Consider the following 72,089-nt stretch of genomic DNA (forward strand, 5'->3'; position numbering starts at 1 on the left):
AAAAAGGTTTTCACAATATGAGTTTTGTAAGTTTTCTTTCCATAAATTGGGCCGTTTCCTACGCACATTCTCTCTCAAACGTCGCATAACTTTCAAATAATATTCTTTATTTACCGTAGAATCATTTCGAATGAGTTCCGAGTGCACAACATGATGATAATCAAAGAAATTGAGTAGCATGTCTTTCACTTTTGACCGACTTTGACGTGGTTCACGTGGTGCAATCAGCCGACTGTTGACAAGTTTGTATGTCAAACTCATATACCCAGGTCTCATCACTTGTTATGATGCGCTGGGCAAACGTTGGGAATTCACTTGCTCAAGCATATCTTCAGCCATCTTCCTCCGATAAATTTGTTTTAAAGAAATTCAACTCTCTTAGAACAAGTCGGGCAGCCACGCGTCTCATGCCCAATTGAAGGTGTAAGATGTTGCAAAGCTACCTCCCTCAAACTTAAATGATGGCTTTTCAGCACCATTTCCTTGACTTTTTCGACGTTTTCATCCGTTGAAGACGTTGATGGGCGAGCAGATCGAGTCAAATCTTCCACGACTTCTCGGCTCTCTGCAAAAGCCGTATACCACTCGTAAGCTCGAGTTTTTGATAAAGCACACTCGCCATACAAGAAATCCTGTTCAAAACATAAAATTTAAGACAAATTTTTTCAACGATATTTTTATCCATAGTAAAAATCGCAGAACACACCTGCGATTGACTGATATAATTGAATGCCAAAAACAAGATAATTGACAGATCACGCTCAAACTCTCCGACACTAAAGAGGACAGCTGTACCAAAATTTCAGAAAAAAATTAGACATATGTGTAACGCGCACTTTTTAAATGAACAATTGACAAGGGTGACACGGCCCTTTATGAGATACAGTGTTCAGAGCCAGGCTTCAGACCGGAACTTCTAGAACCATCTCCACCCAACCTACGTGGCCACCAATGGCAACAGGCATTGGACTTGCAAAGTTTTAGTAGGACGGAGAAGGAGCGAACCCTTTTGGGAGTCGTTTCAGTTGGATTCCACTCCACTTACTCAGATCTCAGAGATCCATTACCTCAGCCCAATCGCAATCTGCTTCAACTCCAGTATGCCGTAATCAGGATCTTATTAGAATCAATCCTGATGGCTCGCAAGCCACTCCACATCATCGAAAAGACAGCCGCTCCTAACATGGAGAACAGACGCTGACCAGGTAGCCGCCTACTATGAGTCAGTCGCTCCTGCATTTTTCTATTGTTCACCATGCTCGTACATGGTGAAGGGAACGTTTATTTATTTTTTATTGAAGGAGGCGCCGAATCGCCTTTAAAACAGAAACCTCATCGAAATAGCTAGCCTTTGTACGCCTGTTCTCTTATACCGCGCTCTCTGTTTCTGACGCTTCGGGCTAGAGCGAACTCTGAAGGCTTCTGTTCCTCGTGGTACCGAGATTAAGTCTTCGGTCCGACCTTGTACCCGACGACACTACCAGTTCAGCTGCCATACGGCTCAGGAACTGGTCACCTTAGATTTTAATCACCTTTTACGACCGGGATACCCCACCGCGGGCAAATTCTAACCCCTGACCCGCTGGGGTCAAGCTTACTTCAACCTTGTTTCGTCCCTTTGATGTACTGTACCATAGAATTCGGCCATCAAAGTAATTACGCAGTATTCTCCTCAGGTACGTGGAGAGCCCAATTCGCTCTAGGGCGTCTAAGATTTTCGCCCAGTTTGCAAAGGCAGTACTCTTTGGTACCATTTAGTTAACGGGAATCGCTGATTGCATACGTGCAATGACAAACCTTCGAGTGTATTTCTGTCATGAAAAATCTCCTCATAAAAAAAATATCTGCTGTTCGTAGTCGGATTAAAACTGTAGGTCCCTCCATTTGTGAAACAATATCAAGACGCACGCCACAAGTAGGAGGAGGAGATCGACCAAACACCCAAGAAGGGTGTATGAGCCAATTATATATATGTATACATATATACTAGCAAACCCGGCGAACTCCGTTTCGCCACCAGATGGCTTCGTTTTTTATAACATTTCGTTTGGGGATTAAAAGATGAAGAAAAAAATATTTCTTTTGTTTTATATTTGAAAAGGAAATATTTTTTCACTTCAGAACAGTAATGAATACATTTCGATTACAAAAATGAAGTGTAATTTAGTTGAACTTCTCTTAGTAAAAAATGAAAGTGAATCCAAAGTAAATACTGAATCGAAGCGTTATACGTGTCCGCAAATTATCCGTTTCATTGAAGTGCTCTTTGGTAAATCACATTTTTTGTTCTTTGGTCTGACGTTAAACCAAACAAAGCGGATGGTTTCCTAACTGGTGAACACGCAACGTATAGCTGCCCATGTGAAAAATAATGATTTTCTAAATTTATCCCGCAAACACAAAGCGATTGGCCTTGCGACTTGTTAATTGTCATTGCGAACACAAGGCGAACCGGAAATTGCTATCGTTTGAAGTCAAATGGAAGATCAGTCGGAATCATTGGTATTCGAGGAATACATACATTTCCACCTGCGTACTTTCCGTTAATAAAGGTTGCCTCAAATAAATACGGCATAAGTATTTCCACCGCAAGTTGAGTACCGTTGCAAAGACGCGGTGGATTCAAATTACGCAATATCATAATAACTGAACCTACTTTGAGTTGCAAGTTATGTGTTGGAAATCCTGGTAACTCCAGAGAGTTCAAAGACTCCGTTGGTTAATTTACTACATTATCGGGATTTGTTATGGAATCAACGGATTTGTATGTCACCAAATCGCCACCGATTTTTGATTGAATGGTAAAATTCAGTGCGTGTCCATCATTATTCTTTGCGGCGAGAATTACTCGTTGACTTAACCAAACATAATTTTGATAATTCTCACTAATGTTTGGGAAAACATTTTCAATAAGAGCTAATTGAGAGCCTACAAATCGGCAAAAGTCGTTGGTAAGAGTAATTAATCTAGCTGTCGCATCAACGGGAACTTTTCCATTTCCAACAGCTAGCAATTGTTTGGAAAATTGTGCAGCACTTTGATCATTTTCAAGTTTAACTCTCATATTAGTGGTTAGCGATATCGTTTTTACGTTATTCCACAAAGCTGATGCCTTCAGGCAAGCATTCAATTCATCTGCGGGCGTTCCACGGGGAATTACTGACAACGTCTGCCTGAAATCGCCTGCCAACAATATCATCAAGCCGCCAAAGATGTTGTTATTTCACCGAAGATCCTTCAGTGTAAAGTTAAGTGCTTCAAGTTATTTCTTATGTGCCATTGTGGACTCATCTCAAACCATGAGCTTGCATTACATCAACGATTTTCCCATTGCACTGGATCGAGAAATATTGCATGTAGGAGTATCAATTGTGTTTTAATTGAGTGGGAACTTAAGCGCAGAATGTGCAGTACGACCGCCATCTACATAGAAGAGTCGCCGCAATTCCAGATGATGCTAACCCCGAAGCTATATCACACCTTAATCGAATAGTGGCCAAAATCAATGACAAATCTTTTCCCTGTTCCTCCAGATGCGTCCAGGAAGAATATACCACCAGTATTATTGTCCACCGCTTGCATTAATGTTTCGTATACTTGTTTTTGCTGCAACTGCACATTATTTCGAACTACTGCAATGCATGGTGCATCGATCGGTTTGACTTCAATCAGTAGCTTGTTTGCAATAGTCCCGCATTGATCCTCAATCAGAATCGATCCTTCATTGTAGATTTCATCGGTTATTTGCATGTCGGGATTCGTTCGTTCAATGCACGATTCACATAATTTACACAGTTCAACTTACCACCTTAAGGACAAATGCCTGCTGTTGAAGTTAAAAAAATTTGCACAATATGCGTGATTGATTTGATGGTTTCCAATTGAACTGTTAGGAAACGAATAACTTTAACCTCAATTTCACAAGTTCACAGTGAACACAATACCGGTTTTAAGTTAGCGTTTGAAAGAACGTGCGCATAATAATTGTCATATGGAATTAACTGAGCAGAGTACATGCTATAAACCTTACGGAGCCCGAGACCCTTCCAACGAATGCAAAACCGTGGAAATCGGTTCGTGCGTTCTGGAGTTATAGCGTCAGGAAGGAAAACCCGACTTATTTTTATCTTATAGATATGTAATTTAATTAGGGGGCGTCCATAAATTACGTGAGGTGTTTTTTTCAATTTTCTGACCCTCCCTCCCTCCCTGGTGAGATGTCGTGAGATTTTATTCAACCCCCTCCCCCATCCCGCAATCTCACGTGAGATTTTTCAAAATGTGGGTTTCTTATGTAAACGCGTTGGATTGTTATTGTAAAAAGAAAAAAAAGTTGCTTCGTGCTTTTATTTACGACTAGTTAAGACTAGTAACCAATATTGCTGAGAGTTATAAGTGTGATACAAATTTAACAATAGAAGACTTAAATCGTAACTACTGCGATTAAAAAAATAATACCTACTCTAATTCAATCCATGGAGAATCATGCGCGGTTTCAAGAGAGACTATTGGGACCAACATGTCCATATGATTTTCAGTAAAATCATGTGCTCCTTCAACTTCGTTCTAATCTAGCCACTCTAAGCCGTTGACGCTTGTGCACAGTGACTCATTAGCTCGTCTTGTGACAATCCGTGAGGGTCGCACTTTGCAGAACATACGCACTTGCTTAGCTGGTGCAATGTGAGCTGCTCGCCTGTGCTCTGCAGTTCTTGTGATAGATGCGAAGTAAATACCGCATGTACTGTAGCATATTTTCTCTAAATCATCACGTACACTTGGGCAATAGAGATCAATAGGCGTGCTGATGAAGGCATTCAGCGGTTCAATCGGTACGCGTATTAGAAATGGAGCAAATGATTTTCCGTCATGTTCTTTAAACTCCGGAATTGTCAAACGTCAACCTGAGTGATAGGGCGTTCGGCTCATAGTGGCGCGAAAACAACCGACGGGCTACACTGTACCGCAAATTCAGATTAAATTGAGCTATTTGGTATAAAACAAATATGGTGGTTTGACAGCAGTAATGTATAACGTCGAAGTATGAATAAAATTATTTTCTTTTGAACGAATTAGTGAATGAGCTTAATCATACTACGATTACGCTTAAGATTAAATCTTAAGCATGTACAATTTTTTTGTTTCAATCAGAAAAAAATTGCGTGATATTTGCCGAGACCCCCCTCTCTCCAACGTAAGATTAGATGAGATTTGACTCGACCCCCGCCCCCCTTAAACATCTCACGTAATTTATGGACGCCCCCTTACTTATCTAAATTTCAATCTTTTCAGACAAATGAGTTTTTCGACGTACTTAAGGTCGGAGTATCATATGGTGACACAAGGAAAAGATGCCACGCTTATGGCCTAGCTTTTGAGGAATAGGATGAAGTAAACAACCAGATGACGGCTATGAGGAAAACCATGAGGTTGATTGGGAAACACAACTTGTTACCGTTCCAAAAAGGTAAAAAAAGTATTATATTATATAATCACATACTTCAGATACACAATGGTTTACAGTATTTCGAAACATGCTATGTTAAATTATTTAAGCCATAAGCGTTTACTTTCAGGAATCATGCAGTCAAATAACGCTTTGCAAATGTTGTTTGTCGATGTTAAAATTCGTTTCAATGTCAAATATCTACGCACATATCGATTTAACTAATATACAATAAGATATTCTTGAAAAATTTTTTGGCTTTATCCGATCTAAAGATCGGTTGAATGATAAGCTAGGTCATGAGGAATTTAAATACCGGCCGGCGTAGCTTGTTTGTTTGTTTGCTTGTTAACAGTAATAGAAGCCCCGCCAGTGTAGGGCATCTTCGTCTAGCTCATCTAAAGGTAGACCCAAGAAACATGCTGTTTCGACGGGTTGGGTCCAGAAGGAGAGGGGTGTTAGATGAGTCGCTTTTAGAGGGCATGTGAAAAGATGGTTAGTGTCGTGTGGGGTGCCTTCACATGCCGGCGTAACCGAAAGTCTTGGTGCGTGACTATCATTTGGAATTCAGAGAGAACGTGGGTTCGAATCTTGGTGAAAGACCAAAATGAAGAGAAAGTTTTTTCTAATAGCGGTTGGGCGGTATTTGGCCGAGCTCCTCCTGTTATTTGTGGCGAACGTCTTAATGTTGTTCCACAAATGGAGGGACCTATAGTTTCAAGCCGACTCCGAACAGCAGTAATTTTTTTTATGAGGCGCGTTTTCGTGGCAGAATTACACTCGGAGGTTTGCCATTGCTTGCCGAGGGCTGATCGCTATTAGAAAAAAACGATTTCTTTACTTTGGTGTTTCACCCAGATTTGAACCAACGTTCTCTCCGAATTCCGAATGGTAGTCACGCACCAACCAATTCGGCTACGGCGCCCGCCTATTACTTTTGCTTATTTTAGGTATTAAGAAGGCAAACGATAAGCACCCGAATCGTATTGTGCAAGTATCGCCTTACCTTACGAAGCGCCAGCAAGCATCAAGGGATAAAAGTGCATTTGCACTGGGGAGATGCGATTCAAAAAAAAATAATATTAATCAATCAAACAGTAGAAATCGGCAACATTGAATTTTTCACAAAATTCCTTCTCTTTAACTCCTGTAAATGTAGTAACGTGGTTGAATTTCAAGCCCTTTGTCTAAAATCCCTTGAACATACCATATTTTTGAAATTCCAAATGGTTGGGTCACATCCAGAGGTCAATTGGTGAGGTAGCCAGCAATTGATGCAGCCAATCTCTATGAAAGAATAAGGGGCAGTAGTCACAGGCGCTAAGAGTCTTAAAAAGTAAGAAATAGAATACAAATTTAGTTATTATAAATTATTAAGTATATTAAAGTAAATAATTATATATTGAAGCAGTACCTACATAATAAGGCCTTACTGAAATGGAATGAATACTTTCATTATTTTGCAACAATTAATCCCTTCAGAGTAAAGCCTATCTATCCTATTTTGTTAATCTCACGGCTTCGTCGAGGTCACACGCAGATCATTCACGGTTACCTGTTAGGCTCTGGAGATGCATCCTGCTGCATTTGTCGTCTAGAATATCAGTAAAATATATCCTAGATGAATGCACCCATTTTACCAATAGGAGGCGAAGGATTTTTGGCACAACTCTCTCACCACAACTTCTAGTAAATACAACATGCAATCGAAAAACGCTTTGCTATTTGCTAGCTTTCTTCTACTGCGTAGGATAGCTCATTTAATTTAATATATACAATAGTAAATATACTTATGCGTGTATTATATATTATACACATTATCATCATTTTAGACATAACATCCAGCAAATATTATAATTAATTCTAGTTTACTAAATACTAATGACCTTGAGCTACAGCTGTTCTTTTTTTCTGCTATTTCCTGTATATTCATATGTTTGAAATAAAACATGATTCTGATTCTGTACTCGTAATTTTGTACAATGGCTATTGGCTTCTTCATATTTTTTGAAGAAAAACAAAGATGCAAGAAAATTTAGTAACGTATAAGGGCATAGATAACCGGGAGAGGTCCAAAATCTGCATGTTGTATGCAATGTTGTATGTTTTGCGTAAAAATTCTTTAATATATCGATTTTGAAACATACATATACATATGTGCTCCTGTAACAACCATCATCGCTAAAAGTTAAAACATTGATATTAGTCAAAATACGGTCACATATTTTACAATACAATTACGCGGTGCAAGCGTATGGTAATCACGGTGTTAATGTGTGAATATCGATATGTACATACACACACGGACAAAATTATTGACACAACCACTAATGTTTCACGCGATAAGTTGTATCTTGAGAAACAATTAAAGTTATTAAAAATTTTATTCTAGGAAAAATACACAAATTTGTTGTTTATTTGAAACTGGTTTGTTTTTACATCTTCTCCGAGAGTCCGATGCTTTTACTTTGCGCAGAATGCCCGCAACATGCATTCTCATACCTAGATTTGATTATTGCATCAAGTCTTGTCCTCATTGATTTGGGCGGCTTCTTTTCTTGATATGACAACCATCCAGCTGGCATTTTGGTCTTTATTTCCTGTCTGTATTGGTTTTGTCTGTTGAATCGTCGACCTTGCAAACAATTTTTTGCTTTCTGTTTCTGTTTTCGTCCTTTTTACCGAAACGTTCTTTTCTTGCAAAGCTCGCGCTTGACGTTTTTCGCGTATTCTTTTTTGGAGTTGTCTGTTGTTTTTCATATTCTTTCATCACCATAATAATTTCGGTGTGCCTCTTTTTTATAAGTGAACCGATCTCTTTGATTTCATGGTGCACATTGTGACGGCCTTTGTAGTACTCCAGAAGAGAGTCAATAGCTTCTCCTAGACTCATCATTTTATCTTATAGTATTTCTCCTTTTCAGTTGCACTTTTTCCTTCTCCAGCGGGTTTTCCGTTGAATATACCCACTGGTGTTTCCTTCTCTTTGTCGTTTGCTCCATTTGAGCCTCCTACGCGCCTTGTTGTTGGCGTTATCCCGCTGCTTTGGGAAGGTATGTCTTCGGTCCTTAATAGCTCTCTGGCGATGCACTTTGCCAACGGCTTGCTGCATAGCTGTGGTAGCACTTGAGGCGTCCCTTTCATTTCCTCAGCAGTAGCTGTTAAAAAATTGCTACGTATCGATTGTGTCTCCACCGGGGATTTCCGAATAACCGAGCCTCTCCTAAAAGCTTCCAAGGCACTTCCTGTTATTATTTCTTCGTTTTTAATTGCAAGTTTTATTTTTGTGTCCATGCTTAATCCGTCCCAACTCATCACCGCTATCTCCGCTAGTACATTCTGTCAAAAAAGTACGAGGAATTGTTCAATAAACCGTCAAATAATTGTTTAATCATCAACGTTTTTTTGTCACCTTCAGAATAGGCTTCATTCGAAGCAACACACATATACCAGAAGTACACATATACCGTCATCAAAACACCTTTTAATTTTAAACGCGTTTGAAGAGATCCTTTTCAGCTCCTTCAGAGAGTTCTCCTTAATGACCTTTATCGACTCAAAGCGGCGTCCGCGGAGTGGAAATTTAAATTTTGGGAAAAGAAAAAAGTCACAGGGGGCAAAATCCGGCGAATACAGTGGTTGTTTGATGATATTTGTCGAGTTTTTGATCAAAAAAGTTTTCACAAAATGAGTCTTGTGAGTTTTCTTTCCATAAATTGGGCCGTTTCCTACGCACATTCTCTCTCAAACGTCGCATAACTTTCAAATAATATTCTTTATTTACCGCAGAACCATTTCGAATGAGTTCCGAGTGCACAACATGTTGATAATCAAAGAAATTAAGCAGCATGTCTTTCACTTTTGACCGACTTTGACGTGGTTCACGTGGTCCATTCAGCCGACTGTTGAGAAGTTTGCATATCAAACTCATATACCCAGGTCTCATCACCGGTTATGATGCGCTGGATAAACGTTGGGAATTCTCTTGCTCAAGCATGTCTTCAGCCATCTTCCTCCGATGAATTTGTTTTAAAGAAATTCAACTCTCTTGGAACAAGTCGAGCAGCCGCGCGTCTCATGCCCAATTGAGGGTGTAAAATGTTGCAAAGCTACCTCCCTCAAACTTAAATGAACTTAAAAGGCTTTCCAGCACCATTTCCTTGACTTTGTCGATGTTTTCATCCGTTGAAGACGTTGATGGGCGAGCAGATCGAGGCAAATCTTCCACGACTTCTCGGCTCTCTGCAAAAGCCGTATACCACTCGTAAACTCGTGTTTTTGATAGAGCACACTCGCCATTGGCTTTCTGCAACATTTTCAATGATTCGGCACAAGAAATTTCGTTCAAAACATAAAATTTAAGACACATTTTTTTATCGATATTTTTATCCATAGTAAAAATCGCCGAGCACATCTGCGGTTGACTGATATAATTGAATGGCAAAACAAGATAATTGACAGATCACGCTCAAACTCTGCGACACTAAAGAGGACAGATGTACTGTATTGATCATAATCAAAGAAATTCTGTTTGTCTTAATCGTAATCGACTCGTTGCTACGAGTGTGTTTTATTGAAATGCCTCTTCAGTTGTTACAATTTGGTTCTTACAGCTAAAGACAGCGTGGCTGCGCTGTCAGGGACGCCGGCAGAGGCGCGGTCAGCTTATGTATAATTCTTTATGTATTGTTTACATAAGAACGTCTAAGGGCTGACGCGGGTCGCAACGGCGGGGAGGAGGTAATATGTTCACTTGGTTGTTGAACCGTCGGCGCATGTCAAATATGCCTACGCGGCAATGTCCATGCAGGGCAATGTCCAAGGGATCGTATTACCACAAGTGCTTGCACATTGTTTATATGAATATTGTAGTCAAGTGCTACAATGTGTTTGTAATAATATTTATGCATTCAACTGAGTACAGTGAGCATTCGATAAGTGAACATACTACATCTCCCTCCTTTAGAAAAATAACGTAATTACATGAAGTTATTTTCTTAGTGTTATTACTTATATATGTTTAAAATTTATATATATTTATTTTTTTGATTTTATGAATTTTAATACTAATTCATTAATAGATTTGATGATATATATATAAATGGTATTAATTACTTATTATAGGTATGGCCATACTTTACTTTATAATAGTAGTCAACTGATTATGAAGTAACATGTATTTAATATATCAAGAAATGAAAATCTTTAACCTATCTTTATGTACTTTTTGTTTCTTATTTTTACTGTCTTTAATTATTATATTATCGTTATCTTCTATTTTTACTACAGTATAAGGGCCTAAATATGTTTTATCTAGCTTATGACCTGTTTCATTTTTTAATAAAACTAGGTCATCTATTTTTATGTTACTATCTATAATATTCCTATCGTAATATTCTTTATTTCTATTTTTATGTTTTTCTAACAGTAATCCAGCCCTTTTATAGGCTGATTCTAATCTAAACTTAACTTCTTTAGAGTAATCATCTATATTATAAATAGGTTCTATTTTATCTATATTTGTAAAATATTTTGGCAAGTTACTCTGTTTGCCGAAAACTAGCTCATATGGACAATAATTATGTGCCATAGAGGGTGTCGTGTTGAAACAGTATACGAAATATTGTAGCCATACGTCCCAATCTGTTTTGTCAACAGATATGTAAGAACGGATATATTCATTGAATGTTCTGTGGCTTCTTTCTACTGTTCCAACGGTCTGATGGTGGTGTGCAGTAGACGTTATGTTGTCTATCTTTAAGTATTTGCACAAGTCAGATATAATTGAATTTTTATATTCTGTTCCCATGTCCGTAATGAACGTCTTCATTGGACCGTACTTCAGAATAAAAGATTCGAATATAGCTTTTGCGACAGTTGTTGCACTTTTGTTTGCAACTGGAATTGCTACTAAATACTTTGTCAGATCACATATTAAAGTGACTGCGTATTCATTTCCATTTTCCGTGCGTGGTAATGGACCAATTGTATCTACTATCACTCTGTTGAAAGCATATATTGGAGTTTCAGTTAAAGTCATTGGGGTCTTTGTGTGTAATGTCGTCTTTGACATTTGGCATTTTGGACATCTACGTATGTACTCTTTGATATGACGAGTCATATTTTTCCAATAGTAGTGTCTTTTTATTTTAGCTATTGTTCTAGCTATTCCTGTATGACCTCCTTGTATTGGATCATCATGGAATGTAAACAGTATTGCTTCTTTTTCTTTATCTTTTTGTATTAGGGTCACCGGCTGGAGTAGCGCTACTCTTAATGATTTCAATATTTCATTGCCCATTTTTTTAAAAGTATCTATTGAAATTAATTCAAAGATCTTTTCGCTCGGTGCCACTTTGAGTTGGCTAATATTAAGTATACCGGCTTCTGTTTCAAGCCTTTGAAAGAACTGACCTAAGTCAAGAATTTCATTGGTGTACATATTGCTAACATCAATTCTTGCTATAACTTTATTTCCATGTTTTAGTAAGCATAGAGAGTCTGTTATTCGCAAGGTCACTACTTTTCGTACCTCGTCATTTGCAATGACTTCGTATACGTTGGGCTGAGAAGCATTTAGAGTTTGCTTTCGCAAATCCTCTTTTTCTTTTTCTTTTCCTGCGCAGGAATTTAACTGTTTACTTTGATTTCTGGTAGTGACTTTCAGAATTTTATTACTTATTTGTATATTTTTTAAGTCCTTTATTGTAATTCTTGATAGCGCATCGGCTACAAAATTATCTTTGCCCTTTAGATATTCTACTGTGAAATTATATTCCTCTAATTCAAGTCTCATTCGAGTAAGTTTCGAACTTGGATTTACCATTGAGAATAGGTAAGTAAGTGCTCTGTGATCTGTTTTGACAGTGAATTGTCTACCATAAATATATGGTCTGAAATATATTATTGCCCAATGAATAGCTGCTAATTCCTGTTCTGTTGTGCTTTTGTTGCTTTCACCTTTTGTGAATGCTCTTGATGCGTATGCAACTGGGAGTTGGAGTCCGTTTTTGTTCTGAGTTAGAACTGCTCCACATGCTTGTTTACTAGCATCTGTGATAATACAGAATTCTTTGCTGAAATCTGGATATTGTAGGAGTGTTGGATTCATTAGTGCTGATTTTAGATGTTCGAAGGCGTTTTGGCAATTAGCTGTCCATTCGAATTTTACATTCTTTTTACATAATCTCGTTATGTGACGGGAATAATCAGCAAAATTTTTTATGAATCTTCTGTAATAGTTACAAAATGCAACAAATCTTCTAGCGCTGTCCGCATCGTGTGGGACTGGATAATTTTGGATGACGTCGTATTTTTTGTCGTCGGGCAAGATTCCTTTGTCTGTGCATTTATGTCCTAGGAAAGTGACTTCATGCATGAAAAATGAGCATTTTTCGGGATGTAACTTTAGATTGTGTTGTCTACATTTGTCAAAAACATCGGTTAAGTTTTTGAGCATCTGTTTTTCAGAACAACCAATGACTATTAAGTCATCCATATAAAGGAATGCTTGTGAAGGTTCAAGTCCAGAGAAAGCTATAGTCATCATTCTCTGAAACGAATTTGGCGCTATTTTTAAGCCGAATGGTAATCGCGTGAAGCGATATGAACCATTGTTTGTTGAAAAAGAAGTAATATCTCTTGATTTTTCTTCAAGTTCAATTTGATGAAAACCTGACATTAAGTCCAGGCATGAGAAGTACTTTGCTCTACCTAGTTGATCCAAAATATCATCAATTCTAGGGAGCGGATATTTATCAGACAACAGTTTTTTATTAATTTGACGATAGTCAATTACTAATCGCCATTTTTTTGTTTCCGGATTTGGAAGTGACTTTTTGGGTACTAATAACAAAGGGCTATTATAAGCAGATACAGATGGTTCGACTATTTTGTCGTCAATTAGTTTTTGGACTTGTTTCTGAATTTCGTCTTTGTGACTGTGAGGATTTCTATAATTTTTAATGTATATTTCTTCATCATCCTTCAATCTCAGTTTTTGTTTATAAAAATTATTTGTGGTTATTGGTTCGGTTTCTAGTCCGAATACATCGCTGTATTGTTTACAGATTGTTGTTAGTTGATTATGAAATTGTGGTGGGAAATTCTTTGATAGCTGTTTTAGTACAGATTTCTCTCTATTCTCTGGAATTGTTTTAACTACTTCGTAGCTTGAAAGTGGTTCATATTCTAATTTATTTATGTTGATTAACTGATCTTCATTTGTTGTATTAAGCATTCTTATGAATGCATTTTGGGTTGTTGCTATGGTATTTGCTATGTAGATACCATGCAGAATTTCTTGGTTTGGAATAAATACACTGTCTTCTACTGAGTTTATTGTAATTTTTCGGACCACTTGTGATCTTGCTGGCAGAACTATGGAATTGTTGCCAGAACTGTATGTTATCGGAACATAAATTGGGTATTTTAAGTTAGTTGGTCTGATTATAAGCCAGTCTTCAGACGGCTTGAAATCCAATTGACAGTTGTATTTTTTAATGAAATCTATTCCTAGTATTCCATCACATGGAATAGCGAATTGTAAATTTACAATGTGAAAATCGTGGGGGATTATGTAATTTGTGGTTTGGATTTCAATGGAAGTAAGTCCTTTAGATTTGGTTACTTCTTGACTTATTCCCTGTATATTTATTATATGATCAGTTTGAATGTATTGAAAAACATCTGAATTTTCTTTTAATATAGATATATCTGCACCTGTGTCTATCAAGAATACTAGTTCTTTTCCTGTGTTTATATTTGTGAAGGTTACGTATATGTTTTGGCTGAGATTGATGGTATGAATTTTATTATTTACTGCTGAGTATCTAAAGGCTGTTGGGAGTTTCCCGAAGCGTTTTGGGTCACCCTTACATTATTGTTACTGTTTTGGTTATAACCTCCATTTTGGTGGTTATTTCCTCTATGGTTTCCTCTGTTGTTTCCTCTATTATTACCTCTATAATTATTATATTGGTAATTATTATTCTGGCCATTATTGCGGTTGTTGTTATTATAATTATTATTATTATAATAACCTCGACCATTGCCTCTACCATTGCCTCTACCGCGATAATTATTCCTGTTGTTATAATTACCACGGCCCCTTTGGGCGAGCAATATTGAATTGGGATTGCCTGTCATTTCGGTACTACATTGTATATACTTTGTGACGGCTTCATCCATTGTTTTGAAATTGCCTGCCTCGAGGATTGTTTTTAACTTTCCGTGTTCACAATTTTTAACCATTGCGTTAATGGCTTCTTTAGTGCTGAATTTGTCAGCATGTTCGGCTGATAGGCCTTCGTCAATATACGAAGCTTCCAAAAGCTTTCGTAAATTGTCAATTTCTGTCGTGAATTTTTCGGCAGTTTTCCCTTTTTGCATTGTTTTAGACAATTTGGCTTTTACTACGTCGGATGTTTCACCAACTATAGTATCTTGCAATTTTTTGATTATTGCATTAATTGTCGTTTCATTTTGGACTTTGTATAGAGTTGAGCCAACAATTTTTGACTTAATGCCCTCAACAGCTATTTCTTCGAATGTGCCTTTTGTCAGATTTATTAACTTCAAAGCTGTTACAAATCTTTGAAGATGTATTTTCTGTCCATTGAATTCTGGAATGGCATTCGATATGTCCTTTATGTATGCCCTTTGGGCGCTTACATCCGTCATGATGTTTTCTTTTGTGTCTACTGAGCTTGTGCTAGAATTCAATCCTTCTTCCTGTTCTATCTCATTATCTTCTTCAGATAAAGTGATTTGTGCAGGAATTGTAAGATCTTTTAGGTCGTTTTCTTTTATATCAGTTTCTTCGTTTGATTCAGGATCTGAATCTAAATCTGTTTCAACTGATTTCTGATCTTCTTCTCCATGTAGTGTTAATGGTGAATTTAACACTGTTGGAATGAAAATATCTAGCTGATACTTTTCTTTGACGTTATATAAATTTGAACGTAATTTGATCAACAATTTTGATATTTTTGACCAGTTATATTAGTTTTATTTATTATACGTCTATTATCATGCACTAATATTCTTGCATCATTAAATGTTTCTACAAGAATTTTCGCATGTTTATTTAAAGTATCCTTTTGTATTGACCTATTCTGGCTTACACACATTTGTAAGATTTATCAAATTTTTCTTTTAGTTCACGGATATTTAGGGTTAGTTGCTCCCATTCCATGCCTGGGATTCATTATGTATATGTATATATATATAAACTTTTTTTTTTTTTTTTTTTTATTCTTTATACATAACTTTTATGACATTTATTTGTCCCAATATTTCGTGCTTATCTATCTCTGAAAATACCCTGCAGCTGATACTTTACCGTAGTCAATACTATTCCCTTTGGGTGCTAGTACAATGGTAAAGGGGGGGAAAAGTCTAAGTTATACTTTTCCATGTATTCACTTTCTAAATCATAGATAAGTATGGGTTCTACTCTGTTTTTTAGTATAGACAATACCCTGTTCTGGAAATCGGGTTCATTTGTCATTACTATTCTAATGCATTTCTCCGTATTCATATTTGATTTTTTTCTTTATTTATAAATTCATGTTTTTTTTTGTATATATAAACACATTACCATGAGAATCGTGTGTGCTTGTATATTATTTTCAGATCTTATCAAGATCGTTAGCTTGGCTTAAGGCTCTCTTTTTTATACATTTATTATGTAGGATGTAAGCTTTGTAAATAATATATGCACACATAATAATAACGATTATCAGTAACAATATGTTTGTTATTTTCATATCAGTATTTGGCGATTCTATTTTATTTATTACATTTGCAGTGGAGTCCACTGTTTTGGTATCAATTAACCCCATTCTGGGTGTTATTATATATATATCGTCAGATTTACTTATACTGTTTCTGCTCATTTATTTTAGTTTTGTTATTTCTAATGTTAATGTTCATTTAGGACTCAATTTTTATTTAATTAGTTTTTCCTGATTCGATCAACAGCGATCTCCTACCTAGTGGTTTGTATGGCTTCACGGGCCATACTCTAGCGGGCAATGCAGTTATCGCTTCCGCTTACTATATTTGTCTTAAATTAATTACAATATTTTTTTTTTCTTATGTATTATATAAATATATCTAAATTCTGCTGCTGTTGATCGTCCATCTGCACCAGCTGGTCTTCGCCGGATCTGGCTCGCTGGCGCTCCCTCGTTGACGCAAGCGGCGGGGTGCCTCTCGCGTTTGATGTCTCTAGTTGTTGTTCGTCTTGGTGTTCGGATCCGCTGCCGTGCAGTGCTCGCACGTGTATTGGCAGAACGCACTGTCCAATGGTCCCTCGCAGTCGTCTGGGCACTTCTTGGCTGGTTTACTGAGCTGGGCTTTTATTGCTCCTGGCTGGTTTAATTTGGGAATAGTGTTATCAATTGTTTTTATATGTCTTTGTGTGGTGGTAGAGGTTGAATGCTTATGGTTTGCCTTCTGGGCTTGATCAATCTGATCTAGCTCGGCTTGTAGTGCTATTGTTGCCTCCCAACGTAAGGTGGGTTGGTGGCAAACAATAGTTTGAGAATTTCCGCCTTCCTCTTTTGGAGGCGTACTCGTATGCCGCTTCTTCCGGCTTTTTTCTTTTTGATTACTGCATTCATTGAACCTCTACTCACTCAGACAAGAAAAATGTAGTTTCCAACGCTGTTCCTGCTCTTTGCCTTTTTGCGATGTAAAGTTGTCCAGCCTTTTACGATGTAAAGTTGTCCAGCGTCCAGCTGCTTCAATACTTTGTAGATGTGGTTGGCATAGCTTTCTTTCTTCCTGCCGCTTGACTCCAGGGCTTATTTTCTGTGTCCTGTCACGGTCGCCATGTATTGATCATAATCAAAGAAATTCTGTTTGTATTAATCGTAATCGACTCGTTGCTACGAGTGTGTTTTATTGAATGCTCTTCAGTTGTTACAATTTGGTTCTTACAGCTAAAGACAGCGTGGCTGCGCTGTCAGGGACGCCGGCAGAGGCGCGGTCAGCTTATGTATAATTCTTTATGTATTGTTTACATAAGAACGTCTAAGGGCTGACGCGGGTCGCAACGGCGGGGAGGAGGTAATATGTTCACTTGGTTGTTGAACCGTCGGCGCATGTCAAATATGCCTACGCGGCAATGTCCATGCAGGGCAATGTCCAAGGGATCGTATTACCACAAGTGCTTGCACATTGTTTATATGAATATTGTAGTCAAGTGCTACAATGTGTTTGTAATAATATTTATGCATTCAACTGAGTACAGTGAGCATTCGATAAGTGAACATACTACAGTACCAAAATTTGAGAAAAAAACTAGATATATGTGTAACGCGCACTTTTTAAATGAACAATTGTCGGTATTTTTTGGACAGAATGTATACGTAGTTTCCGTAAGTCCCATGGTTATCTTTGAGTTTTGGGGTGGCCAGGGGAAGGGTGAGACTGCCCTTTATGAGGTACAGTGTTCAGAGCCAGGCTTCAGACCGGAACTTATAGAACCATCTCCACCCAACCTACGTTGCGACCAATGGCAACAGGCATTGGACTTGCAAAGTTTTAGTAGGACGGAGAAGGAGCGAACCCTTCTGGGAGTCGTTTCAGTTGGATTCCACTCCACTTACTCAGATCTCAGAGATCCACTACCTCAGCCCAATCGCAATCTGCTTCAACTCCAGTATGCCGTAATCAGGATCTTATTAGAATCAATCCTGATGGCTCGCAAGTCACTCCACATCATCGAAAAGACAGCCGCTCCTAACAGACGCTGACCAGGTAGCCGCCTACTATGAGTCAGTCGCTCCTGCATTTTTCTATTGTTCACCATGCTCGTGCATGGTGAAGGGAACGTTTATTTATTTTTTATTGAAGGAGGCGCCGAATCGCCTTTAAAACAGAAACCTCATCGAAATAGCTAGCCTTTGTACGCCTGTTCTCTTATACCGCGCTCTCTGTTTCTGACGCTTCGGGCTAGAGCGAACTCTGAAGGCTTCTGTTCCTCGTGGTACCGAGATTAAGTCTTCGGTCAGACCTTGTACCCGACGACACTACCAGTTCAGCTGCCATACGGCTCAGGAACTGGTCACCTTAGATTTCAGTCCCCTTTTACGACAGGCATACCCCACCTCAGGCAAATTCTAACCCCTGACCCGCTGGGGTCAAGCTTACTTCAACCTTGCTTCGTCCCTTTGATGTACTGTACCATACCGCGTTTTCTTTATTTAGGTGTTTCACCCAGATTTGAACCAACGTTCTCTCCGAATTCCGAATGGTAGTCACGCACCAACCAATTCGGCTACGGCGACCGCCTGTTACTTTTGCTTATTTTAGGTATTAAGAAAGCAAACGATAAGCACCCGAATCGTATTGTGTAAGTATGGCCTTACCTTACGAAGCGCCAGCAAGCAACAAGGGATAAAAGTGCATTTGCACTGGGGAGATGCGATTCAGAAAAAAATGATATTAATCAATCAAACAGTAGAAATCGGCAACATTGAATTTTTCACAAAATTCCTTCTCTTGAACTCCTGTAAATGTAGTAATGTGGTTGAATTTCAAGCCCTTTGTCTAAAATCCCTTGAACATACCATATTTTTAAAATCCAAATGGTTGGGTCACATTCAGAGGTCAATTGGTGAGGTAGCCAGCAATTGATTCAGCCAATCTCTATGAAAGAATAAGGGGCAGTAGTCACAGGCGCTAAGAGTCTTAAAAAGTAAGAAATAGAATACAAATTTAGTTATTTTAAATTATTAAGTAAAGTAAATAATTATATATTGAAGCGGTACCTACATATAAGGCCTTACTGAAATGGAATGAATACTTTCAATATTTTGCAACAATTAATCCCTTCAGAGTAAAGCCTATCTATCCTATTTTGTTAATCTCACGGCTTCGTCGAGGTCACACGCAGATCATTCACGGTTACCTGTTAGGTTCTGGAGATGCATCCTGCTGCATTTGTCGTCTAGAATATCAGTAAAATATATCCTAGATCAGTGGTCGCCAACCTTTTCAATGTGTTGAGCTACTTTCAAGATTTTGAAATAAACAGCCAGCTACTTGCACAAGCCAACATAAATAAATAAATACACAGTTATATTCGACATACAATACATGTATTTATTTTACTAATATACGTTCTATATATAATAAACTTATGACTTATAGTGCTTATACTTAAGCATATCTACATCCATGTTCACACCTATCAATCGCAAATCACAAGCGACTTAAAAAAACAACAAAACAGTAATAGTACATTATTATATAAATAAAATATGGGCAGATAAACAGAGCATATTTAATGAGAAGGTTGACATTCTGACTCATCGATAAGTTTTTTAATATTTGCAGTATAATTTGATGCAGTCATTCGAATACAGTTATCCAAATGTATATCTGTAAGCCGATTGCGGTATTTATTTTTAATAAATTTCATATTGGAAAAAGAAGATTCACACAAATAAGTTGAACTGAATAACGCTTTCACTTTCAACGCAACACGACATAAAACTGAATACTTATCTTTACTTATTAAAGTCCATATACATTTTGTATTTGAACCTAAAGATTTTAAAGTCAAGTCACTTTGAAAAGCAATCAGTTCCATTTCTGTCACAGCAATGTCTTCGCCAAAGTTGTTCATAACACAAGTTGCAAACTGTTGTATATCAATGTCCATGAAGAGTGAAACAACAAATTGCGTCACTAAAGCAATTTTGCTGAAATCCTTGAAACGATTTTTGAAATTTTCCTTCAAGTTAGAAACTATTTCGATATGATATTTACTGTCATAATAAATGCATTTATATCAGAAATCATTTCCGCTAATTCTTTATCCCTGTCTTGAAGCTGCAAGTTAAGCTCATTTAATTTCTCTGTAATGTCCACAAGAAAACCAAAATCTCTGAGCCAAGTCGAATTTTCCAGTTCAGGAATCGGTTCATCGCGTTTTTTGAAAAGTCGGAGTATAGCAGGCAGGACATCATTGAAACGTTTGAGCGCTCGTCCTCTGCTTAACCATCGCACTTCAGAGTGAAGAAGTAGCTCTCCGTAGTGACAGTAAATTTCATCAGCCAAGGTTTTAAATAATCTTCTTTGTAACGCTTGAGCTCTAATCTTGTTCACAATTTTCACCACCAGTTTCATAACGTTGTTCAAGTTTAGAAAATTTCCACATAATGCTTGCTGATGTATAATACAGTGGTAACTAAGAAATTGTGGAAAACTTTCATCCTTATGACATAGCGCCACGAGCCCCTTATCACAACCCACCATAGCTGGAGCACCGTCATTTGTCAGGCCTACCATTTCTGATATTGGAATTTTCTCAGAAGAGATGAGATTTTTTAAATGAGAAAACAGCTCTAGCCCAGTAGTATGTCCTTTGAGTGGAATAAACTTCAAAAGATCTTCTTTAATTGTAAAATCACTAAAAGTCATCCTGACAAATATGGCCATTTGTGAGGTGTCAACTACATCTGTTGATTCATCCAGTTGCAGTGAAAAATAAATACAGTTATCTAAGTCACTTCTTAACTGTAAAAAAATATCATTGCTCATTACTTCTACTCGCCTCATCACTGTATTAGCAGAAAGTTGCATAGATTTTATAGCAGACACTATTTCGTCTTTATTTCTAACGTTGGCGAATAAAGAATCTGCAGCTTCCAAAAATGCTTGTTTTATGATTTCCCCGTCTTCATAAGGTTTTTTCTTTTGTGCAATTATCTGGGAAACACGATAAGATGCTTCAGTTGCAGCCTTATTTTTGTCGATTGTTTCCAAATTATTGACTGTTGTCCAATTAACTGTATTTTTAAATGTTTCAGTTTTTCTTTTCTGGTGGCAGAATTTAACGGGAATGCCTTCTCAATTTTCGAATGTACAGTTTTATGATGCCTCTCAATATTTCCTTTTTTAGGAACTGACACAGATGTATTACATAACAAACAAACACTTTTGCCTTTAACTTCAGTGAAGAAGTATTGTTCTTCCCATTCCGAATGGAAATGGTATGTCTTCGCCTTCTTAGTACTGCTTGCCATAATGTTTCGAACTCTAACCCAACCGCTGCACGCAGAACGTTGATAATGCCGTTCAGTATTAAACTGAGCGCAATGTCGACGTGCATTGCGTATATATAAAGCCAAAAAATTCTCGTACACGCTAATCGGTTCCAGCCGATCCTAGAACGGAGAAGCGACTTCGCGTCGTGATTGTCGGCGCGAAATCGCTTACCGCAGTGTTGCCGCTGTTTACCTATTTATTATGAAAATTTCTGAAATTTGCTAATGCTGGTATGATTTACAGACTTCTGAATTTTTTGCAACGTGAGCAGCGCGAGCTACCAGAATTGCCTTTGCGAGCTACCGGTAGCTCGCGATCGACGGGTTGGCGACCACTGTCCTAGATGAATGCACCCATTTTACCAATAGGAGGCGAAGGATTTTTGGAACAACTCTCTCACCACAACTTCTAGTAAATACAACATGCAATCGAAAAACGCTTTGCTATTTTCTAGCTTTCTTCTACTAAGTAGGATAGCTCATTTAATTTAATATATAGTAAATATACTTATGCGTATATTATATATTATACACATTATCATCATTTTAGACATAACATCCAGCAAATATTATAATTAATTCTAGTTTACTCAATACTAATGACCTTGGGCTACTGCTGTTCTTTTTTTCTGCTATTTCCTGTATATTCATATGTTTAAAATAAAACACGATTCTGATTCTGTACTTGTAATTTTGTACAATGGCTATTGGCTTCTTCATATTTTTTGAAGAAAAACAAAGTTAGGTACGGTTTACTAATTTTCTCTCCACGGAGTTACATAGAACCCTGCAAGAAAATTTAGTAACATATAAGAGCATAGATAACCAGGAGAGGTCCAAAATCTGCATGTTGTATGCAATGTTGTATGTTTTGCGTAAAAATTCTTTAATATATCGATTTTGAAACATACATATACATATGTGCTCCTGTAACAACCATCATCGCTAAAAGTTAAAACATTGATATTAGTCAAAATACGGTCACATATTTTACAATACAATTACGCGGTGCAAGCGTATGGTAATCACGGTGTTAATGTGTGAATATCGATATGTACATACACACACGGACAAAATTATTGACACAACCACTAATGTTTCACGCGATAAGTTGTATCTTGAAACACAATTAAAGTTATTAAAAATTTTATTCTAGGAAAAATACACAAATTTGTTGTTTATTTGAAACTGGTTTGTTTTTACATCTTCTCCGAGAGTCCGATGCTTTTACTTTGCGCAGAATGCCCGCAACATGCATTCTCATACCTAGATTTGATTATTGCATCAAGTCTTGTCCTCATTGATTTGGGCGGCTTCTTTTCTTGATATGACAACCATCCAGCTGGCATTTTGGTCTTTATTTCCTGTCTGTATTGGTTTTGTCTGTTGAATCGTCGACCTCGCAAACAATTTTTTGCTTTCTGTTTCTGTTTTCGTCCTTTTTACCGAAGCGTTCTTTTCTTGCAAATCTCGCGCTTGACGTTTTCCGCGTATTCTCTTTTGGAGTTGTCTGTTGTTTTTCATATTCTTTCATCACCATAATAATTTCGGTGTGCCTCTTTTTTATAAGTGAACCGATCTCTTTGATTTCATGGTGCACATTGTGACGGCCTTTGTAGTACTCCAGAAGAGAGTCAATAGCTTCTCCTAGACTCATCATTTTATCTTATAGTATTTCTCCTTTTCAGTTGCACTTTTTCCTTCTCCAGCGGGTTTTCCGTTGAATATACCCACTGGTGTTTCCTTCTCTTTGTTGTTTGCTCCATTTGAGCCTCCTACGCGCCTTGTTGTTGGCGTTATCCCGCTGCTTTGGGAAGGTATGTCTTCGACAATTAATAGCTCTCTGGCGATGCACTTTGCCAACGGCTTGCTGCATAGCTGTGGTTGCACTTGAGGCGTCCCTTACATTTCCTCAGCTGTAGCTGTTAAAAGATTGCGTCGATTGTGCCTCCACCGGGGATTTCCGAATAACCGAGCCTCTCCTAAAAGCTTCCAAGGCACTTCCTGTTATTATTTCTTCGTTTTTAATTGCAAGATTTATTTTTGTGTCCATGCTTAATCCGTCCCAACTCATCACCGCTATCTCCGCTAGTACATTCTGTCAAAAAAGTACGAGGAATTGTTCAATAAACCGTCAAATAATTGTTTAATCATCAACATTTTTTTGTCACCTTCAGAATAGGCTTCATTCGAAGCAACACACATATACCAGAAGTACACATATACCGTCATCAAAACACCTTTTAATTTTAAACGCGTTTGAAGAGATCCTTTTCAGCTCCTTCAGAGAGTTCTCCTTAATGACCTTTATCGACTCAAAGCGGCGTCCGCGGAGTGTCAATTTAAATTTTGGGAAAAGAAAAAAGTCACAGGGGGCAAAATCCGGCGAATACAGTGGTTGTTTGATGATATTTGTCGAGTTTTTGATCAAAAAAGTTTTCACAATATGAGTCTTGTGAGTTTTCTTTCCATAAATTGGGCCGTTCCCTACGCACATTCTCTCTCAAACGTCGCATAACTTTCAAATAATATTCTTTATTTACCGCAGAACCATTTCGAATGAGTTCCGAGTGCACAACATGATGATAATCAAAGAAATTGAGTAGCATGTCTTTCACTTTTGACCGACTTTGACGTGGTTCACGTGGTCCATTCAGCCGACTGTTGAGAAGTTTGCATATCAAACTCATATACCCAGGTCTCATCACCTGTTATGATGCGCTGGATAAACGTTGGGAATTCTCTTGCTCAAGCATGTCTTCAGCCATCTTCCTCCGATGAATTTGTTTTAAAGAAATTCAACTCTCTTGGAACAAGTCGAGCAGCCGCGCGTCTCATGCCCAATTGAGGGTGTAAAATGTTGCAAAGCTACCTCCCTCAAACTTAAATGATGGCTTTCCAGCACCGTTTCTTTGACTTTGTCGATGTTTTCATCCGTTGAAGACGTTGATGGGCGAGCAGATCGAGGCAAATCTTCCACGACTTCTCGGCTCTCTGCAAAAGCCGTATACCACTCGTAAACTCGTGTGTTTGATAAAGCACACTCGCCATAGGCTTTCTGAAACATTTTCAATGATTCAGCACAAGAAATTTCGTTCAAAACATAAAATTTAAGACACATTTTTTTATCGATATTTTTATCCATAGTAAAAATCGCCGAGCACATCTGCGGTTGACTGATATAATTGAATGACAAAACAAGATAATCGACAGATCACGCTCAAACTCTGACACTAAAGAGGACAGATGTACCAAAATTTGAGAAAAAAATTAGATATATGTATAACGTGCACTTTTAAAATGAACAATTGTCGGTATTTTTTGAACAGAATGTATACGTAGTTTCCGTAAGTCCCATGGTTATCTTTGAGTTTTGGGGGGGCCAGGGGAAGGGTGAGACTGCCCTTTATGAGGTACAGTGTTCAGAGCCAGGCTTCAGACCGGAACTTATAGAACCATCTCCACCCAACCTACGTGGCGACCAATGGCAACAGGCATTGGACTTGCAAAGTTTTAGTAGGACGGAGAAGGAGCGAACCCTTCTGGGAGTCGTTTCAGTTGGATTCCACTCCACTTACTCAGATCTCAGAGATCCACTACCTCAGCCCAATCGCAATCTGCTTCAACTCCAGTATGCCGTAATCAGGATCTTATCAAAATCAATCCTGATGGCTCGCAAGTCACTCCACATCATCGAAAAAACAGCCGCTCCTAACATGGAGAACAGACGCTGACCAGGTAACCGCCTACTATGAGTCAGTCGCTCCTGGATTTTTCTATTATTCACCATGCTCGTACATGGTGAAGGGAACGTTTATTTATTTTTTATTGAAGAAGGCGCCGAATCGCCGCGCCGAATCTTATACCGCGCTCTCTGTTTCTGACGCTTCGGGCTAGGGCGAACTCTGAAGGCTTCTGTTCCTCGTGGTACCGAGATTAAGTCCTCGGTCAGACCTTGTACCCGACGACACTACCAGTTCAGCTGCCATACGGCTCAGGAACTGGTCACCTTAGATTTTAGTCCCCTTTTACGACAGGCATACCCCACCTCGGGCAAATTCTAACCCCTGACCCGCTGGGATCAAGCTTACTTCAACCTTCAACTTCGTCCCTTTGATGTACTGTACCATAGAATTCGGCCATCAAAGTAATTACGCAGTATTCTCCTCAGGTACGTGGAGAGCCCAATTCGCTCTAGGGCGTCTAAGATTTTCGCCCAGTTTGCAAAGTTAAATACAATTTTGACGTCTAAGGCTATAATAAGGCAGTACTCTTTGGTACCATTTAGTTAACGGGAATCGCTGATTGAAAAATCTCCTCATAAAAAAATATCTGCTGTTCGTAGTCGGATTAAAACTGTAGGTCCCTCCATTTGTGAAACAATATCAAGACGCACGCCACAAGTAGGAGGAGGATAGCGGCCAAACCCCCAAGAAGGGTGTATGAGCCAATTATATATATGTATACATATGTATATACTAGCACACCCGGCGAACTCCGTGTCGCCACCAGATGGCTTCGTTTTTTATACAAAAACATTTCGTTTGGGGATTAAAAGATGAAGAAAAAAATATTTCTTTTGTTTTATATTTGAAAAGGAAAAATTTTATTTCACTTCAGAACAGTAATGAATTCATTTCGATTACAAAAATGAAGTGTAATTTAGTTGAACTTCTCTAAGTAAAAAATGAAAGTGAATCCTAAGTAAATACAGAATCGAAGCGTTATACGTGTCCGCAAATTATCCGTTTCATTGAAGTGCTCTTTGGTAAATCACATTTTTTGTTCTTTGGTCTGACGTTAAACCAAACAAAGCGGATGGTTTTTCGTGAGCACGCAACGTATAGCTGCCCATGTGAAAAATAATGATTTTCTAAATTTATCCCGCAAACACAAAGCGATTGGCTTTGCGACTTATTGATTGTCATTGCGAACGCCAGGCGAACCGGAAATTGCAATCGTTTGAAGTCAAATGGAAGATCAGTCGGAATCATTGGTATTCGAGGAATACATTCATTTCCACCTGCGAACTTTCCGTTAATAAAGGTTGCCTCAATCAAATTCGGCATAAGTATTTTCACCGCAAGTCGAGTACCGTTGCAAAGACGCGGTAGATTCAAATTACGCAATATCATAATAACTGAACCTACTTTGAGTTGCAAGTTATGTGTTGGAAATCCTGGTAACTCCAGAGAGTTCAAAGACTCCGTTGGTTAATTTACTACATTATCGGGATTTGTTATGGAATCAACGGATTTGTATGTCACCAAATCGCCACCGATTTTTGATTGAATGGTAAAATTCAGTGCGTGTACATCATTATTCTTTGCGGCGAGAATTGCTCGTTGACTTAACCAAACATAATTTTGATAATTCTCACTAATGTTTGGGAAAACATTTTCAATAAGAGCTAATTGAGAGCCTACAAATCGGCAAAAGTCGTTGGTAAGAGTAATTATTCCAGCTGTCGCATCAACTGGAACTTTTCCATTTCCAACAGCTAGCAATTGTTTGGAAAATTGTGCAGCACTTTGATCATTTTCAATTTTAACTCTCATAATAGTGGTTAGCGATAATGTTTTCACGTTATTCCACAAAGGTGATGCCTTCAGGCAAGCATTCAATTCATCTGCGGGCGTTCCACGGGGAATTACTGACAACGTCTACCTGAAATCGCCTGCCAAAAATATCATCAAGCCGCCAAAAATGTTGTTATTTCACCGAAAATCCTTCAGTGTAAAGTTAAGTGCTTCAAGTTATTTTTTATGTGCCATTGTGCACTCATTCCAAAAAATGAGCTTGCATTGCATCAACAATTTTCCCATTGCACTGCATCGGGAAATATTGCATGTAGGAGTATCAATTGTGTTTAAATTGAGTGGCAACTTAAGCGCAGAATGTGCAGTACGACCGCCATCTACATAGAAGAATCGCCGCAATTCCAGATGATGCTAACTCCAAAGCTATGTCACATCTTGATCGAATAGTGGCCAAAATCAATGACAAATGTTTTCCCTGTTCCTCCAGGTGCGTCCAGGAAGAATAGACCACCAGTATTATTGTCCACTTCTTGCATTAATGTTTCGTATACTTGTTCTTGCTGCAACGGCACATTATTTCGAACGAACTACTGCAATGTATCAACATTATATTGCAGCTCTCGTTGGTTGAATGCATGGTGCATCGATCGGTTTGACTTCAATCAGTAGCTTGTTTGCATTAGTCGGGATTCGTTCGTTCAAATGCATGATTCACATAATTTACACATTTCAACTTACCACCTTAAGGACTGTAACGACTCACTCTTACACTTTGAATATTTATTTGACAACAAATTTATGAATGTACAAGTAAATTCTCGGGGAGAACATATTTATATTTTCAACTACAAATTCTGTCTTCCTGCCTTCTTTCGTTGCTGTCAGAGCCAGCCGCGTTTTCCCCAGAGCCAACTGCGTTGCCAGATCTCCACATCCCTCCTATATTTTCCAGAGTCATCTTCAACGGTGGATTAGCCTCCTGCTCTGCTGCATCTTTACCAACTCCTGTCGTGTCCGGTTCAGGTAGCTTCTTTAAATGGCTCACGTTTCGCCTTAACTCTTTACCACCTCCACGCACTACAACATCAATTCCTGTTCGTTTGATAACCTCGAATTCTTGTGGATTAAAAGTCGTCGATAACTTGTTTGAAAGTACGGCATTACGTACCAGCACCTTGTCTCCAACCGAAATTCCACTTTCTTTAGCTCCACGGTCCTCATCCCCTTTCCTCCTCCCTTTTTCTTTGTTGTGCAAATTTATTATGGCTGTCGAAGTTATTCTTTTCAGAAATTTTACTTCATAATATCGCGAATAGTAGTCAATGACAACGAAAATATACTTATGATTTGGTAGAGGGCCTAGCAAATCCATTGCGACTGCCAACCATGGCCCCTCTGGCAAGGCGCGCCTGTTCATTGGAGCTGCATTGTTGGGTCTTGATACTAGCAAACAACTACGATAATTCTTGACGAATTTTTCAACATCTCGGTCGATTAGAGGCCACCAAACTTTGGACCGAACTCTTCTCTTCTTCACTGTCTCCCCGGGGTGACCCTCATGAGCTAGTTCAAGAACGCAAGCCCTCAATGACATCTCCAACTGCAAAATTCCAACCGATAAGGAAAAAAACTTATTTATAGACTCACCTCCCCAGGTATCTTCCTTGACATTGCTTATTGCTTCCAATAGTTCAGGATCTGATGAATTACTTTCACATATCTCCAAAATTGTGAGGGCTCGCGGAACCGATTTTTCGATAATGGCACAATTACTCTGTTCTCCGTATTGATCGAATGTGTTCGAAAGTTTCCTTACTTATAGTCTCGAAAATGTGTCAGCAATATTGTATTTTCCCGGGCGGTAAACTATTTTAAATTTAAACGATTGCAACCGGAGAACCCAGCGCTCTATTCTTGCTGGGGGCCTCGATATAGTTTTGAAAATTGCCTCCAGCGGCTTGTGGTCGGTAACGAGTTCGAAGTCTATGCCTGCCAGGTAATAATAAAACCTCTCAACTGACCAGACCAAAGCTAAGCTTTCTTTCTCAGTCTGCGAATATCGGCGTTCCACTTCAGAGAGCGACTTACTGGCAAATGAAATTACTTGAGATGACTCATTTTGAAATTTCAGGAGAATTGCTCCTAACGCCACTGGGCTTGCATCAGCTATTACCTGAGTACGTCTCTTCGGATCAAAATATGACAATGTCGGGATTTTTGCAAGGCTATGCTTTAACTTTTCAAACGCGCTATCTTGTTGTGGACCCCAAACAAATTTTACGTCCTTTTTCACCAGGTTCCTCAGTGGCTCAGTGGTGTCAGCCAAGTCTGGCAGAAATTTCCCAAGGTACGTTGCCAGACCTAAGAAACTTCTGACCTCCTCCTTACTAGAGGGCGCGCGAAAATTTACAACTGCTTCAACTTTCTCCGGGTCCGGGTCGATACCTTGAGCCGATAAGACGTGTCCCAAAAATTTCAATTTTTGTGCTTTCCAGATACATTTAGAATTATTAAGCTCTATGTTAAATTCCCCAAAAACTTTTAAGACCCCTTTTAAGTTTATCTCGAGCTCGGTCTCTGTTTCACCAAATACAATAATATCATCTAGGTAGTTAAGGGCGTTTTTCTGCCTGGTTTCACCGACTCATCGTTGGTCAACGATATCTGTATTCCTTTTACTTTCGGAATAGGAACCACATTGTTAACAGCATTTACCTCTATGCCTAGCCTTAAAACCTTTAGTTTTATAGCCGTATCTCTACCTAGCAATGTTTGTCTACCACTCTCAATAACATAGAATGAAGAAATCGTATTTGAGTTTAAATCGGTACCAATAACATACTCGAATACCAGTTTTACTTTCAGCAGGTCGCTTCCTGCGTACGCCCGAAATTGTACATCTGATTCGCCCCGGATATTCCATATTGTTGCATTTTTATTACACAAATAATTCCAATCCTTTTCCGTGAGTAAATTGAACCGCGAGCCAGAGTCTATTAACATCGAAATTTCCTGACCACCAACGAAAGAATCTATAAGTTCATTCGACCTTCCAATGGTGTCATCTGATAGTTTAAAACAATCAAATTCATGAAGTCTGCTATGATCGCAATGCGGTTTACATTCCTCGGCAACGAAGTGGATTTTGGTTGCGTCATTTCTTTTCCTCTTTACATTATTGCCGTTTTCATCATTTTGTTTCCGTTTGTGAGCCCTTGTCTTGCACATTCTAGCAAAATGGCCTACAAAATTACATTTGTTACATTTAACTTTTTTGGCTGGACACCCAACGCTGTCATTCGTATGCCCTTGTCGACCACACCTGCTACATTCTGCATCCGTTTTCTTATCTGGGACCACCTTAGTAATTTTTTTAATGCTTTCTGGTTGCGAAGGCAATACCATAGTTTCTGATTGGGTTTTGATCTGCTCATACACCTGGCACATGTCAATTATTTCATCCAAAGAATACTCCTTTCCTAGTAGCAGCTAACACATGTTTATTACAATTATAAATTAATCTTCTCTCATTCTTTTTATTTTTCTTTTTAGCTCACCTGCACACACTCATACAAGGCGAGTTCACTCCAGCTGATAGCAAACATATTAAGCGAAATTCATTAAGTTATAACTCGCCTCAACATGACATTTGTTCGTATTTCCTTATTTTTCTTTCGAACTCAAAGTCAAAACCAATTGCTATTACAATAACAGCTTGTGCAGTGAATTCGCCCTGTATTTAAGTATACCAGTTGCTTTGTTTGTTGGCGTTTAATTTCTATGCCATTTGTGTCGCTCGCCGGCATATTTCCACATGCCAGTTGCTTTGGTTGTTGGCGTTTAATTTTTATGCCATTTGTGTTGCTCGCCGGCATATCTTTCTATATGCCAGTTGCATTGGTTGTTGGCGTTTAATTTTTATGCCATTTGTGTTGCTCGCCGGCATATCTCTCTATATGCTAGTTGCTTTGGTTGTTGGCGTTTAATTTTTATGCCATTTGTGTTGCTCGCCGGCATATCTTTCTATATGCCAGTTGCATTGGTTGTTGGCGTTTAATTTTTATGCCATTTGTGTCGCTCGCCGGCATATTTCCACATGCCAGTTGCTTTGGTTGTTGGCGTTTAATTTTTATGCCATTTGTGTTGCTCGCCGGCATATCTCTCTATATGCCAGTTGCTTTGGTTGTTGGCGTTTAATTTTTATGCCATTTGTGTTGCTCGCCGGCATATCTCTCTATATGCCAGTTGCTTTGGTTATCTGCGTATATTTTTTTTTTTATGTCAACTGTGGTGCTCGCTGGCTGTTTAGGCCACACCCTAATATTAAATATACATTTTTAGCCACCCTAATGGTAACTGCGCCTACCGTTCCGACTGTTGCTAACCACCGTTTCCAGTCGCTGCAACGTGAAGGCCGTTAACCCTGGCATTTCCCCGCCGAACAGTTAAAACGTTTACCGTGTTAAACGTTGTTCGGCGAGGTTACTTTCACTTTAATTCTAATTATAACTTTCACTGCGATTTTCCAATCAGAAGCATCAGGACGGGTCAGCCAGCTAAAGGTAATATAAATTATAAATTATACTTATACTTATACTACTTAACATACATCTTTCTATGCATATATATAACGATACTGCAAAATATATATTAACGAATATATACTGACACGCCTTTGTGCTTTTCATTTTTTATAAAATATATCATCGGAGCGACCGTGGAGGCCCCACATTTTTCAAACCGCCCATTGCGTCGCACTCCGATGAGAACATGGTCCTTCGAGCCGGATAAAATAAAAGATCCATTTAAACAGAGCACCAGCAAGCTAAAGAGCACCAGCAAGCATCAAAGAGCACCAGCAAGCATCAAAAAGCACCAGCAAGCATCAAAAGCACCAAGCAAAGCTGAGATTAACAAAGCACCAAGCCAGCAAGCACCAAAAAAGCACCAAGCCATCAGCAAACAATCCGTTCCAGCAAAACCAGGTACGAGGATTTATTGCACACTTTTTTTTTGGTGGAAATAAGCTAATTAAAAAGAAAAAACAAAAAGGGTCAACGACTCCGTCTGTCCGCAAACAGACAATACAAGTGCGCGCGGTATTTTCAAGCTAACCATCTAACAGCGCGTTGTTGGGAATTTTTCAATTTTTTCTTATTCCGTTCCTTTTACTTGTACATTCCCGCTGTGAAGTTGAGTACACAACTGCACAAACAACGCCGCAGTAAATTAAAATCGATCCCAGCGCACTTTTTGCATAGGTATATACATACCACTGATTATTGTGTGGGTGGCGAAACCACATACATAAATATAAATATATTATCTCTTTGTCAATAAATATATATAGATACATAATATATATTGTTATTTTAATCTCGGTGGTGCATTTTGGGCTTGGGTCTCGCTGTGAATTCGTCTCCATTTCGCGAAGGAGCATTTTTTTAATACCGCGTAAGTTTTTGTATCCCATACTTACAATATGGATACCTATATTCGTTTAGTCGACGCCGTGACGGAATTCGAAGCCGACTTTAATGGCACTCCGTCAAGTGAACATTCGAAATTTTCACTCCGGATCCAACAGGAGGAGTTGAAAGCAATGTGGGAAAAGGCCAAAGCAGCGTACGACCACTTGCTTTCAACAGAAACTCCTTCTCCTAAGGATCTCGCCGCGATAAAGAAAAGGAATAAAATATGTTACCACACATATTTGCGCGGCATGTCGACGATGGCTGACCTCTCTGCGAGGCTGGAAAAGGCAGACCGGGAAGGCGAAGAACTTGCAGTACGCGAACATAACATTCACCTTCCACCGTGCGATACGGAGATTTTCAAAGGCGACTACGTATCTTGGCTAACATTCCGCGATATGTTCACGGCCATATACATTTTAAATAAACGCCTTACCCCGGTCGAAAAGCTGTTCCACCTCAACCAAAAAACGCAGGGTGAAGCCAGAGACATCGTGAGGAAGTGCCCGCTCACTAATGACGGGTTTGCTACGGCGTGGAAAAATCTCTGCGAAAGGTACGAGAACAAACGGATTCTGGTGAACACGCAGCTGAAGATCCTGTTTAACCTACAGTCAATCGAAACTGAATGTGGCAGTTCGATAAAAAAACTCCAACGAGATATTAATAATTGCATTTCCTCCTTACAGAACCACCAAATTGACATTTCAAACTGGGATGCAATTATCACATATTTATGCTCCACGAAATTGCCAGAGAGTACTCTATCGCTTTGGGAACAAACGATAGAAAATAAATCTGAAATTTCAAAGTGGACAGACATGGACAAATTCCTTTCCAACAGGTTTCAGACACTTGAAACAGTGTCAGGCTTAAAAGGAATTAAAGCCTACAAAGCGCCCAAGGCGCAAAGCTTACAACATTTCACGGAAACTACACCAAAAAGCATGGGTAACTTTCAGGTAAGTGTCGCCAAAGATATGTGCAAATTATGTGTCACTGACGTCCACAAATTGCAAAGTTGCCCAAAGTTCCGCAAGTTGAAGGTCACCGATTGAATCGCGTGCGTCAAGAGCAACAACTGTTGCTTGAACTGCCTGTCGTCAGGACATACGGTGTCAAGATGTACGAGCTCGTATAACTGCAGCACATGTCACTCAAGACACAACACGCTCCTGCACATTACAGCAGTTCAAACAAAAGCAGCAGCTCTTAAGGAAAGCAGAGATCCCGCTGATGACTTGCCCTCAACATCCAAGGAGGCCCTAAAACGACTCGATTCCAATAGGCCAAAGGATAGCAGAGCACATAATTTTAAATCGTGCTATTCCAATACGGACAAAGGGGTTTTACTAGGAACAGCCATGGTAAATATATTCCACAATAATGTTAATTTTACAGCACGAGCTCTGATCGATTCTGGTTCTGAGTGTTCGTTCATCACTGAACGCCTCAAACGTAGAATCAACCTGCCATCTAAACGCTTGCATGCCCAAGTCTCGGGCATCAACAATTCAATATCTGCGCAGGTAAGACAAGCGTGCTCATTACAACTGCGGTCGCCTATCGACCCTTTTGTAAAAATAAACACAATTGCGCTAGTTTTGCCGCAATTAACTGGAAATCTGCCAACTTGCCTAGTAAGCGCAATGACAAGGCAAGCATTTCCAGATCTCACTTTGGCGGATAAGAGGTTCTTCGTCAATGAACCAGTGGACCTTGTCCTTGGCGGAGACATTTATCCCCAAATTATTTTAAGCGGCTTGAAGAAAAATGTACTAAGTACACTTCTTGCCCAAGAGACTGTATTCGGGTGGATACTAACTGGTCGAGCCGAAACAGTCAGTTCACCAGTCAGTTTTTCAGCGAAGTCACACTGGACAAGCAACTAGCTGCCTTTTGGGAATTGGAAGACATCCCAAGAAAAGAAAGGCAGACTGAAGATGACGTGCATTGCGAGGAGTTATATCGGACCACCACGAAGCGCAACCAAGATGGAAAGTATGTCGTCACCTTACCCTTCAAACGGGATTTTCCATCAAACATCAAGCTGGGACCATCACTCAAGAGCGCCTGCTCTCAATTCTTCCGGAATGAGACGCGTCTCGCGAAAAATCCGTCCCTGCAAAAGGAATATACTAGAGTGGTGGCAGAATATGAAACGCTAGGTCATATGGACAAAATCACAACCAACATACCTGCAGATGCAACTGACCATTATTTTTTACCTCATCATGCCGTCATGAAGGAAGAGAGCACCTCCACCAAAGTGCGCGTGGTATTTAACGCCTCATGCCCGACTGCCAATGGAATGAGCCTCAACGACGTCCTTCATCCAGGTCCGGTATTGCAAGCAGATATGACTGTCCTGATCCTCCGTTGGCGATTATACAAGTATGTCTTCAACAGCGATATCGAGAAGATGTACCGTCAGATAATGGTAAGCAATACACATACTAAATATCAGCGAATAGTTTTTCGCACTTGCCCGAAAGACCCAATTAGTCTATACGAATTAAAGACTGTTACTTTCGGCATAAATTGTGCTCCTTATCTTGCGATAAGGACATTACTTCAACTAGCTGGTGATGTTGAAAACTCCTTTCCAACAGCATCAAACATACTTCGAAAATGCATGTATGTTGACGATGTTCTTGCCGGCGGTCATAGCATCGACTCCGCAATAACAGCCAGAGACGAAATTATGCAAGTTTTGCAGTCCGCTGGATTTCCATTCCGAAAATGGACTTCCAACTGCAACAAAATTCTAAAGGGCATCCCAAAAGCCCATTAGCTCAATAAAGATTTTTTAGATTTCGAAGATACTAGTTCGGTAAAGGCACTTGGCATAAGATGGAATGCTCATTGCGACCATTTTTATTTTATGACAAAGCCAATAAAAAACCACGTTGATCTTACGAAAAGGGAAATCCTCTCGGCAATCGCCAAACTTTTTGATCCATTAGGGTGGCTCGCCCCAATAATAATTACCGCCAAGATTATTATGCAAAACATTTGGTTAGAAGGCACTGATTGGGACGACACCGTATCTGCGGTCACATTAGACCGCTGGCAGACATTTATGCAGAATTATGGGGAAATTGATAATATCCGCATACCGCGTTGGGTGCACTATTCACCAGCAGGCAATGCCGAAATCCATGGGTTCTACGACGCTTCGGAAAAGGCATACGCGGCTGCTGTCTACTTGTGTGTGAAGAAACAGGATCAAGTATACCTCAACCTACTCCTCGCGAAAACCAGAGTGGCACCTGTTAAGACGATATCCCTTCCCCGTTAGGAACTATGTGGTGCAGTCCTATTGGCGGATATTATAGAAACTGTCACGGAAAATCTCAGCCTAGCACACCTGGATGTTCATCGTGGACAGATTCAACAATCGTCCTCGCATGGATTCGCAAACCGCCCTGCTCGTGGTCAACCTTTGTGGCACATCGAGTAACCAAAATAGTGGAAAAGGTAGGAAACAATAACTGGCGTCATGTTGACTCGACATCAAATCCAGCAGACTTACCAAGCAGAGGACTTCCGGCCAAGGAACTGGTTCACAATTCTTTGTGGTGGCAGGGTCCTTCTTACCTACAATGAGACAAATCACGATGGCCGACATCAGAATGTAACTATGAAACAACGATGGAAGAGAAAAAGTTAAGGGTATATTCAACAACAACAATCAATTTCAGCGATATTCGTGACCGTTTTTCCAATTTACCAAGGGCTTTGAGAGTTTTATCATATACTAGCAAACCCGGCCCGCTTCGCTGGGCACACTAAAATAGAATAGATATGGTTTAGAACAGAAAAGATATGGTTTTCATATTAATTATTTCTTTATTCTCATACTATTTATTTATTTATTCAATACCACGTTTTGGTCTCTATCTCGAGACCCTAGTCACGGAGCGGCATGAAAAATACTCTGAACTAAAGCATTCACCAACAGCTTCCATTTGATACCCATATTGAACATACACATCCGAAGGTTACCTGAGTCCACGTTTTGACCTATATCTCGAGACCCTAGTCACGCAGCGGCATGAAAAATACTCTGAACTAAAGCATTCACCAACAGCTTCAATTTGATATCCATATTGTACAAACACATTCTAGGCTCCATGTTTTGGTCTCTATCTCGAGACCCTAGTCACGGAGCGGCATGAAAAATACTCTGAACTAAAGCATTCACTAGCAGCTTCCATTTGATACCCATATTGTATATACACATCCGAAGGTTACCCGGGTCCACGTTTTGACCTATATCTCGAGACCCTAGTCACGGAGCGGCATGAAAAATACACTGCACTAAAGCATTCACCAACAGCTTCCAATTGATATCCATATTGAACAAACACATTCTAAGGTCCACGTTTTGGTCTCTATCTCGAGGCCCTAGTCACGGAGCGGCATGAAAACTACTCTGTACTAAAGCTTTCACCAACAGCTTCCATTTGATACCCATATTGTACATACACATCCGAAGGTTACCCGGGTCCACGGGTTGGTCTCTATCTCGAGGCCCTAGACACGGAGCGGCATGAAAACTACTCTGTACTAAAGCTTTCACCAACAGCTTCCATTTGATACCCATATTGTACATACACATCCGAAGGTTACCCGGGTCCACGTTTTGACCTATCTCTCGAGACCCTAGTCACGGAGCGGCATGAAAAATACTCTGAACTAAAGCATTCACCAACAGCTTATAATTGATATCCATATTGTACAAACACATTCTAGGGTCCAAGTGTTGGTCTCTATCTCGAGGCCCTAGTCACGGAGCGGCATGAAAAATACTCTGAACTAAAGCATTCACCAACAGCTTTCAATTGATATCCATATTGTACAAACACATTCTAGGCTCCACGTTTTGGTCTCTATCTCGAGGCCCTAGTCACGGAGCGGCATGAAAAATACTCTGTACTAAAGCATTCACCAACAGCTTCGAATTGATATCCATATTGTACAAACACATTCTAGGGTCCAAGTGTTGGTCTCTATCTCGAGGCCCTAGTCACGGAGCGGCATGAAAAATACTCTGAACTAAAGCATTCACCAACAGCTTCAATTTGATATCCATATTGTACAAACACATTCCAGGCTCCATGTTTTGGTCTCTATCTCGAGACCCTAGTCACGGAGCGGCATGAAAAATACTCTGAACTAAAGCATTCACCAACAGCTTCCATTTGATACCCATATTGTACATACACATCCGAGGGTTACCCGGGTCCACGTTTTGACCTATATATCGAGACCCTAGTCACGGAGCGGCATGAAAAGTACTCTGAACTAAAGCATTCACCAACAGCTTCCAATTGATATCCATATTGAACAAACACATTCTAAGGTCCACGTGTTGGTCTCTATCTCGAGGCCCTAGTCACGGAGCGGCATGAAAACTACTCTGTACTAAAGCTTTCACCAACAGCTTCCATTTGATACCCATATTGTACATACACATCCGAAGGTTACCCGGGTCCACGGGTTGGTCTCTATCTCGAGGCCCTAGACACGGAGCGGCATGAAAACTACTCTGTACTAAAGCTTTCACCAACAGCTTCCATTTGATACCCATATTGTACATACACATCCGAAGGTTACCCGGGTCCACGTTTTGACCTATCTCTCGAGACCCTAGTCACGGAGCGGCATGAAAAATACTCTGTACTAAAGCATTCACCAACAGCTTCGAATTGATATCCATATTGTACAAACACATTCTAGGGTCCACGTGTTGGTCTCTATCTCGAGGCCCTAGTCACGGAGCGGCATGAAAACTACTCTGTACTAAAGCTTTCACCAACAGCTTCCATTTGATACCCATATTGTACATACACATCCGAAGGTTACCCGGTCTCTATCTCGAGACCCTAGTCACGGAGCGGCATGAAAAATACTCTGAACTAAAGCATTCACTAACAGCTTCCATTTGATATCCATATTGTACAAACACATTCTAGGCTCCACGTTTTGGTCTCTATCTCGAGGCCCTAGTCACGGAACGGTATGAACAATACTCTATACTATAGAAATCATCAACAGCTTCCATTTGCTACCCATATTGTACATATACGTCCGAAGGTTACCCGGGTCCACGTTTTGACCTATCTCTCGAGACCCTAGTCACGGAGCGGCATGAAAAATACTCTGTACTAAAGCATTCACCAACAGCTTCGAATTGATATCCATATTGTACAAACACATTCTAGGGTCCACGTGTTGGTCTCTATCTCGAGGCCCTAGTCACGGAGCGGCATGAACAATACTCTATACTATAGAAATCATCAACAGCTTCCATTTGCTACCCATATTGTACATATACGTCCGAAGGTTACCCGGGTCCACGTTTTGACCTATCTCTCGAGACCCTAGTCACGGAGCGGCATGAAAAATACTCTGTACTAAAGCATTCACCAACAGCTTCGAATTGATATCCATATTGTACAAACACATTCTAGGGTCCACGTGTTGGTCTCTATCTCGAGGCCCTAGTCACGGAGCGGCATGAAAAATACTCTGAACTAAAGCATTCACCAACAGCTTCCAATTGATATCCATATTGTACAAACACATTCTAGGGTCCAAGTGTTGGTCTCTATCTCGAGTTCCTAGTCACGGAGCGGCATGAAAAATACTGTGAACTAAAGCATTCACTAACAGCTTCCATTTGATATCCATATTGTACAAACACATTCTAGGCTCCACGTTTTGGTCTCTATCTCGAGGCCCTAGTCACGGAGCGGCATGAAAACTACTCTGTACTAAAGCATTCACCAACAGCTTCGAATTGATATCCATATTGTACAAACACATTCTAGGGTCCACGTGTTGGTCTCTATCTCGAGGCCCTAGTCACGGAGCGGCATGAAAAATACTCTGAACTAAAGCATTCACCAACAGCTTCCAATTGATATCCATATTGTACAAACACATTCTAGGGTCCAAGTGTTGGTCTCTATCTCGAGTTCCTAGTCACGGAGCGGCATGAAAAATACTGTGAACTAAAGCATTCACTAACAGCTTCCATTTGATATCCATATTGTACAAACACATTCTAGGCTCCACGTTTTGGTCTCTATCTCGAGGCCCTAGTCACGGAGCGGCATGAAAACTACTCTGTACTAAAGCTTTCACCAACAGCTTCCATTTGATACCCATATTGTACATACACATCCGAAGGTTACCCGGGTCCACGTTTTGACCTATCTCTCGAGACCCTAGTCACGGAGCGGCATGAAAAATACTCTGAACTAAAGCATTCACCAACAGCTTCCAATTGATATCCATATTGTACAAACACATTCTAGGGTCCAAGTGTTGGTCTCTATCTCGAGTCCCTAGTCACGGAGCGGCATGAAAAATACTCTGAACTAAAGCATTCACCAACAGCTTCAATTTGATATCCATATTGTACAAACACATTCTAGGCTCCACGTTTTGGTCTCTATCTCGAGGCCCTAGTCACGGAGCGGCATGAAAAATACTGTGAACTAAAGCATTCACTAACAGCTTCCATTTGATATCCATATTGTACAAACACATTCTAGGCTCCACGTTTTGGTCTCTATCTCGAGGCCCTAGTCACGGAACGGTATGAACAATACTCTATACTATAGAAATCATCAACAGCTTCCATTTGCTACCCATATTGTACATATACGTCCGAAGGTTACCCGGGTCCACGTTTTGACCTATATCTCGAGACCCTATCTACCAATAGGTATTCAAACTATACGGAAACCATCTTCAATACCTACTTAACAATGTGTGTAAGTTTGGTTTAATTCGGTTTAAAGACACGGCGGGTCCACGTTTTGGCATATATTTCGAGACCCTACTCATCAATAGGTATGAAAATTACCCCACATTAAAGCACTTATCGACAGCTTTCATTTGATGCCCATATTGCACATCCACAACCAAAGGTTACCCGGGCCCACGTTTTGACCTATATCTCGAGACCCCAGTCACGGAGCGGCATGAGAAACACTCTGTACTAAAGCATTCACCAACAGCTTTCAATTGATATCCATATTGTACAAACACATTCTAGGGTCCAAGTGTTGGTCTCTATCTCGGGACCCTAGTCACGGAGCGGCATGAAAAATACACTGCACTAAAGCATTCACCAACAGCTTCCAATTGATATCCATATTGTACAAACACATTCTAAGGTCCACGTGTTGGTCTCTATCTCGAGGCCCTAGTCACGGAGCGGCATGAAAACTACTCTGTACTAAAGCTTTCACCAACAGCTTCCATTTGATACCCATATTGTACATACACATCCGAAGGTTACCCGGTCTCTATCTCGAGACCCTAGTCACGGAGCGGCATGAAAAATACTCTGAACTAAAGCATTCACCAACAGCTTTCATTTGATACCCATATTGTATATACACATCCGAAGGTTACCCGGGTCCACGTTTTGACCATTTTCCCGGCAATTATTCGAATTTTTCTCACCTTTTAAACCTTCCCTAGACCTCCACGAATAATTCAAGACCAAGATAAGATAAATCCGTTCAGCCATTCTCGAGTTATAAGCGAACATAGGGACAGATTTTCACATTTATATATATAGATTATGAGATTTTCTCAAAGAACCCATCCTAATACGAAGACTGCATTTCAAGCAAAGTCTTGCTTAATTTCAGCTGATGAAATTAAAGCAACGACACAACGCTTAATCATAAACAGTCAAAAGCAATATTACGGTGGAGAATACGCGAAATTGAAACAAAAGAAAACAGTTGACACAAAAAGTGAGATATTGGCTCTCAACCCATTCCTCGACAAAGATGACATCATGAGGGCAGGCGGTCGTCTGGCCGCTTCCCCCAACTTATCATATAACGAACGTCATCCTATTATCCTTCCATACGATAGCAGGTTATCACGCCTTATAACCAAATTCATTCACGAAATATCACTGCATGGCGAAAATCAGCTGATGTTGCGTTTAATTCGAACGCAGTACTGGATTCCGCGAGTTAAAAATATGATCCGATCCATCATCCATAATTGCAAGATCTGCACGATCTATAAAAAACAATCGCAAACTCAACTCATGGGAATCCTTCTTCGCACCACCTTTTCGCGTGCCTTCACTAATACAGGTGTAGACTTCGCAGGTCCATTTGACATCAAAAGCTTCCGCGGCAGAGGATGTCGCACTTCCAAAGGCTACGTCTGTCTATTTATTTGTTTCGCCACCAAAGCCATCCATTTAGGGGCCACCAATGACCTAAGTACCCCATCCTTTCTTGCAGCCGACAATGGTACCAACTTTGTAGGAGCTTCACGATCTCTACGATCAGAATTTAAAGCGTTTATTGCGGATGCACGCAATAACACGCTTTCAAAATATGCCCACCAGGCATTAACATGGCACTTCATACCTGCAGCAGCCCCTCATATGGGCGGACTGTGGGAAGCAGGTGTGAAAAGCTTCAAAGCCCACTTCAAAAAGACAGCCTCTGGTCTGAAATACACTTTCGAGGAGTTTAATACCCTCTTATGCCGAATTGAGTGCTGTCTCAATTCGCGACCCTTAAGTCCCTCTTCAAATGAGCCATCCGATCTAGAGCCTCTCACACCTGGTCACTTTCTGGTTGGCGGACATCTCTTAGCTCCGCCAGAAATAGAAACCAGCGAGAATCCTGCCTCAATTGTGAATCGGTGGCAGAAATTGAAAGCCCTCCATCAAACCTTTTGCAAACGATGGAAAAGGGAATTCCTCATTGAATTGCAAAAACGCACGAAGTGGAAACATCAAAAACCTAACATCAAGGTAGGGGACCTTGTCGTCATTAAAGAGGCAACCTACCACCAAACGAATGGAGAATGGGACGAGTGGTAAAATTACATCCTGGATCCGACAACCAGGTACGCGTCGTGGACATCACGACCCAAAGGGGACAGGTGACTAGACCACTAATCACACTGGACCTACTCCCTCCTTACTCAGAAGAAACGGAAAAATCCACACCCACACCCTCAACGTAATATCTTAATATCTTCCAATACCTACCTAGTAGAAACAAATCTCACTTCGCGATTCACCCTTTATTAGAAGGTGATTGACATCACCACACTGTTATACCCTAGCAAACCTAAGAAGCTACAACCTACGAAGGATGCAATTGCATCGACATTCTCAAAAACTTTTAAATTTATTTTATTATCTGTAGGAATATTTGAATTCACTGTTTTGATTTCCCATTATTTTAGTAATTCCCTACCTGAAGTTTGTTGTAGAAAACTAAAGTTGCTAAGAAATGAACACAAATAGGTTTTCTTAATTTCATTGACTATATTCAGTTTATTGAATTTCGCTTTATACTTATGCACCCACAACATAGGTCCCAGATGTTCCATTAGCATTAATATTGTGTAAAATATAATATACAAATATTACATTACAATGCTATTTACATAAATTTTATTTCACTGGTACAAAAACCATATTAGGGAAAAGTGAAATTATTAAATTAGCCCATATCAACCATTTTTGTAATTATATCTTGGCATTCAACTACAACAATTTGTAAATTTTTTATCCCAGTTTTCTAAAATTACAAAACATAATAAATTGCACAACCTTAATGAGAAAACTGCGAAAGTAAACCACATTATTTTGTACATAAAGGAGAATGTTTGAAAAACGATAACGCATAAATCACTATGCGAAAACTACGATTTAAGGCCTGCGTCTGCTCGCGGATTTGCGTGTTCATATGGAAATAAGCCATGTAGTGGATACACCAGTTTGTTGTGGTCGGTAACCGCGCGAGCTTTCCTACCGGGATGCAATTCGTGCGTTACAATTTTCCCCCATTTTTCTCTAGGTCAATTAAAATTAATTTTTATTTTTTCTTTTCACGACTTTTCAGAACATTTACTTATAACTATGCATTTTGATCAATATTTATTTAATTTTATTATATTAAATTAAATGTCAAGTTTCTATTTTGTTACTTTCACTACAACTAAATACTTTTCCTACGATAAATGCATGTGTAAACGATCGAAAATGACGCATATTATTTTTGTTTTACCTTTGATGTGAGTGACTTGAAACTTTGTGCAAACGTGTTTTCAATCCAGCTGATTATATGAATATAAATTCGGCAGCTGCCTCCATTGGCCTCAAATTCTCTCACCGCTTTATCATAATCTTCCTTGGCTTTAGCTGCCCTTGCTTCCCATTCCGACTTGTCCTTCATTGAACGCCATAACTCTCCACCTTTTTTCGCCACTTCGGTTACTTTAATGCCTGGATTTTCGCGCTTAATCTGCTCGCGTGCATTGTTGAGCCACAAAATATATGCGGAAAGAGGACGCTTTGGTTTGTCAGACATTTCAATTTTTTTTCTTGCGTTCGCGAGTTTATATGGAAAATATAACTGAAATTGCTAAATCTCGTCTTAAAATTTGCACAATGTTAAGCACTTTTAATTATTTAAAGTCACAATTTACCTAATTTCGTTAAAATTGTAAAACGACCACAAAACAAACACCTTGTCGATTCACTTCAAAATTTTCACTCACGTTTGTCACACGCCGTCGACACATGTGAAAAGGAAATGGGTCGAAGCCAGCCATTAAGGAAATTAGGGATTAAGAAACAAAAACAAAAATACCCTACAGGAATGTTATAATCGGATTCCACATTCCAGGAATAGTTTGCGTAAAGTAACGCAAACTATTAGTTTCTCTAAAATCATCCACGTAATGTATGCAAATGCTATACAAAATTATATTTATATGTACATATAATTTTTTTTTGCTTATCATTTTGTTCTTATTATAGACAAAATATAATAAGAACAAAGAAAAAAAAAATAATATATCACGCACACCACGGCAGGACACCTTGTACTTGGTTACGATCCACACATAGCCAAGACACGATCCTCCTATGCGGCGAATATTGCAGTGCCCATTAGTATGTACCCACCCCCTCGCGGTGAACATACATACATATTAAAATCACATTAATATGCGATTGTACCCAATTAGGTACATTTTTTGTTTTGGGTGGCAGGGTGTCTCATAGGGCTATGAAAATTGCTCATAGCCAAATAATAAAAAAAAAAACCTAAAATGCCTTGTGCATATTTAGTTAACAAAAAAATATATATTATTTTATTTTTGTCTTCTCCTTCGCTCTGAGCAGCACTGCACTGATCAGCCAAATGCACCACTACCAATACAATCCACAAAAGCTAATTAAGCAATTAAGCAACTATTTACAAAGCCGTGTACACATTACACATTTTCGGTTAAAAAACTAAATTCAAAATTAAATTCAAAATCCTTTTGTTTGTAAAAAACAAAACAAAGGACTGAGTCTAGAGCGGAAACTAGGCCTTTCCGCCTAGACAAGCAGAGCGGAAACTAGGCCTTTCCGCCTGAACAAGCAGAGCGGAAACAAGGACTTTCCGCCTCAATGAAGATAGGGGATTGGAGACGAGGCCTCTTCAACCCAGCTGTAGCATGAACGGTGGCGTGCGCGTGGATCGGAAACCAGGCCTTTTCGACCACGTGCGCAACCAACGATAATGCGCCAAAATAAAAGGACGGGCGACAATACACTGGCGACTAGGCCTCGCCAGGTATCACGGCCCTAAATGATTTGTACATAACGAATCAATAAATCTATGAAACAACAAATTTTACTTCTTTTTGTGTGCAATAATTATCCACGTACATAAAATTTCATCTTTACAGTATTTCAGACGGCACCAGCAGCCTCCGATGTCTCACCAATATACCGAACGTTGGCTGACACCTCCGTCCTAAAACAATCATTGCTTATCCCAAGGGGGCCGGCATGTTTAGGCCACACCCTAATATTAAATATACATTTTTAGCCACCCTAATGGTAACTGCGCCTACCGTTCCGACTGTTGCTAACCACCGTTTCCAGTCGCTGCAACGTGAAGGCCGTTAACCCTGGCATTTCCCCGCCGAACAGTTAAAACGTTTACCGTGTTAAACGTTGTTCGGCGAGGTTACTTTCACTTTAATTCTAATTATAACTTTCACTGCGATTTTCCAATCAGAAGCATCAGGACGGGTCAGCCAGCTAAAGGTAATATAAATTATAAATTAAACTTATACTTATACTACTTAACATACATCTTTCTATGCATATATCTATGTATATACTGCAAAATAAATATTAACGAATATATACTGACACGCCTTTGTGCTTTTCATTTTTTATAAAATACATCATCGGAGCGACCGTGGAGGCCCCACATTTTTCAAACCGCCCATTGCGTCGCACTCCGATGAGAACACTGGCATTTCCCCTGTATGCCAGTTGCTCTTTTCTTTTTTTCCTTTATATTTGTATATATGCTGCTTTTTATTATTAATTGTTTCTCAAATTTATCCCGTCGCCAATGTAACGACTCACTCTTACACTTTAAATATTTATTTGACAACAAATTTATGAATGTACAAGTAAATTCTCGGGGAGAACATATTTACATTTTCAACTACAAATTCTGTCGTTGCTGTCAGAGCCAGCCGCGTTTTCCCCAGAGCCAACGGCGTTGCCAGATCTCCACAAGGACAAATGCCTGCTGTTGAAGTTAAAAAAAATTTGCACAATACGCGTGATTGATTTGATGGTTTCCAATTGATCTGTTAGGAAACTAATAACTTTAACCTCAATTTCACAATTTCACAGTGAACACAATACCGGTTTTAAGTTAGCGTTTGAAAGAACGTGCGCATAATAAATGTCATATGAAATTAACTGAGCAGAGTACATGCTATAAACCTTACGGATCCCGAGACCTTTCCAACGAATGCAAAACCGTGGAAATCGGTTCGAGCGTTCTGGAGTTATAGCGTGAGGAAGGAAAACCCGACTTATTTTTATTTTATAGATATGTAATTTAATTACTTATCTAAATTTCAATCTTTTCACTCAAATGTGTTTTTCGACGTACTTAAGGTCGGAGTATCATATGGTGACACAAGGAAAAGATGCCATGCTTACGGCCTAGCTTTTGAGGAATAGGATGAAGTAAACAACCAGATGACGGCTATGAGGGAAACCATGAGGTTGATTGGGAAACACAACTTGTTACCGTTCCAAAAAGGTAGAAAAAGTATTATATTACAATATATAATCATATACTTCAGATACACAATGGTTTACAATATTTCGAAACATGTTATGTTAAATTATTTAAGCCATAAGCGTTTACTTTCAGGAATCATGCAGTCAAATAACGCTTTGCAAATGATGTTTGTGGATGTTAAAAGTCGTCTCAATGTCAAATATCTACGCACATACCGATTTAACTAAGATATTCTTGAAAACTTTTTTAGCTTTATCCGATCTAAAGATCAGTTGAATGATAAGCTAGGTCATAAGGAATTTAAATACCGTTTAAAGATGCGGCCGGCGTAGCTTGTTTGTTTGTTTGCTTGTTAACAGTAATAGAAGCCCCGCCAGTGTAGGGCATCTTCGTCTAGCTCATCTAAAAGTAGACCCAGGAAACATGCTGTTTCGACGGGTTGGGTCCAGAAGGAGAGGGGTGTTAGATGAGTCGGTTTTAGAGGGCATGTGAAAAGATGGTTAGTGTCGTGCGAGGTGCCTTCACATGCCGGCGTAACCGAACAGCTTGGTGCGTGACTGTCATTCGGAATTCAAAGAGAACGTAGGTTCAAATCTCGGTGAATGACCAAATTGAAGAGAAAGTTTTTTCTAATAGCGGTTGGGCGGTATTGGGCCGAGCTCCTCCTGTTATTTGTGGCGAGCGTCTTAATGTTGTTCCACAAATGGAGGGACCTATAGTTTCAAGCAGACTCCGAACAGCAGTAATTTTTTTTATGAGGCGCTTTTTCGTGGCAGAAATACACTCGGAGGTTTGCCATTGCTTGCCGAGGGCTGATCGCTATTAGAAAAAAAACGATTTCTTTATTTTGGTGTTTCACCCAGATTTGAACCAACTTTCTCTCCGAATTCCGAATGGTAGTCACGCACCAACCAATTCGGCTACGGCGACCGCCTGTTACTTTTGCTTATTTTAGGTATTAAGAAGGCAAACGATAAGCACCCGAATCGTATTGTGTAAGTATCGCCTTACCTTACGAAGCGCCAGCAAGCATCAAGGGATAAAAGTGCATTTGCACTGGGGAGATGCGATTCAAAAAAAAATAATATTAATCAATCAAACAGTAGAAATCGGCAACATTGAATTTTTTCACGAAATTCCTTCTCTTTAACTCCTGTAAATGTAGTAATGTGGTTGAATTTCAAGCCCTTTGTCTAAAATCCCTTGAACGTACCATATTTTTGAAATTGCATATGGTTGGGTCAAATCCAGAGGTCAATTGGTGAGGTAGTCAGCAATTGATTCAGCCAATCTCTATGAAAGAATAAGGGGCAGTAGTCACAGGCGCTAAGAGTCTTAAAAAGTAAGAAATAGAATAAAAATTTAGTTATTATAAATTTTTAAGTAAAGTAAATAATTATATAATGAAGCAGTACCTACATAATAAGGCCTTACTGAAATGGAATGAATACTTTCATTATTTTGCAACAATTAATCCCTTCCGAGTAAAGCCTATCTATCCCACGGAATCTAAACATGCAGGTATTTTGTTATTCTCACGGCTGCGTCGAGGTCACACGCAGATCATTCACGGTTACCTGTTAGGCACTGGAGATGCATCCTGCTGCATTTGTCGTCTAGAATATCAGTAAAATATATTCTAGATGAATGCACCCATTTTACCAATAGGAGGCGAAGGATTTTCGGCACAACTCTCTCACCACAACTTCTAGTAAATACAACATGCAATCGAAAAACGCTTTGCTATTTTCTAGCTTTCTTCTACTGTGTAGGATAGCTCATTTAATTTAATATATAGTAAATATACTTATGCGTATATTATATATTATACACATTATCATCATTTTAGACATAACATCCAGCAAATATGGTAATTAATTCTAGTTTACTCAATACTAATGACCTTGAGCTACTGCTGTTCTTTTTTTCTGCTATTTCCTGTATATTCATATGTTTAAAATAAAACATGATTCTGATTCTGTACTTGTAATTTTGTACAATGGCTATTGGCTTCTTCATATTTTTTGAAGAAAAACAAAGTTAGGTACGGTTTACTAATTTTCTCTCCACGGAGTTACATAGAACCCTGCAAGAAAATTTAGTAACATATAAGAGCATAGATAACCAGGAGAGGTCCAAAATCTGCATGTTGTATGCAATGTTGTATGTTTTGCGTAAAAATTCTTTAATATATCGATTTTGAAACATACATATACATATGTGCTCCTGTAACAACCATCGTCGCTAAAAGTTAAAACATTGATATGAATCAAAATACGGTCTCATATTTTATATTGCAATTACGCAATGTGTGAGTATCGATAAGTACATACACACACGGACAAAATTATTCACACAACCACTAATGTTTCACGCGATAAGTTGTATCTTGAGAAACAATAAAAGTTATTAAAAATTTTATTCTAGGAAAAATACACTTATTTGTGTTTTATTTGAAACTGGTTTGTTTTTACATCTTCTCCGAGAGTCCGATGCTTTTACTTTGCGCAGAATGCCCGCATATGTTGCATTCTCATACCTAGATTTGATTATTGCATCAAGTCTTGTCCTCATTGATTTGGGCGGCTTCTTTTCTTGATATGACAACCATCCAGCTGGCATTTTGGTCTTTATTTCCTGTCTGTATTGGTTTTGTCTGTTGAATCGTCGCCGTTGCACACAATTTTTTGCCGCAGGTGATAGTGCGTCCACGAGCGGGTTACCAGTTCCTTGCATGGTGGAACTGTTTCTGTTTTCGGCCTTTTAACCGAAACGTTCTTTTCTTGCAAATCTCGCGCTTGACGTTTTCCGCGTATTCTCTTTTGGAGTTGTCTGTTGTTTTTCATATGCTTTCATCACCATAATAGTTTCGGTGTGCCTCTTTTTTATAAGTGAACCGATCTCTTTGATTTCATGGTGCACATTGTGACGGCCTTTGTAGTACTCCAGAAGAGAGTCAATAGCTTCTCCTAGACTCATCATTTTATCTTATAGTATTTCTCCTTTTCAGTTGCACTTTTTCCTTCTCCAGCGGGTTTTCCGTTGAATATACCCACTGGTGTTTCCTTCTCTTTGTTGTTTGCTCCATTTGAGCCTCCTACGCGCCTTGTTGTTGGCGTTATCCCGCTGCTTTGGGAAGGTATGTCTTCGACAATTAATAGCTCTCTGGCGATGCACTTTGCCAACGGCTTGCTGCATAGCTGTGGTTGCACTTGAGGCGTCCCTTACATTTCCTCAGCTGTAGCTGTTAAAAGATTGCGTCGATTGTGCCTCCACCGGGGATTTCCGAATAACCGAGCCTCTCCTAAAAGCTTCCAAGGCACTTCCTGTTATTATTTCTTCGTTTTTATTTGCAAGTTTAATTTTTGTGTCCAGCTCATCACCGCTATCTCCGCTAGTACTTTCTGTCAAAAAAGTACGAGGAATTGTTCAATAAACCGTCAAATAATTGTTTAATCATCAACATTTTTTTTGTCACCTTCAGAATAGGCTTCATTCGAAGCAACACACATATACCAGAAATACACATATACCGTCATCAAAACACCTTTTAATTTTAAACGCGTTTGAAGAGATCTTTTTCAGCTCCTTCAGAGAGTTCTCCTTAATGGCCTTTATTGACTCAAAGCGGCGTCCGCGGAGTGGCAATTTAAATTTTGGGAAAAGGAAAAAGTCACTGGGGGCTAAATCCGGCGAATGCAGTGGTTGTTCGAGGATATTTGTAGAGTTTTTGATAAAAAAAGTTTTCACAATATGAGTCTTGTGAGTTTTCTTTCCATAAATTGGGCCGTTTCCTACGCACATTCTCTCTCAAACGTCGCATAACTTTCAAATAATATTCTTTATTTACCGCAGAACTATTTCGAATGAGTTCCGAGTGCACAACATGATGATAATCAAAGAAATTGAGTAGCATGTCTTTCACTTTTGACCGACTTTGACGTGGTTCACGTGGTGCAATCAGCCGATTGTTGACAAGTTTGTATGTCAAACTCATATACCCAGGTCTCATCACCTGTTATGATGCGCTGGGCAAACGTTGGGAATTCACTTGCTCAAGCATATCTTCAGCCATCTTCCTCCGATGAATTTGTTTTAAAGAAATTCAACTCTCTTAGAACAAGTCGGGCAGCCACGCGTCTCATGCCCAATTGAAGGTGTAAGATGTTGCAAAGCTACCTCCCTCAAACTTAAATGATGGCTTTTCAGCACCATTTCCTTGACTTTTTCGACGTTTTCATCCGTTGAAGACTTTGATGGGCGACCAGATCGAGGAAAATCTTCCACGACTTCTCGGCCCTCTGCAAAAGCCGCATACCACTCGTAAACTCGTGTTTTTGATAGAGCACACTCGCGATAGGATTTCTGCAACATTTTCAATGATTCGGCACAAGAAATTTCGTTCAAAACATAAAATTTAAGACAAATATTTTGATCGATATTTTTATCCATAGTAAAAATCGCAGAGCACACCTGCGGTTGACTGATATAATTGAATGCCAAAAACAAGATAATCGACAGATCACGCTCAAACTCTGACACTAAAGAGGACAGATGTACCAAAATTTGAGAAAAAAACTAGATATATGTGTAACGTGCACTTTTTAAATGAACAATTGTCGGTATTTTTTGGACAGAATGTATACGTAGTTTCCGTAAGTCCCATGGTTATCATTGAGTTTTGGGGGGGCCAGGGGAAGGGTGAGACTGCCCTTTATGAGGTACAGTGTTCAGAGCCAGGCTTCAGACCGGAACTTATAGAACCATCTCCACCCAACCTACGTGGCGACCAATGGCAACAGGCATTGGACTTGCAAAGTTTTAGTAGGACGGAGAAGGAGCGAACCCTTCTGGGATTCGTTTCAGTTGGATTCCACTCCACTTACTCAGATCTCAGAGATCCACTACCTCAGCCCTATCGCAATCTGCTTCAACTCCAGTATGCCGTAATCAGGATCTTATTAAAATCAATCCTGATGGCTCGCAAGCCACTCCACATCATCGAAAAGACAGCCGCTCCTAACATGGAGAACAGACGCTGACCAGGTGGCCGCCTACTATGAGTCAGTCGCTCCTGGATTTTTCTATTGTTCACCATGCTCGTACATGGTGAAGGGAACGTTTATTTATTTTTTATTGAAGGCGGCGCCGAATCGCCTTTAAAACAGAAACCTCATCGAAATAGCTAGCCTTTGTACGCCTGTTCTCTTATACCGCGCTCTCCGTTTCTGACGCTTCGGGCTAGAGCGAACTCTGAGGGCTTCTGTTCCTCGTGGTACCGATATTAAGTCTTCGGTCAGACCTTGTACCCGACGAAACTACCAGTTGAGCTGCCATACGGCCCAGGAACTGGTCACCTTAGATTTTAGTCGCCTTTTACGACAGGCATACCCTACCTCGTGCAAATTCTAACCCCTGACCCGCTGGGGTCAAGCTTACTTCAACCTGGCTTCGTCCCTTTGATGTACTGTACCATAGAATTCGGCCATCAAAGAAATTACGCAGTATTCTCCTCAGGTACGTGGAGAGCCCAATTCGCTCTAGGGCGTCTAAGATTTTCGCCCAGTTTGCAAAGTTAAATACAATTTTGACGTCTAAGGCTATAATAAGGCAGTACTCTTTGGTACCATTTAGTTAACGGGAATCGCTGATTGCATACGTGCAATGACAAACCTTCGAGTGTATTTCTGTCATGAAAAATCTCCTCATAAAAAAAATATCTGCTGTTCGTAGTCGGATTAAAACTGTAGGTCCCTCCATTTGTGAAACAATATAAAGACGCACGCCACAAGTAGGAGGAGGAGATCGACCAAACACCCAAGAAGGGTGTATGAGCCAATTATATATATGTATACATACATACTAGAAAACCCGGCGAACTCCGTTTCGCCACCAGATGGCTTCGTTTTTTATACAAAAACATTTCGTTTGGGGATTAAAAGATGAAGAAAAAAATATTTCTTTTGTTTTATATTTGAAAAGGAAAAATTTTATTTCACTTCACAATAGTAATGAATTCATTTTGATTACAAAAGTGAAGTGTAATTTAGTTGAACTTCTCTAAGTAAAAAATGAAAGTGAATCCAAAGTAAATACTGAATCGAAGCGTTATACGTGTCCGCAAATTATCCGTTTCATTGAAGTGCTCTTTGGTTAACCATATATTTTGTTTTTTCGTCTGACGTTAAACCAAACAAAGCGGATGGTTTCCCAACTCGTGAACACGCAACGTATAGCTGCCCATGTGAAAAACAATGATTTTCTAAATTTATCCCGCAAACACAAAGCGATTGGCCTTGCGACTTGTTAATTGTCATTGCGAACACAAGGCGAACCGGAAATTGCTATCGATTGAAGTCAAATGGAAGATCAGTCGGAATCATTGGTATTCGAGGAATACATACATTTCCACCTGCGAACTTTCCGTTAATAAAGGTTGCCTCAAATAAATACGGCATAAGTATTTTCACCGCAAGTTGAGTACCGTTGCAAAGACGCGGTGGATTCAAATTACGCAATATCATAATAACTGAACCTACTTTGAGTTGCAAGTTATGTGTTGGAAATCCTGGTAACTCCAGAGAGTTCAAAGACTCCGTTGGTTAATTTACTACATTATCGGGATTTGTTATGGAATCAACGGATTTGTATGTCACCAAATCGCCACCGATTTTTGATTGAATGGTAAAATTCAGTGCGTGTACATCATTATTCTTTGCGGCGAGAATTGCTCGTTGACTTAACCAAACATAATTTTGATAATTCTCACTAATGTTCGGGAAAACATTTTCAATAAGAGCTAATTGAGAGCCTACAAATCGGCAAAAGTCGTTGGTAAGAGTAATTAATCCAGCTGTCGCATCAACTGGAACTTTTCCATTTCCAACAGCTAGCAATTGTTTGGAAAATTGTGCAGCACTTTGATCATTTTCAAGTTTAACTCTCATATTAGTGGTTAGCGATAATGTTTTTACGTTATTCCACAAAGGTGATGCCTTCAGGCAAGCATTCAATTCATCTGTGGGCGTTCCACGGGGAATTACTGACAACGTCTACCTGAAATCGCCTGCCAAAAATATCATCAAGCCGCCAAAGATGTTGTTATTTCACCGAAGATCCTTCAGTGTAAAGTTAAGTGCTTCAAGTTATTTCTTATGTGCCATTGTGCACTCATTCCAAACAATGAGATTGCATTGCATCAACAATTTGCCCATTGCACTGGATCGGGAAATATTGCATGTAGGAGTATCAATTGTGTTTAAATTGAGTGGGAACTTAAGCGCAGAATGTGCAGTACGACCGCCATCTACATAGAAGAGTCGCCCCAATTCCAGATGATGCTAATCCCAAAGCTATGTCACATCTTGATCGAATAGTGGCCAAAATCAATGACAAATGTTTTCCCTGTACCTCCAGGTGCGTCCAGGAAGAATAGACCACCAGTTTTATTGTCCACCTCTTGCACTAATGTTTCGTATACTTGTTTTTGCTGCAACGGCACATTATTTCGAACGAACTACTGCAATGTATCAACATTATATTGCAGCTCTCGTTGGTGGAATGCATGGTGCATCGATCGGTTTGACTTCAATCAGTAGCTTGTTTGGATTAGTCAAGCATTGATCCTCAATCAGAATCAATCCTTCATTGTAGATTTCATCGGTTATTTGCATGTCGGGATTCGTTCGTTCAAATGCATGATTCACATAATTTACACAGTTCAACTTACCACCTTAAGGACAAATGCCTGCTGTTGAAGTTAAAAAAAATTTGCACAATACGCGTGATTGATTTGATGGTTTCCAATTGACCTGTTAGGAAATGAATAACTTTAACCTCAATTTCACAATTTCACAGTGAACACAATACCGGTTTTAAGTTAGCGTTTGAAAGAACGTGCACATAATAAATGTCATATGAAATTAATTGAGCAGAGTACATGCTATAAACCTTACGGAGCCCGAGACCTTTCCAACGAATGCAAAACCGTGGAAATCGGTTCGTGCGTTCTGGAGTTTTAGCGTCAAGAAAGAAAACCCGACTTATTTTTATTTTATAGATATGTAATTTAATTACTTATCTAAATTTCAATCTTTTCACACAAATGAGTTTTTCGACGTACTTAAGGTCGGAGTATCATATGGTGACACAAGGAAAAGATGCCACGCTTATGGCCTAGCTTTTGAGGAATAGGATGAAGTAAACAACCAGATGACGGTTATGAGGAAAACCATGAGGTTGATTGGGAAACACAACTTGTTACCGTTCCAAAAAGGTAAAAAAAGTATTATATTATATAATCATATACTTCAGATACACAATGATTTACAATATTTCGAGACATGTTATGTTAAATTATTTAAGCCCTAAGCGATTTAACTAAGATATTCTTGAACACTCTTTTGGCCTTATCCCATCTAAAGATCGGTTGAATGATAACCCAGGTCATGAGGAATTTAAATACCGTGTAAAGATGCGGCTGGCGTAGCTTGTTTGTTTGTTTGCTTGTTAACAGTAAAAGATGCCCCACCAGTGTAGGGCATCTTCGTCTAGCTCATCTAACGGTAGACCCAGGAGACATGCTGTTTCGACGGGTTGGGTTCAGAAGGAGAGGGGTGTTAGATGAGTTGGTTTTAGAGGGCAGGTGAAAAGATGGTTAGTGTAGTGCGAGGTGCCTTCACATGCCGGCGTAACCGAATGGCTTGGCGCGTGACTAGCATTCGGAATTCAGAGAGAACGTAGGTTCGAATCTCGGTGAAATACCAAAATGAGGAAAAAGTTTTTTCTAATAGCGATTGGGCAGTATTTGGCAGAGCTCCTCCTGTTATTTGTGGCGAGCGTCTTTATGTTGTTCCACAAATGGAGGGACCTATAGTTTCAAGCCAACTCCGAACAGCAGTAATTTATTAGAAGAAAACGTTTTCTTTATTTTGGTGTTTCACCCAGATTTGAACCAATTTCTCTCCGAATTCCAAATGGTAGTCACGCGTCAACCAATTCGGCTACGGCGACCGCCTCCCGACCACCCGAATCGTATTGTGTAAGTATCGCCTTACCTTACGAAGCGCCAGCAAGCATCAAGGGATAAATGTGCATTTGCACTAGGGAGATTCTATTCTGAAACAAATAATATTAATCAATCAAACAGTAGAAATCGACAACATTGAATTTTTTCACAAAATTCCTTCTCTTGAACTCCTGTAAATGTAGTAATGTGGTTGAATTTCAAGCCCTTTGTCTAAAATCCCTTGAACATACCATATTTTTGAAATTCCAAATGGTTGGGTCACATCCAGAGGTCAATTGGTGAGGTAGTCAGCAATTGATTCAGCCAATCTCTATGAAAGAATAAGGGGCAGTAGTCACAGGCGCTAAGAGTCTTAAAAACTTACAAATTTAGATATTTCTCAATAAAAAAGCACTATTATGGGTAAGAAATTGAAACAAAATTTAGTTATTATAAATTATAAAGTAAAGTAAATAATTATATAATGAAGCAGTACCTACATAATAAGGCCTTACTGAAATGGAATGAATACTTTCATTGTTTTGCTACAATTAATCCCTTCAGATTAAAGCCTATCTATCCCACGGAATCTAAACATGCAGGTATTTGTTATTCTCACGGCTTCGTAGAGGTCACACGCACATCATTCACGGTTACCTGTTAGGCTCCGGAGATGCATCTTGCTGCATTTGTCGTCTAGAATATCAGTAAAATATATCCTAGATGAATGCACCCATTTTACCAATAGGAGGCGAAGGATTTTCGGCACAACTCTCTCACCACAACTTCTAGTAAATACAACACAGAGAACGTTAAATATAGAGAATTCTCACGAGCTACGAATAGTGTGAATTGTCAAAAATGAAGTGAAACCGCGAACACTATTTCACCTCGCTTAACTCGAAGGCGGGGAAGTTCTTAACAGACCTGATTACAGTGAATTATGTACAAGTACATTGGCTCTGCTCAGTTTTTGGTTTCTGTATGAAATCAAATTGACAAATGCCGACGGCATTTTGCAAGGCATTTGCTTGTGCATTTTTATGTTCCCTTGGTAAACGAAAATTTATTCAATTTGTATTTTCAAACAAATACAACCAAATAAAGATTTAAAATCCAAGATTTAAAATCAAAGTAACTTTAATGCACACATTTTGTTGTGTGCGTTTTAGTAAATTTGATGAAAATTTTTACTAATTTTTCGAGTCGAAATTAATTTTAGACAAAAATTCAAAGAGCATTGAATATATGTATGTATATCAATATATGTATATATACATACATATATTTTGTTAGTTATATTTGTGCAAAAGTTCAATTGCATCTTCAATTCTTATAGTGTTAGAAATGTATGTATGTGCACATGCACTGCAACAACAATGATCTACCTCACGACGCATTGCCTTATCATATTTATGTGCATTTGAATATGCATTTTTTGGTCCTGTGCCAAACGAAAATTTTTTAAATTTACCTATGTATATTACAGGGAATAATTCATATATGTATACATTTTACAGATAGTACAAAACTTTAAAATTTAAAATAAATAAAAGAAAACTTCAAAGAAACGTATTTGCATACATATATGGGACAACTAAGTTCTATTGCATCTTTAATATAGTGTTGCACGCATATGTATGCACTGAAGCAACATGACCTACCTCACGAGCATCGTCTTATCATATTTCATGCAATAATTAGGATGTAAATATTCGAATGATCGAATTCCTGCAAATGCTAAAACAACTTCTTCTGCATATGCATCGACGCATGTGCATGTGCGTATGTATATGCACACCTGATCCCTAACTATATCTATATATCAATCAATCGATCAAATCAAAAAATTCTGTATACAAAACGCTTCATTACATTTTCATTACCAGGCACACAGGAAGATGGCATATGCAAGTATAAATATTGAATTCAAGCAAAACAATGCCTATTAATATACACATATGCATGTACATACAACCGCACACACAGGGCATTCGCTTTATTCCTCAAAATGCGTATGTCGTTCAAAGCTAAAATTCTATGCCTAGCGACTACAAGAACAAAATGCAGTCATAGACGCAGGCGTAGCGGCCATCATTCTAGTTGCCATAGCGCTGAACAGTCGCGGCGGCGCCGAACAGTTTCAACTATTGTACTGTGCAACAAAAACTCATCTTCAAAAAATTCATTGATAAATTCGAGCTCATAGTTCTAAGAGCAAGAACTTTCATTCATAAAACGAGCCGCCCATATGCCAATTTTCTCGACAATTCGAAAATAGTCAATATTTGAATATTTCGCGTAGAATTATTTGCCAATATTTGATAAATCTTCAATTTTTGTCAAGTCGAGTGCCCGCGGCATCGTACATATGTATGCAAAAATATATGTATGTAAATATGTCTTTCTAAATGCTCGACAGCCGCAGCTGCTGTGCGTCAAGTGCGCGCATGAGCATACAGTAAGTTGCAGAAGAAAACAAGTAGCTTAAAAAAAAGGTCTGATTCGGACATTTTAATACTAAGATAAAATTTGGAAACAATTATTTTATGTTAATTGATAGTAGGCAAATAGTTAATTAGTAGATTACTTTACGTATGTAGTTTTCAATTGATAAAAAGTGCACAAAACATATGCATATATCTGCAGTTAGAAACTTACTCTGAAATCAGAGCATTTGTAGGTGCCTGTAAACATGTCAAGGTTACTGTACATACAATGCTGTGCCTATAAATGTGCGCTGCGCCTTTGAATGCGCGCTGGATTTCTTGCGAAGTTTTACCGTTTTATCTTGAGCTGTGGCTGGTGAGCACACATACACACAGCATATACATATGCGCAAATGTATATAAATTCACAAATTTACATTTGCATATGCCATCTTCCTGTGCGCCTGGTAATGAAGCGTTTGCTATAGAGGATTTTGATTCAGTTGAAGGGAATTCAACAAAGTTTTACAGACACCAGACAGACAGACATAACATATGTACATAATTTGGATGATTTGGAGAAATTCAAATATATAGGTCATATTAAAAAGCTACCTAGCATTCTTTGCTTCTAATCACCAGCAAATCCTTATCGACTGCTGCTAAATTTACATAATTCAGCCCCTTACTGTTAATTTTTGTTGAAAAATGTGTCTGTGGTGAAATTGTCTTCGCGAGACGAGTACCCCTCGAAAATGAACACTTTCCAGTCATTAAGACTTCTCTATTCATTAACGTTCTCTGTACAACATGCAATCGAAAAACGCTTTGCTATTTTCTAGCTTTCTTCTACTGTGTAGGATAGCTCATTTAATTTAATATATAGTAAATATACTTATGCGTATATTATATATTATACACATTATCATCATTTTAGACATAACATCCAGCAAATTTTGTAATTAATTCTAGTTTACTCAATACTAATGACCTTAAGCTACTGCTGTTCTTTTTTTCTGCTATTTCCTGTATATTCATATATCACTACATATTATAAAACAAAGTCGCTTTTTCTGTCCCTATGTCCCCGTATACGCTTAAATCTTTAAAACTACGCAACGGATTTTGATGCGGTTTTTTTTTTAAAGATAGATTGATTGAAGAGGAAGGTTTATATCTATATAATGTGAAGAAATATATAAAGGGGGCGTGGCAATCGGTCAAAATGTGGCAAAAAAACATAATTTTTTTGTTTTCACGGCCATAAATCATAAACGAATCAACCAATTAAAATGAAACTTTCTTAGAGTTTAACTTTGAAATATTTACTTTCGTTCTGCATCAAAAAAAAAAAATTGATATATTTGTTATTTAACCAAAATTGTTTAAACAAAAGCAGCTCTTTTTCCAAAAAAAGCTGTTTGTGTGTTTGTTCGCTGTCAACCGAATGAAGCAACAGGCGTTAAGCGATAATCTCACCACACCTCATTAATGTTGAATTACATCGTATGGTGACGTATGTATGTATGTATTTACGAATCGCTCGCATTATTTCATTTCGGACGTATGTACATATGTATCTATGTATGTACTGAATTCCATGTAATTATATGCACATACAATTTTACAGCGAAATAAAACGCTATTTTCACGTTCCATATTAGTAAATCGCACATACAGTATGCAAAGTTCGTATTAGTACACCCTCTTACAAATAAAAATACCACGTATATTTTCAAATTTACTTTAAAGCAATTGATTTCAATCGTAGTGCGGTATTGTAAAATTCATGAAAAAATAGAATAATAACAAAAACTCCGAAACATTTGCATAGAATTGAAAAAAATAGCTTTAGTAGCAGTGTAGCTATTTCTACTGCAGGCAAAATTCGTATTAGTACACTTAGTATGCGTTGAATTTGTAAACAATTTGTTGGTATTTACCTTTATTTTCGAAACGATTCAATGTTTAACCTTGGGCAGTTGCGTTTTAGTAGCCATTTGTTCAAGTTCGCGCAGTTAGCTTGCAATGTCGCCAAAGTCAAACGAAACTAGGAGATTAATAATAAATATGAACAAAAACGGAAAGTCTTTACGCGAAATTGCGAGAACATTGCAGAAAAGTGTGTCTACAATACAAAACTTAGTCAAAATTTTTAGAGACAGTGGAAGGATTGACAAAAAGCTTCGAAATGTGAACAGGGCAAAGCTTGGGCAGAGGCACAAGACTTATTTGAAACGCCTTATGAGAAAAGACCCCACCGTCAGTGGAGTTTCACTAGCTGCAGAACTAGAAAAATACTTTTCTATCAAAGTTACACCTCAAACAGTGCGCAATTATGTAAAAAAATTGGGATTTAGAAGCAGAACTGCGGTTAGAAAACCGTATGTAAGCTCAGTCAATAGAAGAAAGCGTGTTATATTCGCCAGGCAATATTTAAACAAAAATATGCGGTTTTGGAAAAGGGTAATTTTTTCAGACGAGTGTAAATTTAATATAAAAATGTCCGATGGACGCATAAAAATTTGGAGAGAGTGTAATACTGGCCTTCAAAAACGAAATCTGCAGCCTTCTTTCAAGCACGGTGGTGGTTCTCTGATGGTATGGGGATGTTTCGGGGCAAACGGAGTAGGAAAGTTGCATTTTATTGATGGAATTATGACTGCGAGGCAATATATTGATATTTTAAAAAAGAATCTACGCAAAGGTGCCAAAAAATTGGGTTGCAAAAAAAATGTATATTCCAACAAGATAACGACCCTAAGCACACGGCGTTGGATACAAGGTTATGGATGCTTTATAACTGTCCAAATTATCTCAAAACACCACCACAAAGCCCGGATATTAATCCCATAGAAAATGTATGGTCGATTTTCAAAAAGCAGCTGGAACATCATTAAATAAGGAACCGAGAACATTTAAAAAAAGTCCTCAAATCAGAGTGGAAGAAGATTTCTCCAAATCTCACAAAAAAATTGGTGGAATCTATGCCGAAGAGATTGTCTGCTGTTCTAAGGCAACGAGGGTATCCTACAAAATATTAATTTTCTGAACTATTTTTTATTTACTCTTTAAATCATTAAAAATACATGTGTACTAATACGAATTTTGCTTCTGTGAAAAGTGTTCATTTTTTTCTTTCTTATTTTTTTTTTTGCATTTCAATACACTTTGTGAGCGGTTTTTTTTATTTGGCCTTATTTTAGTTAATTATCTATAAAATAAAACGGTTTCAAGCATTTGTTTTAAAATTAATTTGAAAATATACGTGGTTTTGTTATTTATTAGGTGGTGTACTAATACGAATTTTGCATACTGTAATTAAAATACAGTTTTTGAATAGTTTTTATTGATTCGGAGCGCGTTTAGCTTGCTATCGATTCCATACAATAACATTTTTTGTCATTTACTTTTTACGACAACTAATAGCTTATTTTCGAAGCGATTTCAACAAATAGGTACAACATTAATCCTTATCCAATTAAATACCTTAAATACATTGTTGTTTTCATATACATAGATCTATGTATATGGCTCTTTACAGCATATAATTAAAAACAATATTTTTCAAGATATTACATCAGTAGTTAGTAATTGAGATCTACCGGAAAAATTGCGTTAGCTGTTGCGTCATCCGGCATTGCCGCTACTCCTTTGGAAGGAGGCCGAACCGCACACTCTACATTCAAGCTCCCGCTGAAAATCGCAACCGATGATGATAATAGTGTCTGTAGTGTTTCTAGACAGAGCAATACAGGAAAATTGAGGCGTGACTGCTCATTAATAGTCTGGGACGAAGCTATCATGTCAAACAAGACGTCTGTGGAAGCACTGGATAGGACAACACGCGATTTGCACAACAAAAATTCACCTATGGGTGGATGTACAATTCTGTTCTCAGGAGATTTCCGTCAAATCCTACCAGTTGTGACTCGAGGAACACGTGCTGACGAAATAAATGCTTCGCTAAAAAGATCCCACCTTTGGTCGCATGTCAATAAATTAGATCTTAAAACTAATTTGAGGGTTTCGTCATCTTCACGTGAGAACAGGCTATTTCCAGAGATCCTGCTAAAAGTTGGCAATGGAGAATTAACACAAAGTGAGGGAAGGATTAACCTAGAAAACCTTTGTGTTTTGATAGACAACATCCAAGAGTTAGTCAACAATGTCTATCCTGGCATTGATAACATAAGTTATAAGACAATATCTTGGTTTAAAGAAAGAGCTATTCTGTCACCAACTAACGAACAAGTAGATAAAGTAAATAACTTGATTATTTCAAAGATTTATGCGCCGACGAAAATATACTACTCGGTCGATACTGTTCTCGATTTGGAAGAAGCTGTTCAATTTCCTACAGAATTTCTAAATTCTTTGAACCCGTCTGGACTCCCTCCTCACAAAATGGAGCTGAAAATAGGTTGTCCTGTTATTTTATTAAGAAACCTAAGTCCACCTAAACTTTGCAATGGCACGCGTTTGCTGGTAAAATCACTGAAAACTTTCATAATAGAGTGCACAATACTCACAGGATGTGGTACCGGAGAAGATGTATTGATTCCCCGAATCCCTCTGATACCATCGGATCTACCACTCCAATTTAAACGCTTACAATTTCCGGTAAAGACATCTTTTGCAATGACCATTAATAAATTTCAGGGTCAAACCTTCAACGTTGCAGGCTTAGATTTGAGTGTTGACTGTTTTGCACATGGCCAACTGTATGTCGCTCTTTCAAGAGTAACCTCTAGAGAAAACATGTTTGTATTGTCTAATGACAAGAAGGCTATGAACGTTGTATATAAAGACATTCTGTAATATAGTAATTGTTGTAAAAATAAAATAAATACATATGTAAAAATGCAAAAAGTGAATATGCAAAAATGTAGGGAATGAATTTAGATATCCCAAAGATAGCAGGAAATCTTCATGCTATAAAGAAAGGGGAATTGTTTTACTCCAAATTTAACGCGTGCGGGCCACGGGCAGTAATGAATAAGCCAAAACTACTGGATCGATTTTAATCATTTTTTCAGTGAGTGACATAGGGTATATATTTTATACCCGTGCGAAGCAGGGCGGGTTGCTAGTTTATAATAAAACATGATTCTGATTCTGTACTTGTAATTTTGTACAATGGCTATTGGCTTCTTCATATTTTTTGAAGAAAAAGAAAGTTAGGTACGGTTTAGTAATTAAAGTAAATAATTAAAAATGTTTCCCCTGACAAAAACAGGAGGTAAGCATAAACCTTTCTGGTGGACTCCTGAAATCTCAGAACTTCGCAATCGAACTCGGAAACTCTTTAACCAATCTAAAATAACAGACGAATGGGAAGAATATCGACAATGTCTCAAAGACTTTAAGAAAGCTGTTAGAAGTGCAAAACGCACATCCTGGCGATCATATACTCAAGAATTAGAGAACACTTCAGAAGTAGCAGACTACGCAAGATTCTTGCATCAAACCCAGTCTCTCCCAGTTTTATCATGACTCAAGATGGAACTTGGACTACTTCAACTGACCACACTCTTAGAATACTTCTAGAATCTCACTTTCCAGGCTGCGTTGCCAACTTACCTGCACTTCCCAGCACTCTTCAGAGTAATTATGGGAATAAATCAGATTTAATCAGCTCTAATAGCATCTCTACAGCAATACTAAGTTTTAAAAAATTTAAATCTCCAAGTCTTGACAACATCATTCCAGCAGAACTTCAAGAAGGACTAGAAATTCTGCTGCGTTGGTTAACAAGGACCTTTAGCAAGTGTTTAAATCTCTCTTACCTTCCGACAATTTGGAAGAAATCGAAGGTAGTATTCATTCCGAATATGGGGAAACCTTCACACTGCAAACCAAACGATTTCAGGCCCATTACCCTAACCTCTTTTTGCTTAAAGGCTTTTGAAAAAGTCTTAGATGAGCAAATCAAAACCCAACTTGATACTAAGTTGATCTCTGAGGCACAACACGCCTACACTAAAGGGAAATCGACTGAAATGGCACTTCACTCACTGGTGCAAACAGTGGAAACTTCCCTTCACAATAAGGAGTACTCTCTTGTCGCTATTATGAACATATGAACATTAGAAGGTGCTTTTAATAATATTGAACCCAAAGCTATTTTGTCGGAAATTGCAAAATTGGGTATTAATTACTCCATCCGGAAGATGATCCAACAAATGCTCCAAAATAGAATAATCACTTCAGAGCTTGGGTTAAGCCGCATGAGAATGTACGCCGTCAAAGGCACTCCTCAAGGCGGAATACTATCACCCCTTCTCTGGAATCTCGCTGTAAACAGTTTGCTTCGAAATCTCGAAAAGGCAGGCTGCAAGGTTGTAGCCTATGTAGATGATATTGCTCTCTGCGTGTCAGGCAAACACCTGAATACCCTCACTGAGCTCATGCAACGCTCAATCAATATTCTGTCAAAATGGTGCACTGAATGCGGACTAGATGCGAATCCAGCAAAGACAGATCTTGTTCTCTTCAATAGGAAACAACAATCTCCTCCACTGCAAACAATAACTTTAAAAGGGGAATCATAACTTCTATCAGATTCAGCTAAATATCTAGGAGTTATTCTAGATAGGAAGTTGAGTTGGAAATTGAACATTGAAAACAGATGTAAAAAAGCTTTCATAGCTCTTTATACTTGTAAGAAAGCTATAGGCAAAACCTGGGGTTTTTCACCTCGGATCATTTATTGGATATATACCTCGATTATCAAACCGATTCTCTTTCACGGTGTGGTTGTATGGTGGACAACGCTCGAAAAACAGCGTTGAGTAGCCACAATTGATCGAGTCCAAAGAACAGCCTGCCTCCTGATAACAGGGTGCTTAAGTACAACACCTACTATGGAAAAAGTATCTTGGCCATTCGGCCATACTGAACAGGAAGACTGTTATCCTGGCTGATGGCCCTCTGATTATATATACAGATGGTTCAAAACAAGACGGTAAAGTGGGATTTGAAATCTTTTCCGATTCCCCTCACATCAATCTATCATTTAGATTACCCGACTACTGTAGTGTATTCCAAGCGGAAGTATGCACTATCTGGTATGCTGCGAAAACTATCTTAGAAAAAAGAATATCACTAGAGGATATCCGCTTTTTACTGACAGTCAAGCGGCCGTTCGAGCACTCAGCTTCTCTTATACCCACTCGATCCTGTCTCTTATCTCTTAACGAGATAAGTGTTCAGAATTCTGTTCAAGTTATTTGGATACCGGGTCACAGTGAATTCGAAGGTAACTGCAAAGCTGATGAGCTCGCGAGAGCTGGAGCTGCGCAATCAAATGTTAGTAACTTACCCACAATCCGCATTCCGCTCTCAACATGTAAAATGATCATTGATCGAGAATTTCACAGCATTGCTGATCGGAGGTGGCGAGTGGAAACAACTTGCGTTACGACCAGACAAATCTGGTCATCCTACAATCTGAAACAGACAAAAACCCTTATAAGTCTTTCGAAACACGAACTAAGGCATATAATATCTCTTATCACCGGCCAATGCCTTTTGGGTACTCACGCACGTCGGCTCGGGGCTCCTCTAAACGACCGGTGCAGATACTGCGAGGACGATGAGGAAGTACCGATCCGGCATTTGCTGTGCAGTTGTCCCGGCCTAGCCAGAAGTCAGCTCGATCTTTTAGGCTCTCCAAAAATTGACAATCTTTCAGTACTCTCGGACCTGAAAATCGAATCTCTCATTAAATTCTCGAATGGAATTAATATCTTGGACCAAAATCTATAGTAAAAATCTCGGTTAGGTGGGGAAATCATATAATATAATGAGCTCTAGGGCAACACAACGGACCCATCTTGCGGTCTATGTGGCACTCCGACACGGGGTCACCCTTAAGCCAACCACCAACCAATTAAAAATGTTATTCTAGGAAAAATACACAAATTTGTTGGCTATTTGAAACTGGTTTGTTTTTACATCTTCTCCGAGAGCCCGATCCTTTTACTTTGCGCAGAATGCCCGCATATGCTGCATTCTCCTACTTAGATTTGATTATTGCATCAAGTCTTGTCCTCATTGATTTGGGCGGCTTCTTTTCTTGATATGACAACCATCCAGCTGGCATTTTGGTCTTTATTTCCTGTCTGTATTGGTTTTGTCTGTTGAATCGTCGCCGTTGCACACAATTTTTTGCCGCAGGTGATAGTGCGTCCACGAGCGGGTTACCAGTTCCTTGCATTGTGGAACTGTTTCTGTTTTCGTCCTTTTTACCGAAACGTTCTTGTCTTGCAAAGCTCGCGCTTGACGTTTTTTGCGTATTCTTTTTTGGAGTTGCCTGTGGTTTTTCATATTCTTCCATCACCATAATAGTTTCGGTGTACGTCTTTTTTATAAGTGAATCGATCTTTTTGATTTCATGGCGCACATTGTGTAGGCCTTTGTACTCCAGAAGAGAGTCAATAGCTTCTCCTAGACTCATCATTTTATCTTATAGTATTTCTCCTCTTCAGTTGCACTTTTTCCTTCTCCAGCGGATTTTCCGTTGAATATACCCACTGGTGTTTACTTCTCTTTGTTGTTTGCTCCATTTGAGCCTCCTACGCGCCTTGTTGTTGGCGTTATCCCGCTGCTTTGGGAAGGTATGTCTTCGGCAATTAATAGCTCTCTGGCGATGCACTTTGCCAACGGCTTGCTGCATAGCTGTGGTTGCATTTGAAGCGTTCCTTTCATTTCCTCAGCAGTAGCTGTTAAAAGATTGCTACATATCGATTGTGCCTCCACCGGGGATTTCCGAATAACCGAGCCTCTCCTAAAAGCTTCCAAGGCACTTCCTGTTATTATTTCTTCGTTTTTATTTGCAAGTTTTATTTTTGTGTCCATGCTTAATCCGTTCCAACTCATCACCGCTATTTCCGCTAGTACATTCTGTCAAAATAGTACGAGGAATTGTTCAATAAACCGTCAAATAATTGTTTAATCATCAACATTTTTTTTGTCACCTTCAGAATAGGCTTCATTCGAAGCAACACACATATACCAGAAATACACATATACCGTCATCAAAACACCTTTTAATTTTAAACGCGTTTGAAGAGATCTTTTTCAGCTCCTTCAGAGAGTTCTCCTTAATGGCCTTTATCGACTCAATGCGGCGTCCGCGGAGTGGCAATTTAAATTTTGGGAAAAGAAAAAAGTCACAGGGGGCGAAATCCGGCGAATACAGTGGTTGTTCGATGATATTTGTCGAGTTTTTGATCAAAAAGGTTTTCACAATATGAGTTTTGTAAGTTTTCTTTCCATAAATTGGGCCGTTTCCTACGCACATTCTCTCTCAAACGTCGCATAACTTTCAAATAATATTCTTTATTTACCGTAGAATCATTTCGAATGAGTTCCGAGTGCACAACATGATGATAATCAAAGAAATTGTGTAGCATGTCTTTCACTTTTGACCGACTTTGACGCGGTTCACGTGGTCCATTCAGCCGACTGTTGACAAGTTTGTATGTCAAACTCATATACCCAGGTCTCATCACTTGTTATGATGCGCTGGGCAAACGTTGGGAATTCACTTGCTCAAGCATATCTTCAGCCATCTTCCTCCGATAAATTTGTTTTAAAGAAATTCAACTCTCTTAGAACAAGTCGGGCAGCCACGCGTCTCATGCCCAATTGAAGGTGTAAGATGTTGCAAAGCTACCTCCCTCAAACTTAAATGATGGCTTTTCAGCACCATTTCCTTGACTTTTTCGACGTTTTCATCCGTTGAAGACTTTGATGGGCGACCAGATCGAGGAAAATCTTCCACGACTTCTCGGCCCTCTGCAAAAGCCGCATACCACTCGTAAACTCGTGTTTTTGATAGAGCACACTCGCGATAGGCTTTCTGCAACATTTTCAATGATTCGGCACAAGAAATTTCGTTCAAAACATAAAATTTAAGACAAATATTTTGATCGATATTTTTATCCATAGTAAAAATCGCAGAGCACACCTGCGGTTGACTGATATAATTGAATGCCAAAAACAAGATAATTGACAGTTCACGCTCAAACTCTGCGACACTAAAAAGGACAGCTGTGCCAAAATTTCAGAAAAAAAAATTAGACATATGTATACGTAGTTTTCGTAAGTCCCATGGTTGTCTTTGAGTTCTGGGGGCCAAGCGAAGGGTGACACTGCCCTTTATGAGGTACAGTGTTCAGAGCCAGGCTTCAGACCGGAACTTATAGAACCATCTCCACCCAACCTACGTGGCCACCAAAGATGGCAACAGGCATTGGACTTGCAAAGTTTTAGTAGGACGGAGAAGGAGCGAACCCTTCTAGGAGTCGTTTCAGTTGGATTTCACTCCACTTACTCAGATCTCAGAGATCCACTACCTTAGCCCTATCGCTATCTGCTTCAACTCCAGTATGCCGTAATCAGGATCTTATTAAAATCAATCCTGATGGCTCGCAAGCCACTCCACATCATCGAAAAGACAGCCGCTTCTAACATGGAGAACAGACGCTGACCAGGTGGCCGCCTACTATGAGTCAGTCGCTCCTGGATTTTTCTATTGTTCACCATGCTCGTACATGGTGAAGGGAACGTTTATTTATTTTTTATTGAAGGCGGCGCCGAATCGCCTTTAAAACAGAAACTTCATCGAAATAGCTAGCCTTTGTACGCCTGTTCTCTTATACCGCGCTCTCCGTTTCTGACGCTTCGGGCTAGAGCGAACTCTGAAGGCTTCTGTTCTTCGTGGTACCGAGATTAAGTCTTCGGTCCGACCTTGTACCCGACGAAACTACCAGTTGAGTGGCCATGCAGCCCAGGAGCTGGTCACCTTAGATTTTAGTCGCCTTTTACGACAGGCATACCCTACCTCGTGCAAATTCTAACCCCTGACCCGCTGGGATCAAGCTTACTTCAACCTTGTTCCGTCCCTTTGATGTACTGTACCATAGAATTCGGCCATCAAAATAATTACGTAGTATTCTCCACAGGTACGTGGAGAACCCAATTCGCTCTAGGGCGACTAAGATTTTCGCCCAGTTTGCAAAGTTAAATGCAATTCTGACGTCTAAGGCTATAATAAGGCAGTACTCTTTGGTACCATTTAGTTAACGGGAATCGCTGATTGCATACGTGCAATGACAAACCTTCGAGTGTATTTCTGTCATGAAAAATCTCCTCATAAAAAAATATCTGCTGTTCGTAGTCGGATTAAAACTGTAGGTCCCTCCATTTGTGAAACAATATAAAGACGCACGCCACAAGTAGGAGGAGGAGATCGACCAAACACCCAAGAAGGGTGTATGAGCCAATTATATATATGTATACATACATACTAGCAAACCCGGCGAACTCCGTTTCGCCAACACATGGCTTCGTTTTTTATAACATTTCGTTTGGGGATTAAAAGATGAAGGAAAAAATATTTCTTTTGTTTTCTATTTGAAAAGGAAAAATTTTATTTCACTTCACAACAGTAATGAATTCATTTTGATTACAAAAGTGAAGTGTAATTTAGTTGAACTTCTCTAAGTAAAAAATGAAAGTGAATCCAAAGTAAATACTGAATCGAAGCGATATACGTGTCCGCAAATTATCCGTTTCATTGAAGTGCTCTTTGGTTAACCATAAACCAAACAAAGCGGATGGTTTCCCAACTCGTGAACACGCAACGTATAGCTGCCCATGTGAAAAACAATGATTTTCTAAATTTATCCCGCAAACACAAAGCGATTGGCCTTGCGACTTGTTAATTGTCATTGCGAACACAAGGCGAACCGGAAATTGCTATCGATTGAAGTCAAATGGAAGATCAGTCGGAATCATTGGTATTCGAGGAATACATACATTTCCACCTGCGAACTTTCCGTTGCTTCAAATAAATACGGCATAAGTATTTTCACCGCAAGTTGAGTACCGTTGCAAAGACGCGGTGGATTCAAATTACGCAATATCATAATAACTGAACCTACTTTGAGTTGCAAGTTATGTGTTGGAAATCCTGGTAACTCCAGAGAGTTCAAAGACTCCGTTGGTTAATTTACTACATTATCGGGATTTGTTATGGAATCAACGGATTTGTATGTCACCAAATCGCCACCGATTTTTGATTGAATGGTAAAATTCAGTGCGTGTACATCATTATTCTTTGCGGCGAGAATTGCTCGTTGACTTAACCAAACATAATTTTGATAATTCTCACTAATGTTCGGGAAAACATTTTCAATAAGAGCTAATTGAGAGCCTACAAATCGGCAAAAGTCGTTGGTAAGAGTAATTAATCCAGCTGTCGCATCAACTGGAACTTTTCCATTTCCAACAGCTAGCAATTGTTTGGAAAATTGTGCAGCACTTTGATCATTTTCAAGTTTAACTCTCATATTAGTGGTTAGCGATAATGTTTTTACGTTATTCCACAAAGGTGATGCCTTCAGGCAAGCATTCAATTCATCTGTGGGCGTTCCACGGGGAATTACTGACAACGTCTACCTGAAATCGCCTGCCAAAAATATCATCAAGCCGCCAAAGATGTTGTTATTTCACCGAAGATCCTTCAGTGTAAAGTTAAGTGCTTCAAGTTATTTCTTATGTGCCATTGTGCACTCATTCCAAACAATGAGATTGCATTGCATCAACAATTTGCCCATTGCACTGGATCGGGAAATATTGCATGTAGGAGTATCAATTGTGTTTAAATTGAGTGGGAACTTAAGCGCAGAATGTGCAGTACGACCGCCATCTACATAGAAGAGTCGCCCCAATTCCAGATGATGCTAATCCCAAAGCTATGTCACATCTTGATCGAATAGTGGCCAAAATCAATGACAAATGTTTTCCCTGTACCTCCAGGTGCGTCCAGGAAGAATAGACCACCAGTTTTATTGTCCACCTCTTGCACTAATGTTTCGTATACTTGTTTTTGCTGCAACGGCACATTATTTCGAACGAACTACTGCAATGTATCAACATTATATTGCAGCTCTCGTTGGTGGAATGCATGGTGCATCGATCGGTTTGACTTCAATCAGTAGCTTGTTTGCATTAGTCAAGCATTGATCCTCAATCAGAATCAATCCTTCATTGTAGATTTCATCGGTTATTTGCATGTCGGGATTCGTTCGTTCAAATGCATGATTCACATAATTTACACAGTTCAACTTACCACCTTAAGGACAAATGCCTGCTGTTGAAGTTAAAAAAAATTTGCACAATACGCGTGATTGATTTGATGGTTTCCAATTGACCTGTTAGGAAATGAATAACTTTAACCTCAATTTCACAATTTCACAGTGAACACAATACCGGTTTTAAGTTAGCGTTTGAAAGAACGTGCACATAATAAATGTCATATGAAATTAATTGAGCAGAGTACATGCTATAAACCTTACGGAGCCCGAGACCTTTCCAACGAATGCAAAACCGTGGAAATCGGTTCGTGCGTTCTGGAGTTTTAGCGTCAAGAAAGAAAACCCGACTTATTTTTATTTTATAGATATGTAATTTAATTACTTATCTAAATTTCAATCTTTTCACACAAATGAGTTTTTCGACGTACTTAAGGTCGGAGTATCATATGGTGACACAAGGAAAAGATGCCACGCTTATGGCCTAGCTTTTGAGGAATAGGATGAAGTAAACAACCAGATGACGGTTATGAGGAAAACCATGAGGTTGATTGGGAAACACAACTTGTTACCGTTCCAAAAAGGTAAAAAAAGTATTATATTATATAATCATATACTTCAGATACACAATGATTTACAATATTTCGAGACATGTTATGTTAAATTATTTAAGCCCTAAGCGATTTAACTAAGATATTCTTGAACACTCTTTTGGCCTTATCCCATCTAAAGATCGGTTGAATGATAACCCAGGTCATGAGGAATTTAAATACCGTGTAAAGATGCGGCTGGCGTAGCTTGTTTGTTTGTTTGCTTGTTAACAGTAAAAGATGCCCCACCAGTGTAGGGCATCTTCGTCTAGCTCATCTAACGGTAGACCCAGGAGACATGCTGTTT

General features: G+C 39.1%; 2 protein-coding genes across 3 annotated transcripts; both read right to left on the bottom strand.

Moving 5' to 3' along the window:
• Nucleotides 1-14,263: 14,263 nt before the first annotated feature.
• Nucleotides 14,264-18,248, bottom strand: LOC128869985 (intermembrane lipid transfer protein tipC-like). Its single transcript, XM_054112579.1, has 2 exons — nt 18,227-18,248; nt 14,264-15,384 (listed from the first exon to the last, which is right to left on the bottom strand). Exons 1-2 carry the CDS (start codon nt 18,246-18,248, stop codon nt 14,264-14,266), a joined length of 1,143 nt encoding a protein of 380 aa, XP_053968554.1.
• Nucleotides 18,249-19,355: 1,107 nt separating this feature from the next.
• LOC128869211 (high mobility group protein D-like) lies at nt 19,356-44,117 on the bottom strand. 2 transcript variants are annotated; one of them, XM_054111740.1, is made up of 3 exons: nt 44,027-44,117; nt 43,606-43,962; nt 42,868-43,391 (listed from the first exon to the last, which is right to left on the bottom strand). In XM_054111740.1, exons 2-3 carry the CDS (start codon nt 43,906-43,908, stop codon nt 43,347-43,349), a joined length of 348 nt encoding a protein of 115 aa, XP_053967715.1. In that variant the 5' UTR covers nt 43,909-43,962; nt 44,027-44,117; the 3' UTR covers nt 42,868-43,346. The 2 variants fall into 2 exon arrangements, with proteins under 2 accessions (XP_053967716.1, XP_053967715.1); XM_054111741.1 differs by lacking the exon at nt 42,868-43,391 and adding an exon at nt 19,356-19,406 and having other exon boundaries at nt 43,606-44,113.
• Between the last annotated feature and the right edge of the window lie 27,972 nt (nt 44,118-72,089).

The sequence above is a fragment of the Anastrepha ludens genome, chromosome X, assembly GCF_028408465.1.
Source record: "Anastrepha ludens isolate Willacy chromosome X, idAnaLude1.1, whole genome shotgun sequence".
In the NCBI taxonomy this organism is placed as follows: domain Eukaryota; kingdom Metazoa; phylum Arthropoda; class Insecta; order Diptera; family Tephritidae; genus Anastrepha; species Anastrepha ludens.

Coding starts and splice junctions, on each gene's coding strand:
- LOC128869211 (XM_054111740.1), bottom strand. CDS start 43,908: ATGTCTGACAAACCAAAGCGTCCTCTTTCCGCATATATTTTGTGGCTC. Junction 43,392..43,605: donor TCAAGTCACTCACATCAAAG/GTAAAACAAAAA, acceptor TAATTGACCTAG/AGAAAAATGGGGGAAAATTG.
- LOC128869985 (XM_054112579.1), bottom strand. CDS start 18,248: ATGCAGGAGCGACTGACTCATA. Junction 15,385..18,226: donor GCAGGAGCGACTGACTCATA/GTAGGCGGCTAC, acceptor ATAACGTCAAAG/AAAAGTATCAGCTAGATATT.